Raw genomic sequence first — 60,432 nt, 5'->3', positions numbered from 1 at the left:
AAAAAAATCAATATCTTAAAGAATTTGGGATACTTAAAAATAGTATATAAACATTATAACACAATGAACTCAAAAAAAAAATCCCTCATCATTCCACACTATCTATTAAACTAATTTAAGTCACAATTTCTTTTATTCCATTGTTACCTCTATTAATAAATTTATAAAATAATCCCTAATAGGGTAAAATTAAAAATTTTTAATTTTACAAATTAAAAATTTATAAATTACATATTAAAATTTTTAATATAATTAATATAGTTAATTTTAAAAATAATTGTTCATTATAAAATTAATTATTTATTAAAATTTTAAAAAATAAATAGGTGATTTTTAAAAATATAAAAATTAATATGTAAATTTTGTCAAACTTTAGAGATTAAATTTTAATTTTTTTATTTGTAATTAACTTAAATTTTTAAATATTTTAAAGTAATTATCATTTTAATATTTATTAAAAAAAATTTAATTAAAAACTTATTTATAATTAATTAAAATTTTAAAGAATTTTGAAGTAGTTAATTTATATTCTAATTAATTAATATTTAAAAATTAAAAAAAAACCCAACTCATTGGCAAAAAGTTCAAGGGTTAACAGCACTATAAATTTACTAAAAAAAATTGCCTTTCTCAAAAAAAGAAAATTGCAATTAATATGAACTTAAATTTTAAGTTTTGATCTAATCGAGTTTTTTTTTAAAATGAAATTTCTAATGTAAACATTGTAATTTGCCTTTTACTTATTAGTATTGATTTTGGGATTTGATTACTTAAAAAATAAATCCATACTCTTATAACTTTTAATTGGTATTAGTTTCAATTCAAGCCGTTTCAAATTATTCTTATGGGCGTTTAGCATTGTGGTCTACAGTAGATATGACTTAGATAAAAATAAAGTGCAAATTGCTGCTTAAACACCTTAATTACAACCATATATATATATATATATATATATATATATATATATTCACAGACATACATATGCACATTCCTCCAAAATGTAGCCTTTGCATATAATACAAAGCCAAATTCTAACACACTACGATACCAATTAAAAGCAAACTTGTTAAGACTTATAGAACACCTATTGGTTTCAAGAGACTTGACTCTATATTAACAAATGCTAGGCCTTGGACCCTTTCGTCTCATAAGACATATAGTTAGTTATAGCTTTAGAACCCTCAGCAATGGCATGCCTCCCAAGTTCTCCAGGCAAAACAAGCTTCACTGCATCCTGAATCTCCCTGGATGAGAGTGTCATTCTGTGGCTGTGCTGTGAAAGATTTGCTGCCTCATCAGCTATCCTCTCAAACATGTCCTTCATCAAGCTGTTAATAACGCTCATCGCCATTGATGATATTCTCAGCTCCGGATGTACCTGCTTCAGTACCCTAAATACATATCTTTTATAACCTTCACCACCTGATTCTATTCCCCTTCTCCCCCTCTTCTTCTTCTTCTTCTTCTCCTGCCCTTTCCCTTCCTGGGTTGTCTTCTTTGTTCTTGTAGTCTTTGATGGTTCTTGTTTTTCTGTGAAAGTATCTTTTTTCGATGGCTCTTCTTGGGAAAGTGCCCTCGTCTGATCCTACTTTCTCTCTTCTTCGTTTAACGGCTCTTCTCGAGAGCCATCTGCAGGAGCTTCTTTCTTAGGCTTCTTGACTGAAATTTCAATTGTTTGGTTTCCTTCCTCAACATTTTCTTCAACAGGAATGGTCCTGACCAGAGGCTCTTTATCAGGAACATCAACCTCTTCTGTATCTCCATTTTGATCTTCTTGTGTTGATTCTTGAGTGTCTCCCTCAATAACAGCAAGTTTCACAGTTTCTTTAACAACTCGCTTACTAGACCTCAATACAGTCCCTATCACCTTCTTCTTCTTTCCCTTCCCAGAACGCTTTGGAGCCATGGTTTTGTCCTCTCTTAAAAATTACATATAAAATTTCCCTCCAGAAACCAATTTGAACCAAGATAACTATTAATGGAAACCTGAAACCTGGCAGAAGATAATGGAATTTGCTAGAGGTTGACGTGTGGAGGACCAGGTGTCTAGCAATTTCCAGATAGAATGGCTCCGTGGGGTAGATTTGAGCATGGTAACTGCTGCTGCTTTAGAAGAAGGGATTTCACGATTTGTACAGTGCTTCAGAATTCTAGAAAAATGGATGTTTTGCTAACACCATCCTGAGGTTAAATTACCAATGATTAATATATAAAAATTAAAATAAAAATGAGTTAATTGAATTGGTTTTATGACTAATTCACATAAAAAATTCTAGAAATCCTTCATTCAGATATGAATTTATAATTGAATCACAAACACAATTATCTGGACATCATCACATGATTGCAAGGTTAATTTTTTTTTAATTAATTTGTACATCTAAAAAGCGAATTAAATGTGACAAACATGTGAGTGATTATATTAATTATATGATAATCATTAAAAATAATCATTAAATTAAGTACTTGAATTAATGAGTTTGGTTTTAAAGATTGTTTACCCATAAATAATTATATACTTATCAATATTAAAAAAATTAAAAAAAAAAAAATATATATATATATATATATATATATATACACACACTGTGTGTGCAGTGTAGTATTAATATTTTTTTTAAATGTAATTTTTTTCATTATTATAATAGGACAAGACAATTGTATTGAGTGGGCTCCTTCATAATATGTGTGGCCCAAACAAAAGGAATTTTCATTTCCATGTATAGGGCCAAGAATGTTGTGGCCCATTAAAAGGGTCCCCCGTATATAAATAAAAAGGCAAATTATTAAAAAATATTTTGTGATTTAAATCAATTATTTTAGGTAGAATTTTATTATTTGATTTTAATAAATCAGTATTTTATAATTAAATTAGTAAAAAAATTCAAACATTTTGTCATCGTTAATGAATATTGATATCATATCTATATTAAAATGGCCCAAATCACAATTTTAATATATTTTTTCTTAAATATATATACATATTTTTTAATTTAAATAAATTTTTTAAAAAAATTGAGGTGGAAATATAAATAATGTAGTAAAATATTAGTATTTCTATTGCTCTTTATTGAAAAAATTATTAAAATTATAAAGCAACATTTAGTATTAAGTTAATAATTATAAGTTAATTTCTTTAAAAAAAATTATAAGGTAGAAAAATGATAATTAATAATTATATATGGTCCAAAAACAGTATATTTAGTGAACATTTAAAAGTGCCAGATGAAAACGAAGAAGAAATTGCTACAAAATAACACTAGAAAACTGGGACTTAGAACCTTACTGGACCAACCAGGAACAAAACTTGGCTAACAGGCTATTCATATTTGCCCTGGAAGATAGGTGACTCGTCTCTAAATTACTCATTTAACTGCCAGTTGATATGCTTCTTGAAACTTTTACATAATCTGCAGGGAAGGCTTGTTGCAACATGCAAGCAGCCCCACTAAAACCCCTAAAACACCAAGCAAAATTCCCATCTACAGAGAGGGGAACTACAACTCCATTTATGAAGACTAAAAGAGAACTAAGAAACTAAAGGACAACTAGAAAAAAAAAAAAAAAAAACCTAAGGATAAAGAAGGGAGAGGTTCGACGGCCCCCTAGGACTAACACTAGAGCAGGGACCATTTTAGAGTGAGGGGACAGTATTTTGAGTGAGAGAGAGAGTCTAGGCTTTGGGAATTGAATTGCATCGCAGCCTTACATATCCAAAATTTGAAATCATAATACAATATAAGTTTGTGTAATAGTTAGGAAGGAGGACAAAACAAGGGAATTTGACATTATGTGCATTTCGAATCAAGAAATGCAGTTAAAGAACCTGTACACTCTCTGCAAGAATTCAAGAACGCCTTTTCCCATTAAATGCACATACAAGTCATCCAAAGTAAGCATTCGAACTCAAACAATATATGCTCTTTCCCTTCTTTTTCCTCCAGCTTACAGAGTTTGGGAATCACTATGCATGTGAATAGCTAGTTTTAACTCTTCATAAACCAAAAATCTAATTGAATCTTGTTTCTAATTGGACATACAGACAAAGCATATGTAAAAACACATGCAGAAATAGACATTGGCTTTGGTTGATTTAATTAATTATTATCTCTATATAAAGAAGGAGACATGTTTTGGACATTTAGAGGAAAGTCACTTCCTAACTATTCCAAGAGGTATATACAAATTGGAAATTGTCTGTGTGTGCGTACTAAACTAGACCCATTATTAGAACACCATCATGTCATTATTACACCATTTTAATAGCATTAGTTATCTAGTCATTTGAAGTTTTAAATTAAATATTTTTGTTATAATTTTACAAATGATTAATTAAAATGTATATATAATTAAAATAATGAATATGTTTAGGTTAAATTATTTTTGTCTTTAAATTATGTCAAAATTAATATATATGTCTCTAATTTTTTTTAAAAATAAATATTTTTGTATTTATATTTTGATTTTATCAAACTAAAGGTTCCTCTGTCTAATTTTTCATCATTTTTTTAATCGTTTTAGAAATGACTAAAATGTAAAAAATTAACACATATATCACTCAATTTTGAAAAATCAATAGTTTAGTTTATGTAATTTGATTATGTGAAATTGAAGGTTCATTTGTCTAATATTCCATTAATTTTTTGTTAATTGTTTGGAAAATTACCAAAATACCCTTAAAAGTATATTACTTTTTCATTTTCATATTATGTCAAAATTAACAAACGCATTCAGAACTTTTTAAAAATCAATAGTTTGATCTCTATTGTAATACCCCAAAATTTTAAATTTTATTATTTTATGAGCATTTTTGATATTTTAATTTTATTTAAATTTTAGAAATTTTTTTGAGATTTTTCGGATTTTAAAAATCGGGTTCGATTTTCCGAAAATATAAACTTTGATGATTTTTAAAAATTAATTTAAAGACCACGTGGTAAAACTAAAAATATATTTGATTTTAAATTTTAATTTTGGACCTCATTTTAAAAATTCAAAATTTTATATTCCCCTCCTCCTTCTCTCTTCCTCTCTTGTGTCTAAAATCATCTACGAGCTTTCCATAGACACCAAGAACACCGAAATCCATCTTTGTCCAATTTTAAATTTTAGCCAATTTTGATTTTTGAGCTAGATTTCATAAACCATAAACCGACATAAATTTCAAATTTGATTTTTCCGAGCATTTAATGAGCTTAGAAAATTAACCCGTGTTGTTGAACCCCGTGTAGGTATCGGATCGAGGTTTTGGCTACCCCATTGTCGTTGGAATCAACCTTACTTTTTCGTAATTTTCTAGTGCTTAAATAGGATTAAAAATCCATAAAATATAAAATTATGATTCTTTTGCAATAGCCTAATAATATTGCTAAGCAAAGTTTTAGAATTTTTAGAGCTTGTTTTTTGCAAAAATGATCAATTATGAGGACTAAATTAAAATTTTACATATTGTGATGAATGATTGCTTTGAGTGATGTGATTGAATGGTGGATATATGAGTTGCGAATATAGAAGTGTGTTTTAAGCCCTTTTGTACTTGGTTTTTTCTTGATTTGTAGGAGTCATTGGTATTAAATAATTGTAATGTAATTTCCTTCTTCCTCCGGATTGGTGAGTAAAATATTAATTTTAATTGTAATTTCACTATTATTATATGTTCAAACATGCCCATGCATCACTTATATGCATATATCTATGTAGATAAACTTTAGGCACAATTTATGTTGCATTCATAACTGTGAAAGTGCCATGTATGTGGTAATTTGGAGTGATGTGGTGTGGACTATGGATTAGTCACGAGTTCTACCCCGATTTGGTTTATTAAAGTCCGGCTTGAGTTCTGTTGGATTTAAGAGATCGGCTCCCATATATTATGATTTATACTACAGGGTGTGTGAGTGCTCAAAATTACCTTTTTGATATTATGATGTGAAAATGTTGTTGATGTTGCATTTCACTTTACAGGGTGCATTAGTTTTAGATAGTTATAGAGATTATGATTAAAATTGATCTTTCAATATTTTAGGATATTTTTGAGGTTAATTTATCAATATTTGTGTAATTCTATGAATTTCTAGAATTTCCGCATGTATTAGAAACCTTCATTTAAATTGGGCTTGTAATATAAGTTCTTATTGTGGACCTGTAAAATTATTATATGCATGTTTGATGGACTGGATGAGGGAGCTGAGCTCCCATTTATCTTTATAATGATATGAGTATGTGGAGGGTGAATGGATTGTATATTGTGTTTGAGTCAAAACTCCAAATGGGCCTTAGAATTGGGTTAATGAATAGTATAGGTTGGGTCGTGACATCTATATTTTGACTCTATTAGACTTACTATTTTAAATATATGAACCGAGAGACTTTCAGTTTCACAGAATCAAAATATGAAGACTAAATCATTAAGTTTTGAAAACTAAGGGACATATGTATTAATTTTAACATAATTTAGATAAAAAATGTAATTTACCCATATATAATTTTATATAAATTTCACAAAAAAAATATTTAATTTAAAAACCGTGTAGCTACATCTTTTCTTGTGATGGAGTAATGATGCCTTATGTAACAATTTTCTTTATCTTCCATTTGCAAGTGGAATAATAGGTAGAGAGATCCAGCTACTTGAAAGTTAGATGATTGAGAATGAAGTGATAACAGAATGAAGTGATTAGATTATCACAATCATTTTCTTTACAAATTTTCAAAACATATATATAAAAAATTGCAGATTACAGGTTGAAATCTCAATTTTGTCAAACTCTTCAAATTAATTATTCCCTGAGATTCAATCTCAATGAATGTTTTCGCCAACTATGGCGCATGAATCACATCACTAAGCTATTAACTGGCATGATAGTGATATCAACTCATCGCCCTCTTTAGAATTTTAAATTTATAGGTCTCTTCGATTTAAAATCTCCTTCAATACTTATTTTCAAAACTCGAATACCTAAATATTTAAAATTAAAATTCCTTTTTTTACTTCAATTTTTTTTTTAAGAATTAAAGTTGTCACAATTTGGAATTTTATATTTTAAAAAATAAATGAAAATATTCTTAAGTTTTTATTTCGTCAAATATTTTTGTTATTCATTATTTTTCTCAATTTTTATCATTAATAAATAGGGAAAAAATACTTTAATTCGTTCAAAATAAATTATTAATTCGTTTCTTAGTTTTATTATTATAAATAATTTCATCTCTGCATTTTTATTATTATTAACACTTTAGTCACTCATCAATTATTTTTTAATTTTTTAACTAATAATTAAATTGATAAAAATTAAAAAAGACAAAAATATACGATAAAACTAAAATTTAAGAACATTACAGGGATTCAAATATTAATTATGGCACAACACATGAATAAAAAATAATTTACCTTAATTAAAACTCTTAACACAAGGTAAGAAGCAGTGGTTATGATTAACTAGTTTGAACATAAGAATTAATTAACTAAATGTTCTCTTTTTCAGTAGTTACAAGTGGTTTGGGGCTAGTTAAATTTGTCTAATTTAGTATGATCAAGTGGTTCAAGTTAAGTGCATTAAGGATAAAGAAGGAAAAATGTTGGTGAAAGATGAGAACATTAAAGAAATATGGAGACATTATTTTAATGATCTATTTAATAATAGTCAAAATGGTAATAGTTTGAATATAGACTATAGAACAATAGAAAAGAATACGAATTATACTAGAAGGATTAGATCTTTAGAAGTAAAGGAAGCACTTAAGAGAATGAAAGTTAATAAAGCCTGTGTACCCGATGGAATACCAATTGAAGTGTGGAAGTGTTTGGGAGATATGAGAGTGACAATGTTAACTAAATTATTTAATAAGATTCTAAACTTAAAGAAAATGTCTGATGAATGAGGATGAGTATTTTAGTACCTATTTTTAAAAATAAGGGAGATATATAGAGTTACTCAAACTATATGGGAATTAAACTCATGAGCCATACTATAAAGTTATGGGAGAGAGTTGTGGAGTATCGACTATGTCATTATACCTCTATCTCTTTCAATCAATTTGGCTTCATGCCCGGTCGTTCAACTATGGAAGCGATCTTTTTCATTAGAAGTTTGATAGAAAAATATAGAGATGTAAAAAAAGATCTACACATGATTTTTATTGATTTGGAAAAGGCTTATGATAGTGTTCCAAGAGATGTCTTATGGAAAGCGTTAGAACAAAAGATGATATCTATTAGGTACATACAAGTGTTAAAAGATATATATGAAGGAGTAACTACTATTGTGTGCACAGTGGGAAGGGACACAAGAGATTTTTCGATCTCAGTTGGATTACACCAAGGATCAGCTATAAGCCCTTACCTTTTTACATTAGTTTTAGATGAATTGACGAAACATATACAAGAGAGTATTCCTTGGTGTATGATGTTTGTGGATGATTTTGTTCTGATAGATGAGACGCAAGAAAGAGTTAATAGAAAGCTAAAACTTTGGAGAATTACTCTAGAGTCAAAGAGTAGAGACGAAGAGAATACATGCATGCATTGCAAAGTGAAAAAAGCGTGTGTGATAGAAGGAGTAGTTTTGATGAGAGGTGAATGTCCCCAAAGTAATCACTTTAAATATCTCAGCTCAGTCCTTGGTGTATGATGTTTGTGGATGATTTTGTTCTGATAGATGAGACGCAAGAAAGAGTTAATAGAAAGCTAAAACTTTGGAGAATTACTCTAGAGTCAAAGGGCTTTAAGTTAAGTAGAACGAAGACAGAATACATGCATTGAAAGTTCAGTGAAGGCCAAACTGGTAATAGGGAAGGAGTTAGTTTGAATGGAGTGGTACTGTCCCAAAGTAATCACTTTAAATATCTCAGCTCAGTCCTTCAAGTAGATGGGGATGTGAGGAGGTTGTTAGTCATAGGATTAAAGCCGGATGGTTGAAGTGAAAACGTGTCACAGGAGTTTTATGTGATCGCAAGATTCCTAATAAGTTGAAAGGAAAATTTTACTGTATAGCCATACGACCTGCCATGTCATATAGTAGTGAGCGTTGGGCACTGAAAGAGTCGTATGCGTCTAAGATAAGAGTTACAGAGATGAGAATGTTAAGATGGATGAGTGGCCATACTAGACTAGATAAAGTCCATAATGAGAGTATTAGAGAAAATGTAGGAGTAGTGCCAATTGAGAATAAGTTGATAGAAGGGAGATTGAGTTTGTTTGGTAATGTGAAGCGTAGATATACGGAGGCTCCAGTTAGACAATTAGAGCACATTAAGTTAGAGGATAGAAAGAAAAAAAGGAGCAGACCTAAATTAACTTGGAGGAGAGTAGTACAACATGACCTATAAACATTACACATTTCTGAGAATTTAATCCAAAATCATTTAGAGTTGAGAGAGTGAATCCATATAGTCGTCCCTAAATTTTTTTGATAAAAGCTTAGTTGAATTGAGTATGATCAAGTGATTGAAAGCATAATATTCGATTTGATAGAGCCAGATTCAAGTCCTTAATTTCTTAATCCCTCTTAATTAACGAGGTTAAATTTTCAATGATACTGAAGTTATTCTCGGTTAGGCAGCTCGTAGAGATATCTCTCAATCAATGGAAAAACGAAAAAGTTGTTAACCGAGGAGCAGTACTGCATGCAGGGGCTGCCACTGAGAGTTGGCCAGCAGCCAAACACAACACACAAATTACGGAGCGACTTCACTACATGATTGCTGGAAAACAAAAAATTCTACTAACTCCATATAGGAAGAATACCAATTAATTAAACTATACCCAAATGGTTTAGTTTCAATTTTCAAGTTAGAAATGATTGTAGATCCACACTTACGTCAAATTGTGGATGGTGGGATTTAAACTGAAAATTCTCCCAAATTCTTGTTGGAAAAATACCGATTAAATTATACGAAAATGGTTTAATTTAAATTTTTTAATTAAGTTAAAAATGAAATTTAATAAAAAATTATATTATAGTACATTATATTACCTTTATAAACATAGCTAAGATCATCTGCCAGCCTAGGTTTTGAGTCACAAATTCCCAGGCAGATGCGAACTAGGCATATATTCTTGGAATAAATAAAAAGAAAACGGTGATATAGCTGAGGTGGTGTACCATATATAAGAAATAAATTTAATTAAGAGAAAATGAGATATTAATTCTAGGATACCACTCAAGTCCCCATAATTAATAATAACAGTCACTGTGCTTCTGCTTCTGCATCAAACCCAAACCTCAGGAGATGTAAATGTCAAGCAAATTAGCTATTCTTCTTTGCTGCTGTATCATACTTGAAAGAACCTATCTCTCTCTCTGGTTTGCACTAATCCATAAATGCAAAAAGAGGAACAAAACAACTCGCCAAATGCAATAATTCAAAATTTGTTGACATAAATAGATAGGGGCAAGAAAGAGATTGTACTAACAGAAGAAACAAAACTTTCTTTCTGTTGAAGATGAACAAAGATAAAAATGGATAGATAATTTATGATCATAGTCATAGGCCTAGCTAACATCATGATCGATCCATTTCTACACCTCAATAAAGATCATAAGTATAATTAAACAGATAAAAATTAAGTGTTAGCTATAGCTAGATTTATCAAGATTCATACATAAGAATAAAAAATTAAATATATTGCATATATGTACACATATGAAGAGATCATAAATTTAAAGAAAATCTGATCATCAATGACTTCTACATCTTCTCTTCATGCGACGATATTCAACTCTAGCTAACTCAAAGCTAGATCGAAAGAAAGACTCTACCTCATCTCTATTAGCAGCTTCAAAGAAGTCCATCTCAGGCAATTTCCTCTTGTTCAAGAACAATTTTTGCACTTTCTTTTTTGGTGTTGGTGGGCAGCTTCGGATAGTTGGTATCTTGTGATTACTAGAAGTTGGTGTTTTGCACTCTTCTTGATCACTTGGTACTAGTTCATCAGCAGCAACTACCTCACCATCGTCTTGCTTGGGACCTTGTGATGTGGCAGATTCTTCAAGTTCTGGTAGAATTTGCTGGGTTATGTGATCTTTAGACATGGAAATGGAAGGTGTAGGTATGGAAACTTGTAGTGGAAGAACTCTGAGAGAGAGAGAGAGAGAGAGAGACAGACAGACTTTTGACAATTTGTATTCTTGTAGTATTTTTCTTTCTTTCTTTCTTATCTTTTGAAAGCTGTTATGTCTATTTATTACAGTTTGCTCCATGTACTGCTCTTATTATATTTTTTCTTTCTGTCTTTCTTTCTTTGTACTATTTCTTTCACATTAGCTTCTTTCCTTCTCTTGTTTTGAAATGCACCAGCATCACAGCACAGTAACTCTAAATGAGTCTCCTTTCATTTGTGGATTAGTGCATACATATAAATGAATATCTCCTTTACGCTCTAATAAATGAGTTTTTTAACTTAATTATCGAAATTTAAAATATAATTATTTCATATATATAATAATTTTATTATTATTGTCATTAATCATAATGGTCTATCATAATTTATGGTCAAAATTTAATTGTTGTACATATAGTATGAAAAATTATCAGAAAATGAAAGATTTAATCCATTATTACCTCATCAAAATGGATGGCTGAGAATCAGCATTCATGGTGATAGACAAGTATATGAGCCGTCACTCTAACTTTCACCCTCTAGTTTTCTTCTCCTATAGGCTACGTCGTCTTGAGAATGAAAGGACGAGCTAGGTCAAGGGCATTGTGTAAAACGAAAAAGGAGCCATCCCAGTTCAGTGATTTTAGAACTCCATGGTTATCATGTAAATGTATTAATGATGCAATTATCCTTGAGTTTTTATTTTTAATATAAAATGTTCACCAAAAAATTAATTTTATTTATCTATGAATTTTAACTTAATTTTTTATATTTTAAAAGTAATTAAAAATAATTATCTTTCATTATGAAATTCATTCTATAAAAAATTATATATAAGCAATTAAATAATTTATTATGTTAAAAAAGAAATAAATTCTTATCCACAAAACATATATCATTATATTAGAACATATATTGTTTGAAGAACTACAAATGAAAAAGACAATGATATTAATAGAATCCTATAAATTGAAGGAACAAAGAAACCAAGTGTTTATATATAATTTGTATAAGAAATTGAAGCCATGTGATTATGTCTATTGGGAGCTAAGCATATAGAAACAATCTAAATAACCAAAAAAAAAATGGTGAATCTGCCTATAGGAGCATCCCATGACACCGTAACTAATATATCTCCTTGTCTTCTCTCTCTATTCGCTTCACCTGTCACGTCATACCCTCTTCCTCACCTTGTCTGTATTTATGCTAAGTGCATAGGATACCCTTTTGGACGTGTGCCATTATTTGACAGTTGAAGGTGATCTAGCTAGAATTCCCTTAAGTCCACATCAGGTGCACATGCCATTACTCTGCTTGCCCTACAATCACCAATAGCAAATACCCATTTCAGATCCATATATCGGGCTGACGAATTATAGGGCAATTGTTTCATGTGATTGGTGAGTTCAATACCTGAGTAAAGCACAAGGAAGGGATGGTGCCTGTACCTTAGCACTCCGACCAGAGAGCAGTTGAGCGCCAGAGGTATCTAGCAGTTTCCTTCTTCTTTGTTTCTTTAACAATTTTACAGATCTACAGAGCAAGTACTACACTTTATATTAGATACCCTTCACAGCCAATTGCCCCCAGAGTTTGGGGTATATATTCTCCTACTTTTGCCTTTTCAATGCAGCCTGTTTTGTGGTGATTTTATTTTATATATAAAATAAAGAAAATACGATCTGGGAATAAACTCTTATGAGAATCTAATACACTAATTATGATATTTATATATTTATATTTTAAATTTATAAATGACTCAATTACAGTTAAAGCTGGTTGTTAATTGAAGTTTACTGTTAATGTTGACTTTGCATTCAAATTTGATTGCTCTTAATATATAATATATATGTAATTAAGTTACCAACAGTTTTAAATAGTGCATAAAAAAAGTCAATTCAAACTTAATTATATATTAATTGTAGGGTAGTTAAGATTTTGAGCTAATGAACTTATTTAAGGACGTGTTTACCAATACCAATCAATGGAGTACTGAAGATTTTTATTTATTTATTTATTTTTGGTGATTAAAATACAAGAAACAAGATTTTAAAAATAAAAAAATACTAAGCGCTCGTATCAATAATTAATATAACAATAAATGATTGAATTAGAGGTATAAAGATGATTTTCAAGCGAATTTTACTAGTAAAGCTATAATTTAAATCATAAAATTATTATTATTGGGAGAGTTTTATTTAAATATCACTCCTAATCTAAATATGAGAAACCACGTAATTAGAACTAATTTCAGATGGAGCACATGAGGCCATGATGATTTTGGACTATAATTAAATTGAAAATTTTCTTTTAAATTTTAATTTTAATATAATTTTAATTTGATTTAATTTTAGTTAAATTTAAATTAGAAATCAAACCGATTGATTCCATTTTATTTCAAATCTAAGTTTAATTAATTCAGATTTAGCTGATTTTAATTTTGATAATAATTGTAACTTTACACATTGAAATTCAACGTGTTAAACAATATAAACATTCAAATATTAAATGTAACTATAAATCATGAATGATATACAATAAACATGATAAACAACATAAAAATATTTACATGCTAAATGTCATTATAAACAATCGTGCAACATATGAAATCATGTGTTTGTAGAAAAATTATTAATTAAAAATTTTTTATTCTTTTATTTTTCAAACATATATAATGGACACAGATTTGGATGAGATGGATATGTGGCAACCCACTTCTAAATAATTTTCACTATAAATTTTTTAGGGTTCATTTTTATATAGATGTGAAATTGAGCCCAAATTTTAGATTATGTATGAAATTATGGTTCACAAATTACGGAATTAATTTTTTAAAAAGTATTATTTTAGATGTTGATAAAAATGTATTTTAATAATTTTTTAAAAAAAAATTATAATTAAAAACATATTAAGTTATTAAAATAAAATTTAAAAATTTTTAATAAATATTTTCAAAATTTTTTTATTAATAATAATTAAAATAATAATATCAAATAGATATTTTGACTCTATTTATTTTACGAAAAATATTTTATATATTTTTTAGCATTTAAAGCATATAAAAAAAATAAATCAACAAAAAATATTTTCTTAATTAAAGAAAAAATTAAGTTATTTTTAAAAAAAATGACTTTTTTTTTAAAAGAAGTTAAATTTCATTTTTTAAATTTTGATAATAAAACACTTATATATACATATAAAAATACATATTATTAATTTAACATTGTAAGTGAATAATAAAAAATATTTTTTATAAAAAAGATTTTTCATATTCAATTACTTAAATTTTGTAGCAAGGAAAAATCATGGGTGGCTGTGGTCCATATTCAAGGACAATTGGCTACCACAACATATTTCTTTATCTAAGAGAGATTTTGTACCAACTCTTCTGTTCAATGGTCCCTCAATAAAAAACATTATTATTATTATTATTATTATTATTATTATTATTATTATTATTAACTCCTTCAAATTGGGTGCCATTATAATGTGACTTCAATTTTTAAACCCAATTCTTAATTTTTTTTTTTATAAAACAAGAAATATATAATGCAATGTTGAGTATTATGAAAATTAATGCATTAGTCCAAATGGGTATACAACAAAAATTATTAGAAAAAATTTTACGGTAATAATAATTTTATTGCCTGTAAATTTAACGTATGGTAGCAACATAAATAACCTCTGCTAATGATATATAAAAATTGTATGATAATAATTATTGTTATTATTAAAATTTTTTACAGTAATAATTGTTATTACTATTTTTTTACAGCAACGATAATTTTATTGTAAAATACTTATGATCACAATTTTATAATAATAACAAATAATAATTTATATATTGCTGCCATAAATTTTTATGACATCAAATTTAATATATTTGGCATTAAAAATTATCCCTACTAAATGTAACATTTCTTGTAGTGGTATAATAGAATCATGTCAAATTAATATAATATATGTTTTTTTCTTTGTTTTACTCAATAATGAAACTTGAGGCTTGAACTCAATTGAATTTCATTTTTCATATGTAAATTCAAATATAAATATAATTATTGAATAATTACTTCAATATCACATTCAACATAATATGTATATATTTTTAGAATTAATTAAACTTATAAATATTACAGCATTTGAATTCACTCTACTTAATTCAAATAAAATATATCATGAGTTAAATTTAAATAATTTATGAGTAATTTTAATGGTTTAATTCATGCCTAAAGGTAAAACATAAATTCGTAAAATGTTGCAATTTGTTTCTGATCAAATGATACGTTAAGAATATTACTCACCTTGTAAAACTAGTTTTGAGAGCAATCGACTTGAATAGAAAACTATTAAACTGCCTACTTGCACTTAGATGGGCAAACATGTGAGCCCAGTTAATTGGTTTTCAAGCCCAGCTCAAACTGCTGGGCTGCAAGGGTGACCAATGATAATTGTAAAATCTTAGAGCCCAACTGAACTAATTAAAATCAATTTGCAAAATAGATTAATCAATTAAACTGTTTAAAAATGAAATGTAAAATAGGTTAATCAAACTGTTTAAAGTTGAATTTTTAAAAATTTTGATTATTTAATTTGATTATAATTTTTAAATTTTAAAAAATAATTAATTAACTTTTATATACATATATCCAGAATCCGATGAAGTAAAATAAATTGAAATGATATGATTAAACATTCATTACACTTTTTTAAGAAAAATATGACAAATAATTATTTTTAATTAAGAAAAAAAAATATTTTCATAGCATCTCATACATGTTTTTGCATGTTTCATGAGCACAAGCAATTAAAGAAAAGCTGAGGTCCATTTTCCAAACTTTAATGCTACCATCATTAATAATTGAACCTAAAGTGTGTGTGTGTATATATATATATATAAAATAAAAACCTGCTTCTGCACTTATTTATTTTCTTTAAAACCCATGAATTAAAATACTCCTTAATTAGTAATTAATTACTCCTTAATCAATCCCATGTGGTGGGTTGTGAGGAATGAGCTGTATCATTTACAAAGTTATAAAGGGAAGAAGATTAATTAATAAAATATAATTAATTAGGATCCAAAAGGTGCTCTATGAGGGATGCCTTTTCTTCTTCTTGAATTGGAATTGTGAGAAGTGCTTCTGTACATGTCTTGTTGGCTTTCTACACGCAATTCTTCTTCTTCCTTTGATGTCAATCTTCTTCCTGAAATTCCTTCCCTTCTTTCCTCCATTTCCTCCTCCTTAGTGGTTAAGTTAAAGTTGGTATCCCCATTTTTCTTTATTCCTACTACCTGAATTATATATAAATAAATCAATTAGCTTAAACCATTATCCAAGGAAAAAACAATATTAAATTAATGTAATTAATCTACATGACATCAGTATGGATCACCGGTAAGTTTTCATAAGGCAGCTAATAAAGGGTAAATTTTAAGATAGTATACTAAAAAATAATACCTCGTCTGTTCATAAAAAAAAAAATCTCGTCTACTCATAAAAATTTAATTTTTCTATAAATTATATGTATATGCATTGGAGCGCTCACCAATTTCCCCCTAACACATTGATCATTAAATATTCAAACTCTGATAATCCTTTTGTTTTTAAGAATTTTCAATGAGAAGAATAGAAAAAAAAATTATTCCATTAATGTTCAAATATACATAACCTTATTACCATTCAAATGATCAATTCATTTTTTTTTCTATAATTGCCTTTGATTCGGTTTCAAATTCAAGAAATTACAGTCATGGAGAGTATCAGGGAACTAAAACTCAAATGAATAGAAGAAATTTATATAATTTAGGAAAATTAAAGAGAAGAAAGTAAAACTGACCTTGCATCCGAGAGAACAGAAACGAAAGGGGTCCAAGAGACTTCTTCCACATGTTTCGCATAAATGAGAGACCCCTTTGCTTGAACTAGTCTTAGGCTGTGGTCTTTCATTTAGAAAAAGAACTCTAGCACTGTTTATAACGTAAGTTTGAACTTCACTAATGTCCAAAACATTCTGAATCTCAGCAACCCTAACAACATCATGATACGATGATCTCCTGATCTGTACAAGCACCACCATTCAGGCATTCTTGATCCGTATTAATTGAGCGTTACTGAAAATCAATGAGATACAAAGAGACAGAGAGACAGAGAGAACAAGAACTTTAACTGGATAATCAAGAACTAGAGAGAACAAATACGACATACATACTTGAATAACTATATGATCTTTGTGGCTGGAGGATCGGCAATAGAAGCAAAAGGCTTCGTTCTTGCAATCAAGGCAAAACATATTGCATTCATTACGTGGGGAATCTTGGTGCCTAGGGCAAATGTTGAAAAATGAAGATGACAATAACGATTCTAGCCATGGTGGCACCAGCATTTGTTCCTGTTTGGCAACTGGGAAATTTAGTTATCATACAATGATGATAATAACTAAAAACTACACACATATATAGTCTTTCATTACCATTAACAAGAAATGAGCAAGAAACGGAGGCTCTACTCCACGGAGAAATAGGCGATGAGGGGTTGATTTACATAGGATTCATCAGCAAATTGAAGGAGAAAGATCAAAGAAGACAAGAAAAACCAAGGGCGTAAAAGTTGAGATCAAGGTCTGGTAGATTAAGGTGGGTTTTGAAACGTTGGATTTGAGAAAGAAAAAGAGCAGTGGGAGTGTTTGGAGCTTACGCAAAAGCTTAGGTTCTTGTTTTGCGTTTATTTCTAAGACACACAAAGGTCGGCAATATTTAAGGTTACGTATGGGCTGTTTAATTAATGACCCATTTTTCATTTTTTATTTATTATATATTTCCAGAAATAATTCTGACATGGAATATTCAGTTTCAGGCTAGTAATTTCCCTATGAGATATAGTTTCCAATTCCAGATAAGTTCACAAGTGAAAATTCTCATTCTTGCAGATCTTCGATTCCAATGTATTCTGCTTTATGTCATCAGTCATCTTCTTCTCTAACTTGAAGATGGGCTTAATTTCTTTGAGTTACATCTGAGCCTAGATGTTAAAGAGCCCCAGATAGGACTGTATAGGGTTTGTTCAGAAGTTGATAAGCCCCTTGCATAACTAGACAATTGTTTCCAAAAGGTTTGGGCCAGCTTGGATCCAACGGAGTCTATCAAAACAGACAGAGAGAAAAATATCTAAAGTAAAGAATACAAATAATATTCAAGAACTTTCAATTGAAACAGTATGCTTCTTCAATTGGTTTAATTTTGAGAACATTCTCTCTCTCTCTCTCTCTCTCTCTCTCTCTCTCTCTCTCTCTCTCATGTCTTCTCCAACCACAAGGCTTAATTGTGCTGGATACCTTCGGATTTTTGTAATCAACAATATAAACAAGAGAAGGGCTTTCAAATTAGTTTTGATTTCTTTTTTTTTTTGTTCAAAAAAATTTAAAATACATTATTAATAAGAATTCTTAACAACTACCCAGTAATATGTATAAATCTTGTAATCTAAAATTTTTAATAAAATTTTCACACTAATGTATAGCATTATCATGATGTTGAATATATTATCTATTATTTCAAATATTATCTTCGTGTTATTTATTACTCTAGTATAATATACAGAATGATATTAAAAAAGTGTTATTAAAAGTTTAAATTTATTACAGTGTGAAATTTATTTTTTTGGATAAAACTAAATGCTGAAAGTGTAAGAAGGAACTTCCAATAAATTAAGCACTCTACTCCATGAACCTCCACTAAGTGATTTAATTTAACATTTCAAGTATTTTTCATTAAATTAATAATCTAATTAATGAAGATTTATTTCATAATATAAGAAATTAAAAATTTTAATCTTAAAATTCTCTTCCTCTTTAAATAATTCAAATTATGATCACAAGACTCTATGAGAAGGACAAAATGTTGTTTGATCTAATAAACTAATAATAATATACCATACCTTCAAAATTGTAATTAATACTTTTCTAAATTTGTTGGTAAATATTAGGCTTATCTAAGATATATAAAAGCTTGGTGTATATATATATAATACTCTTTGAATTTTATAAAAATTTAGTGACACTCTAATCTTTTTGTCAAATGGCTTTAATTGAAAACTTAAACTCGAGAAATCATAGCTCTAATTTAATAATTTTAATATATAAATAATATTAATTTATATATATATATATATTAATTTTAATATATGAAAATTAAATAAAATTTTAATTTTTTATTAGTGATTTCATATTTTATTTTTATATATTTTATTTTTTGTAAATTAAATATTATTTTATATTTTTTATTAATTTTTTATCTCTCAAAATTTTTAATAAATATTTTATAATAAAAATAATAAAAATATAGTAATATAATAGGAATATTGCTTAAAGATATAAAATCATTTAAAGTTATTCAATTATATAATTATTTTTATCATTTTACATATTAAAATTTTGTTATATAATTAAAATAACAGAAAAAAAGAATTAAATGAAAAATGCCATGAATAATACTATAGATAATGCCACGTGATAATACTATGAAAAATAATATCATATAACAAAATTGAAAATACTTTTTTACTTTATATATAATTTTGTGCGTATTAATCGTGACATTTAAGATGGGTGTAAAACATAAATTAAAATTTTCCTAAATTTTGAAGAATGTGATTTATTATATTAGTATAATCTCAATTGATTTCATTTTTTAATAAATTATTATCATTTTAAAAAATTAAATATAATTTTTAGAAAAATCTCAATCACATCTAGTTTAAAAAAAAATTAAAGGGTGAAAATCATTTAAGCATGAGCTAGATCTAAATCTATGAAACATAGATGGAAGAGAAGAGTTGATTTTTGCCCCACTTCCAGGTTGTCCATATAGGCTGACATTGAAAGCCAGCTGGGACCAATTCAAGCAACTTGAGAAATTATTTTAATTTTAATCATTTTCAAAATTTTAATATATTTATTATAATTTATTAAATTTAAAATTTAATATATGTCATACTGGATTAGAGATAATTTGGATTAATTTGGGGCTGTGAGTTTGCAATATGAAACTATCTACATTAATTTCACAATATCATTAAAAATTTGGATACTGACATTTGATTTGGGTTTAATTTTAGTACAAATTATTAATAAATTATAAATTTTAAATAATATCATTAATTCACTGTACATTTTAAGAACTTTTAATGATGATTTGAAATAATATTATTTTATAAATTATTTAAATTCACACTTAAATAACATGTTATTCATGCTTATAAAGTTTAATATATATTCATAATTCTAATCAATTGAACAAAATATAATTTTATCAAATTTAAATTTTATATTTCAAATTCTCCCATCCAAACACACCCCTGAAACTTCCCATTAAATATATAACATATTAGTGGGAATACCTGTACTGTCCTAAGAGATAGAAAAAATTCATATAGATTTAATTAGGTCATTAAATTGTTATTAATTAAAAAAATTATTTTTTTAATTAAAATAATTTTAATATTACTATTTAAAATATTAAAACTCTAAAATCTTGGCAATAAATTTTGATAAAAAAAGTTAGCATTACTTTAAGAACAATAGTCTTAACGGTCATAAGTTATTATTTATTTATGATAATAATAATTATTATTCTTGTTATTATTGTTATTAAATCATTTTAATATAATAAAATAAAATAATATTAAAATAAATTAAAATTTATTAAATATATAAAAGGGAAAGAGAAAACTTTTAAGTATTAATTTTCTTTCAAAGTAAATATGAGTTTTGATTTTACTGTTATTGAAGTTTTCAAATTAAAAATTAAGTAACATGATAATGTATGATAATTATATTTAGTAATTATATATTACAGCTGTTTAGAAAATATAAAAAAAATTTAATGTTGACTTTTCTCTTTAAAAAAAAAAAATAATGCATAGATATTACCTTTAATAATTAAACATGTTTAAAAGAAAATTTAATAATTAATTTATCACAAAAATTCAAATATTCTCTATGCTTGGTTCTAATTTTGAGCATATATTTTTAAAAAAATTAGACTTTTAATTGTGGCAATAATTGAAGAGTCTTGATAATGTTCATTATTTTTGAAATTAAACGTCTTGAATTGACAAATCATCAACTATTAAATATTAAATTTAATTACAATAAATATGTTTAAAAATATTTCATTAAACGATTTTGATTTTCATTTAAAAATTAAAAAAATTAAATTAAAAAAATATATGTCTTAATTTTATTGTCATTGAACTTTTCAAATTAAAAATTAGAAAATCTCATAATAAATGATAATTATGTTTAGTAATTAATACATTTTTATTATTTGAATATGAAAAATCAAATTAATTAAAGATTGTATTTAAAAAATTAAATTATATTATAATTATATATTACAACTATTTAGAAAATATATAAAAAATTATAACTCATTCTTTAAAAAAAAAATTTAAGCAAACAATTGTCTAAATCTCATAAAATATTATATAAAAAGCTTTCAATATAGAAAAATTATTATACATACATTAATTTTTTACTATCATAATGGGAGCCATATAAAATTCACCACAAATAAAAGTGAAATCATTTTACATATACAGATACATCGGTTTCATTATATAATTTTCCGGTTTTCCCTCTCAACACTAACAAGACAAAACTAAATACCATCCTTCACGCAATCTCTACTTCCTCACATCAGTTAAAAAATCCACATCTTTTCTTTTCAATCATACTCTTTCTCAATTCTCATGTGTGATCCAAATACGTTAAATAAACAAATTTTTTTTTTCCCTTTCACGGTTGATTGTAATGTACAATCTTTAAACAACTTGCCTTCACAGAAACATATTCTCAGAAATAACTTGCCATATTTTGCTTATTTCTGTTGCAGATAGAAACAAAGAAAGCTTCACTTCAACCATCCTTTCTGTTTATATATAGTTGTTATTCTTTTCTGCCACTACATGATTCTATTGAATCTTTGAAGTGGGTATCTAGCCGTTCTCCTTTTTTGGATGGGAAAGTTTTGTGTTCTTGTTGTGTGTGTTGTGTTCTTGGTTTTTCTGCTTCAAGAAGGGATTGCCACAACTGCAAGAACCCAGGATGGATCAGAATCTTGGGGATATGTAGAAGTGAGACCTAGTAAGCAACGACTGTATATATATAGTTTACATTTCCTTGTGCTTGTTTTTTTTATACGCTTTGAAACAGAATTGTTAATGGAAATGTGTTCATCTTGGCTTGTGTTGAATTAAACAGAGGCACACATGTTTTGGTGGCTTTATAAAAGTCCTTACAGAGTTGAAAATCCATCCAAGCCATGGCCAGTCATTCTTTGGTTGCAGGGTGGACCTGTATGTTTCAATATTTGGTACTTTATTCATTTTCCAAGCTTATGATTAGTTCTTTATTTACTTTCTCGGTTATTTTTTTTTTATTTAAAACAGGGAGCATCAGGTGTTGGTTTAGGGAATTTTGAAGAAATTGGGCCACTGGATGTCAATCTAAAGCCAAGAAATTCAACATGGCTAAGAATGGCTGATCTCTTGTTTGTGGTAATTCAGCTTCTTAACTCTCCTTAATCATAAATTTTATTTTATTTATTAATATGTTTTTCTTGGACATGATGCAGGATAATCCAGTAGGTACAGGATACAGTTTTGTGGAAGAATCAAATTTATTTGTGAAAACTGATGAAGAGGCAGCAACTGATTTAACCACATTGTTGGAGGAAATATTTAACAGAAACGTGAGTCTGCAGAAAAGTCCTTTGTATATAGTGGCAGAGTCTTATGGAGGCAAATTTGCAGTAACCCTTGGATTGTCAGCTCATAAAGCTATAGAAGCAGGCAAATTAAAGGCTAAACTTGGAGGTAATTTCTTGTTATTCAATTCTCTTTAATTACTATATAATCATGATTATATTATGATATTCTAAATTACTCTTCAATGTTCAGGAGTGGTATTGGGTGATTCTTGGATCTCCCCAGAAGATTTTGTGGTAAGTTCAGTATTAATCAAGCACATTTGTAATCGAAGTTCTGCAATTTTCTTAATATTCTAAGATTTAATTCTAATTTTTCCAGCTTTCATGGGGTCCTCTTCTCAAAGATGTCTCAAGACTAGATAACAATGGTGTTGAGAAGGCAAACAGGTCTATAATGTTCATTAATTTCTAGATCAAAACTAGCTAGATAAATAATAATCAATCTTAAGAATAGAACTTCCTTCATTATCTAACAAATCCCATTGTAAAACAGTCTAGCAGAGAAGATTAAGCAGCAAATCCGCGACGGTCAGTATGTTTCTGCAACAGATTCTTGGGCTGAACTTGAGGGAGCAATTAGCAGAAGCAGCAATTCAGTGGTACCTATAATCCTATAAACATAAAAAAAATTTCAATTTCAATTCTTACCATATAAGAACTTAATTTTGTGTCATTTCTGGCATATTCAGGATTTCTATAATTTTCTTTTAGATTCTGGAATGGACCCAGTATCTCTAACAGCAGCAGAATTATCACAAGGAAGAGCAATGAAGAGGTATATCAGATACCTTAGCTCCTTGAGGTCATCTCCTGATGGTGATGGTGATATCGATAGCTTGATGAATGGTGTAATTAAACAGAAGCTAAAGATTATTCCAAATAACATCAGGTATGATTTTCTTCTCCTTTAAGTAATTATCTTGCTTAATGATAAATAGTCTACCATTAGAAGGATAAACTTGGTGTTTACAGCTGGGGAGGACAGGCAGGTGAAGTGTTCACTAATCTGGCAGGTGATTTCATGAGGCCAAGGATTAATGAGGTACTAATAATTTTTACAAAAGCGAATTGAATCGAAAAAAATAAAAAAAAAAACTGAATATTTATGAAATAAATTAAAATTTAACAAAATCTCAAATCAAAATAAAATCAAATTAAATTACCTAATAAATTAAAATTTTGAAATAGGACGGTTTGATTCAAAAATTCAGTTGAAATCAAATTTTGCTTATGGAGTAGTAATTCTATTTCTAATCATGAAAATATTAAGTTTTTAGTTCAATTTTTTACCTTTTTTGAATCGAATTGAAATAAATAAATTATATACATATATTTTTATAAATTTTGAATTGAATTAAACCAAATTACTTGATAAACCAAACCAAATTTCCAAAGCATGACAATTCAGTTCAAACTAAAAATTTCTTGCCCCTAAATGACAATTAATTGGAATTCACATTTTATAAAGAGAAATTTGAATAAATTTACACTTCATTGATTGAGTCATTTCTTTATGTGCTGGTAGGTGGATGAGCTTGTAGCTAAAGGGGTGAATGTGACTGTATACAATGGGCAAGTAAGAATTCCTTTTACCCTCTAATTATCTTCTGTAATAGTTTTTAAGATAACATTTAGTGTTTGACCCTAATCAAGACACTATCTCTTTTATTTATATTATTTGGTAGTATAATATTTATATTAGTACTTAGAGATTGAGTGAGCATTTTAATTAGAATCAACAAAATGATGCAAATAGATTTACGTTTAGCAGCTATTTTTATCAAACACTTTTACTTTAAATCACTGTATAAACAGCTAGAAATTATTAATTGTTACTAAAATAGTTAACAGATATTAAAACAGATAATATTGTCAAATAAAGTGAATATTGACAATAACTATATGGTAGCTAAAGATAAGCATTCAAGTGCCTGTTTGGCGTTGAATTTGGAGGATCTAAACTGCTTTTATGAATAAAAATACTATTTTAAATGCTGTTAAAAAAAATAGTTTGAAAAAAAAATTATTTTATTATTTTAGTATTCTTATAACTACAACTTATCAAATTAATTTTAAATCATTTTTTAATACTGTCTAAATAAAATATTTAAAAAAATAATTTTTTTAACAGCAATACCAAATAAGCCCTAAGAATGAATTTGTCTCCACTAGAGTCTAGACCACCCATGTACAATAACATTTTCTCTCTTTGTTTTTGTCTTTATTTTAAATTTTCAATATTTAAAATTTTAATTTACTAAATTGTAAGATAAACACTTTGTTATTATATTATTAATTTTTAATAAAATCATTTGATTGGCAAAATATAAAACATAATTCTATAATTTTAACTTTTTTTAATTAATTTCTAACAATATATTTTTTTTTATTGTAGCTTGATTTGATATGTGCAACCAAGGGCACTCAAGCATGGGTTCAAAAACTCAAGTAATAGAAGATTTAAATTTGAACTCATAACACCCCTATTTAATTACTAATGAATATTATTTTTTTTTTGGTCATCTTTAATTAGAGTAATTTATTTATGTTTTAATTATCAGGTGGGAAGGGCTTCCCACCTTCTTGAAGATGGGCAGAACCCCTCTTTACTGTGGTGATGATATTCTCACAAGAGGATTTACCAAATCTTACAAAAACTTCCATTTTTATTGGATTCTTGGAGCTGGCCATTTTGTAAGTGAACAAAACTTATATTTCTTCACATCAAACATTGCAATTCTGTCATATCATGTGATCTGTAATCATTAGGGATGGTAATCAATCAGATCTTTATAAGTGTTCGATTTAGATTGCAATGATTCTCCTTATGATTAAGAGAAGTGTGATTACAGCTCTATTGAATTGATCATAATCTAGAATATTAAATAATAGTAATAAATTGTCTTAATGGTAATGTAATCATCACTGGCATAGCTAGCTAAGCTATGATGCCATGATTGGCCAGCTGGGTGTTTGTTGGTAGATCGATATTTTTATTTTTTAAGTGATAAAGTCTTGATTATCATTGATCTGCAGAAAGGAAGTTCTTGAAATCTTCCATTTTAGTGATTTTAAAACTAAATTATTTAGTGATATTGTTGTTGTTTTTTAAGCATTAATTTACAACTAATTGCTTAATTAGTATGCTTTTTCTTTGTAATTTATTTATTTTTAGGATTTCAATCAGTCAAAAGGTAAATAAATTAATCAAATTTGATAAAAATAATTTTTAAAATTCAAGTGGTGAATATTAATATATTATAAAAAGCTAAAATTTTCGATTTTTAACACTTACAATGTACTTATCAAACCAAGCATACCCAAATAAAAAGCTCATCATTGGTTGTATATATCAAGCAATTGAGTGCTTTTTTTTATATGGGTGCAGGTACCAGTAGACCAACCCTGCATAGCATTAAACATGGTGGGGGTAATCACAGAGTCGCCAGCAGCAGCAGCTTCTGCAGAGGAAAGACAAGGAGAATTGTTCACAAATAATGACACCGAACATGAAGTCAAGAAGAAATGGAGTGAGAAAAATACACTATACAAAAGCTGATTCAACAAGCAAAACCAGTACACAGTAGGACAAACTCACACACAGCAGAGGCAATGATATATATATATATATATAGACTGGCTGGATCAAATAGATTGTTTTCTTTTTAGATAAGAAATAATTTATTTTTCCCATTATTATTTTATTTTTAATTGACCATTCTTATTAAATTCCTTGATTTAAATAGTTTATTATTTTTCTTAACTGTAAATATGAGCACTACAAATATCATGTTTGATATAATTTGTATATAAACAATCTTAGTGGTGCTACTCGCCCCATAAAACTAGCTCGAGAGACGATCCATCGCCCAAGTATTAAATGGACGTCAAGACACCTAGATAAAGAAGGGGAGATCTCCCTCTCTCGTATAGAATTCCGAGATACTCACATGATCGAGATATTCGGAGATATCTCCTATCACAACTCATAATCCTAATTCTAATGGGAGTCTAATTAATGCCATATATACATGGGATGAAGATTGTCAAGTATGTATAATTTAATCTTATTTTCTCATTCTCGATTCTCATTATCAGTGCTTGTTAACTAACCCACTTAGTTTTTTGGATATATTTTAATTATAAAAGTTCATTTAGTATTTTTTATATATTTTAATTATAAAAGTTTTATAATAAATAATTTTTTATGATTTTTAAAATTTCTTACTTATAATTTTAAACAGACTCTTACACTTTGTTTCATAAAAAATAACTTTTATATATAAAATATTTTTTATAAAAATATTTTTTGTTATTTGGTTGTAATGTTAAATTAATAATATTTATTTATTTCATATATGTATAAGTGTATTCACATTTTAATAAAATTTTAATAAGATTTTCAAAGTTTAAAAAATATAAAATGATTTCCTATTTTGAAAAATGAAAGTCGTTTTCCTTAAAAATGAATTAATTTTCCTTCGATAGAAAAAATATTTTTCATTAACTAATTTTACTGAGTGCTTCCAAACACTGAAAAATACGAATGAAACAAACAGAGTTCTGAAAATTTTTCATATCTGAATTTGAATTCCTCAATTCGCAGCTAATAAATTAGGCACATTTAATGGTGGCCAAAAAAAACAGGCACATTAAAGTGAAAACAAAATAGTAGACCACATGAGAAAGACCCCTTGCACTTTTGAAAAGGTTTCCCCAGTAGGGTCCTTTCCTTTATTTCATTTTCTTGGGATCTTCTTCAGATGCTCCAAAGGCAAATATTTTAATTGATACCCAAAAATATATATAAAAAAAACTACAATATAATTAAATTAAAAAAAAAAATACCACAACAAAGTTAATCCAATTGATAAGAAGGAGATTTGAGAGTTCTCCTTTCTAGCTAATTAGAGTTTAACTTTGTTGTGAGCAATTTATAATTATTTATTCTGAATGCATCAAATCGATATGAGGAAATTCGTCTCAAAAATCGCTTGGAAGAAGATTCAAGCTCAGTGTGGGAGTTGGTTGGCTCGAGAATACTTAAATATATTAAAAAAATATAAAAAGAGATAAAATAAAGTAGTATTAAAAAAATTTGTTTGGTTGTTGAGAATATGTTTATGAATATAAAATCTTAAAAGATACAAAGTTTTAAATAATATATTTCATTCATTTTTATTTTTTATAATAAGAAATAAAATATATATGGTATATTATCAGTAAAGGACAAATCATACTTTTATATAAATATTAATCAATTCATTGACTTTTCCTAATTATTCACATTATCTTTTTATGATCATGTAATTGTTTAACATGGATCAAAATATATATAATTTTTTTTAAGAGAGTAGGTGATTGCATAGTGAAATATTTGAAAGAGAGAGAAAAATGTACCATTTTTTAATATTCCAAAACAAATCAGACACCCTTTTCCTTTTGCAGAAGCAGCAAGCAAAGACCCACCATGTGAAGCTAAATATTTTAGCAAATTTGATGTTTTGGTTACATTTGTGTCACCCACAGTGTGTCACCTACCTTTCATAGCATCTGGGATGTATATGGTTTTCCTTTCCACCATTTCATGCCTGAACTTTATTATAAAAAAGGATAATCGCGTGATATTTTAAATTTTTAAAATATGTTATAACACATCTCAATTTTTATAAATATTTCTCTTACAGGAATTGAGTCGTCTCATGAGATGAATTGAGATATTCTTTTATAAAATTAAAATATAAATTTATATATTCAACTATTTTTTTTATATATAATTCATCTTATTTAAAATTCAAATTCAAAACACTTTCCATTTATCTAATTGTGAGTTATAGAATTTTTTTTTCTCAATTGAGTACAACTCAAATTTAAGATGTGACAGCCTAGCAACATAAATCACACAATCATGGAGATAAGATAAAAACTAAATTGCCGGTGATGATACTGAGCTAACAGTCATAGAATTTGCAAGCTCTTTATTCATTTTTTTGTTGTTAATTGCCGTTTTTGCGACGGTCAAGTGAAATTAGGCTTCATCATGTGTCGTACGGTTTAGAAACTCCTCTCCTTTATAGCCGCCTTTGTTTTTGCTGCATGTTTACATCCAACCTTAGCAAAACCAGTGAGCATACTTTTTTTTTTTTCCATCTTTTTAAATTCCTTTTCAGTCTTTCTTTATTCTTTTTGGGTGAATATTAGATCATTAGCTTGTATTTACCTGCATTTGTTTTTTTTTTTTTTTATAAATTCTGTCTGAGATTCAGAGCTGGAATTAAAGAAAAAAGCTTCTTTAATCATCAATTTTGTTTGCTTTTGTGTGTATGTTTTCTTCAATAGTTGCATGATTCTGACCAAGCTGTGAAGTGAGTGTCGGTCTCTGTTCTTTTTTAAATGGAAAACTTTCTTCTCTTTTCCCTCTCTCTTCTCCTCTTGAATCCTCTGCTTCATGGAGGAATAGCCATTGCTGGAAAAACAAAAGATGGATTAGAAGAATGGGGATATGCTCGAGTCAGACCCAGTAAGCAAAATGTTCTATATGATTATTATTTCCTTTTTTTGAAAATTTTCAATTGTTTTGAAGCTTAAATATGTTTGAATTGTGATAAAACAGAAGCACACATGTTTTGGTGGCTTTATAGAAGTCCAAACAGAGTTGAGAATCCCTCCAAGCCATGGCCTATCATTCTCTGGCTACAGGGAGGACCTGTGAGTAATCTGTTTATCATAAAGCAATGAATTGCTTCTTTGATGGAAACCCAGATATCTATTTTCTCTGTAGATCATTCTCTGTATTGAATTTTGGCCTTTTTTTTTTGTCATTTTATTGAATTATTTTGATTGGTAATATAGGGTGCATCAGGTGTTTCTATAGGGAATTTCCAGGAGGTTGGTCCATTGGACATTGATTTTAAACCTCGAAATTCTACATGGCTTCAAGTAGCTGATCTCTTGTTTGTAGTAAGTAAAGCTATAATCAAAATTATGCTCTAAATTTCTTGATTTTCTTTAGCATTAATGGGATTTCAATTTTGATAAAAAAAAATGTAGGACAATCCAGTTGGAACAGGATTCAGTTTCGTGGAGGACAAAGAACTGTTGGTGAAAAGTGATGTGGAGGCAGCAGCTGATTTAACTATAATGTTGCAGAAGATTTTTAATAGAAATAAGAGCCTGCAAAAGAGTCCTCTGTACATTGTTGCAGAGTCTTATGGAGGAAAATATGCAGTCACTCTTGCACTGTCTGCTCTAAAAGCCATTGAAGCAGGGAAATTGAATCTTAATCTTGGAGGTAATTGCTTGTGAACAATCTTCAACAGGCAGAATTTATTTACTTTAAATTCTTGGTAATGAATTCTTTACTTTCTGGTGATGAATTCTTGGTAACTTAATTAGGAGTGGCATTGGGTGACAGTTGGATTTCTCCTGAAGATTTTGTGGTAAGTGATCTTATTTGCATTATAGCTTTTGCTTCCAGGAATAGTTGTAAATTATAATCATGATCTTAATATTGTAGCTTTCATGGGGTCCTCTTCTGAAAGATATATCGCGGCTAGACAAGAAAGATTTTGAGATTGTAGACAGGTCTTGATTTCTTCTTTCTTGATGATCAAAATTCTAGAACTAGTTTTATATACTGTGACAGCAGGGTTTGATTGTTGTTGTTATCTAACAAACCCATTTTAATTAATCAACAGTGTGGCCCAGAAGATTAAGCAACAAATCAGAGAAGGTCTCTATGTTAATGCAACGGGTTCTTGGAGTGAACTTGAAAATTTGATAGTCCAAAGAAGCGGCAATGTGGTACTGCTTTTCTTGGTTAATTACGTTTTAATCAAGTTTACTTCAGAAAAAAATTAAAAAAAAAATGTTTATTTAAATTCAAGCATTTTTCCTTTATGGGTTGCAGGATTTTTATAATTTTATGATGGCTGATGCAGTATCTGATTCATCATCCATGGCAGCTTCAAGAACAAGGCAATTATCTAAGGAAATTGCATTGAAGAAATACTCTAAATATCTAAATTCTATGAGGTCTATTCCAGGTGATAGTGATAATGATGATGAAGAAAGTGATTTTATAAGTATAATTAGAAAGAAACTCAAGATTATCCCTCATGATATCACGTAATTTATCTTCTCCCTCAATTAATTAATTAATTAATTAATTGTTGATGTTTATTAAAAAAAAATAAATTGAAGTATATGATTGTTTTGTTTACAGATTCGGTCAACAGGATGGTTTAGTTTTTGATGCATTGGCAGGTGATTTTATGAAAGCAAGAATTAAAGAGGTATTATTTAATAAAATTAGCATTTAAAATGAGAGTTTTAATACAATAATAACTATTTTTTTAGAAAATTTTTTAGTATTTAATATATATATATATATGAACAGTATTTGTGTAAATTTGATCTATCATAAGCACATTTTGTTTATTTTATATATTAATTTTATCATGTATTTTATATCTTAAATCACGATAAATTAAGTTTAAATAAAATCTTTAATTATTTTATGATATATAAATTTTACCATTTTTATATTAAAGGCTGATATTACTATTAAAATTGCTTTTAAAAAAACACTTTTCAAATATATTAATTAAAAGTATTAAAAATTAATTTAAAATTAAATTTGTATATTCTAGTAATAAGTTCTTTTAAATAATAAAATAATTTTTTCAAATTATTTTTTTTAACAGCTAGAATATAAAAAGCACTTTTTTTGTTAATTCAGAAATCTAATGTCAAACAAGCCTTAATCTTACTATATAAATCCATTAAATTTTGATATTTGGCAGGTTGATGAGCTTTTAGCTAAAGGGATAAATGTGACTATATATAATGGGCAGGTATGAGATATGGATTAACATTTGATATCTCTTAAGTATTATTACAATTATTATCATATAATCACATTATTTCTTTATTTAAAACAAAATAAATTGGGTTGTTGTAGCTTGATCTGATTTGTGCAACAAAGGGGACGGAAGCATGGGTTGAGAAGCTTAAGTAAGAGTTTAATCTTTCTTTTTTTTTTTTAATATTGAAAGGTAAATGGATTTATTAATGGAAATTTTATAATTTGGCCTTTAGGTTTTACCCTATAGTATACTTTGATCCTTAAATTTTAAAATTTTAATTATTTAGGCTCAACTATATTATATTTTAGTTCTTTAATTTTTAAAAATTAATTATTTAGTCCCTAAATTTTTTACTATATCCCATTTTAGTCCTTGTAATTTTAATATATAAAATAATTTAATTTTTTCATCGATGGATAAAATTGTTGTAAATATTAAAATTGTAGGGACTAAATTATTCTATTTTTAAAATTAAAGAGACTAAATAATTCATTTATCAAAATTCAGAGTTTAATGCGTAATATAGTACAAAACTGAGGGACTAAATGATTAACTTCTCAAAATCTAGAGACTAAAATGTAATATAGAGTAAAACCTAAGGACCAAATTGTAAATTTCCATTTATTAATTAATTCTGTGTCATTTTTTAGGTGGGAAGGGCTGCAGAACTTTCAAAGCAAGGACAGAATTCCTTTATTTTGTGGTAAAGACAGGCTTGTTAGAGGATTCACCAAGTCATACAAGAATTTACACTTCTATTGGATTCTTGGAGCTGGCCATTTTGTAAGTCAGAAATTATATTCACATCATAAACAGAATCCCTTTTTTTTTCCTCTCTTTTTATCTTATCATGATATCGATGCTTTAGTTTTGTGTGTCATCACTGTCAGTCTGTCTCAACTCAAAATATTCTCTAATATCATGATTACACCATTATTACTGCCACATTCTGATGATTCCATCATACTTATATAATGGGGCCATGCATTAATACATCAAGTGCATTGAGTGTTTCTCCATTATTATTCCACATGGATCTGGAATGGAGTATTTCTTTCTCTTTCACCTATCTTTTAGAGGTGAATTAGACATTCTTCTTAAAATGATATTGGAGCCTCTCCATGTTGAGTCTTTCAAAAATGTTATATTCTCTGAGTTTCTAATCCTTTCGTTGAGTTTGCTTTTGGAATGAATTAAGCTTGACCCATTATAGTGAAAAGGATATTAGCACCAGCAAACTGGATGAAGACAATGAAATTTGAAAAGGAAAACGCCAGGATAGAAAAGAAAAGGAAGAAAAAGAGAATGACATCATCTAAATTTACATGCATGCAACTGTTTTGTACTTGTATTATTGTATGCATGACGTTGGAGATAGAATTTTTTATTTATAGAGTGAACATTGATGGTGAAAATACGACTGATATCTGTAGAAACCAGATCAGAAGAGAATATAGATGGATAGATAGACCCATCAGATCACTGACAAAGAGAGAATATTTTTAAAAAATCTAAAAAATTAAACAGGGATTCCCATCTTCTGATAATTATTTTCTTTTATTTTTGGTTTGGTTGAATTATTACAGGTTCCAGTGGATGAGCCCTGCATTACAATAAAGATGATAAGTGCCATAACACAATCGCCTGCAGTGCTATCTAGTTAGAAAGTTGACAAGAATTAGCAGCAAAACGAGGAGGGGGAAGCTAGATTAGATATTAAGGATATTAATTGCATACACATGATGATATGCTATTTCCAATAAAATTAATTAATTCCCTTCTTTTTGTTACTATATTTATTCTTTTTCTTTGAATTTATTCATTTTACTTACTTTAATTTAGCATCCTCCATTAAAGGAGCTCTTTGTTTTTAGCTATATTTTTGTGGGAAGGAAGGCTCGTCATCAGAGAAGAAAATTAATGGCTATACTTCAAAAGTTATTCCACACTTTTAATCATTCAGCATTATAAGATTTCAAGTTCGATTTCCAACTAACATTTAATTATATATAAAAAAAATTTTAGAATAAAATAAATTATAAATTTTTTTTTTTTAAAAATTATTATTACACACATGAATTTTTTTTTTATTGTATTGCTATTAAAATAATAAAATTTTGATAAAGTAATTTACTTTAGTATATTCTTCTTGAATTTTTATTTTTTTTATAATAATTATTTTTTTATATAAATTAAAATAAAGCGACGTACAATGAAAAACGACACCATTTGCCCAACGCAAAGACGAAAATTTCAGGCTTTTCGCATTACCGATGTAAACTTAACGTCGTTATTATCATCGCTAAAACGTCATTATAACGACGTTCCGTCCGCTTTGGCGACACTAATCAACGTCTCTCTTGAGACATTACATTTTAACTTATCTTATTCACAAAATAATTATTTTCATGTGGATTATACATCACAAATTTGATTATTTCAACTTTGGTTAAACTTAAACTCAAGTATTACTCAGCTAGCACACAAAAGAGGTAAATTACATAAATGATGCCTCAACTTAGAGGTATGTAATAATAAGATATATAAATTTCAATTTGTAACATAAAATTTCTAATCTTTAATTTAAGGAACATAAATTCTTAATGAATTTTAGTAGCCAAATTATAGATTATTTATACTAATGTGATATTTATCAAATTAAAAAAAATTATATTTTCTCAATTAATAGCTTCGAGTAAATAAATTATATATGACTGTAGTAAATAAATTATATATGGCTGTAGTTTCAGTGCAATCTGAATTAGAACAAGTGAGAGAAGAATGGGTGAAAAATTAATTTAAAATATTATTTTTAATTAATTATTTTTTGTTCGACATGACAAGTTAGCCGAAAGAAAACATAATTTTTTTAATCTGACAAGTGACACATCAAAAAAACATAATTTAAAAATCTGTTATTCAAGGTCATAAGGAGATTTCATATTATTTAAATTAAATATTAGAAAATTTTATATTATAAATTAAAGTTATTTAAGTACAATACTATTACATACTTCTTAGTTGAAATACCGTCTATATAATTTACCCAAACAAAAATATGAAGAATGAAACAAAGTGATGCAAAGTAAATCAAAATGCCTGGCATTTTGATGATGGAAGCTCCAATTCAGACCAATTCATGAAACAAGCCCTACCTGTTTGTTCATCCACAAATGAGCCCTCCCGGTTGAAGGAAATATGGGTATTTCATCAGGCCTTTTTTTTAATGGTATCTTTGGTTCAATTAATTATCATAATAATGAAAAATTAACGAGAAAAGCAAATACAAGAAATGAGTTTCGTAGAATTTAACACTCACATTATTCAGATTACAGAAGACTGCACTTTGATCATACATTTTGTAGCCTTGGAATTGAAAATTTCCTATAAACTCACTATTTCACATAGGATGTGATCCAAAATTACATTTGATATTCCCACATAGGGTAAACCATATATATTACAAAATATACATACAGCCTACATAATTAAGGAAAAGGAACATGAATATTCTATCCAAATATACATCACTCAAATAATGAACCAAAGAAGAAAAGAAAAGAAAAGCACTGCAGGATTTTATGCACTTGAAACCTCATATGGCCACCCAAAGCTACATATCACCTCACTCAATCTTTTCTATTATTTCCAACCTGGTTTTCCTCTTCCAACCTTTCATTGTAGCAACAAGGTTAATCAACCCAACAATTTGATTCTTAGAATATTCCTGCAAGAACAAGGTACTCTCACATTCAGAACATCATCTAACCACTCATTTTAAACTATAAATAACACTTCCACGGTGCAAAGCTGTCTTACTGGGTGAGCACGGGCCCAGTGCACATACTCAGTTTCTGGAAGGTAGTAAGCCTGTATGAGCACAGAAAGTGAGAACTACTATTAGTAATCACAATAGTAGATTCTATCCAACAGAACATATCTTTTTAACTGATTTAAGTGTACAATTCAAGCTGCAAGCCACGGGTCTAATCCTATTTGCGTCTATCTAAATACATATTAGTGAAGCTGAAGCTCGCATAAAATTAGAGAGCTTACACATGGATGCTGAACTGTAGATAATTATTTATGAATTACTTGGGGAAAACCTTAAATTGACTTATTGCTGGTCGAACTAATCATATACAATATAATTCACGCCAAACACAAGTTGGATTTTCATCATTGTCCTTGTTTTTATTGTCTTTGTCTTCTCTTGATTGTTTTTTCTTAATTTACATTCCTAACATTTATTACTACCATTCAGATTCCAATATTACAAAAAATTGATTGTAAAACAAAACACTAAAACAAACATATGCACATACTAGATATACTATGCCAGTGCCATCACATAAGCTTTCTCCTTCATTTTGTGTCCATTTTAAAAATACACCATCTTAATTTTACCCATTCTTACCTTAATGAAAGTTTCAACTAATTGTAACTTTGGCTTCACATTTATGGAGACAAAATGTTGCAAGCCATTGATCAAAACCTGAAAGGAACAGACGGCATTTTAACAAGCTGCATGCAAAATGAGCAAAGGGAAATCCTCTTACAGTTATAGGGAAGAAGAGGGAAAAAAAGAACACCTGAAGATCCAATGACATGAGAGCTCGGCCTTCATCAGTACACTTCTTCACCCGTGAGAGACCTTCAATGAGAGTTTCAGCCACAATTTCGAGACCATGTTCTAGAAGGAGGTCCTGAACCTAGGAAGAGAAACATGGCTGAAATAAGTTAAACAATCACATATTGACCAACTTAAAAAGGCTTTCTTCCTAGTCCCCAGTATCACATGAATTCTTAACATACAAGACTCAAGTCAATAAATCCATGGCAGACACGAATGGAAGTTAACAAGTTATTAAGACATAATTTTCTCCTATACAAGTTCTCTTGTGCCATGAAAAACAAGCCATTTGTGAAATATATAGCTTGTTGAATATGTGAATCAAAGATTTCACAGTATTTTATTTCTGCAGCTTATTTTGAAAAACACAATATAAAATATGAGATATTACTCCCTTTTAGTACTTAGCACTAATTACTTCACTTAAAAACTAATTACTTCACTTAAAAACAGAATGAATCAACATAATTATAAACATGCTAATGGGAATGAACGTGGAGATTGAAATCTATGCAACTCAACTAGCACATCAACCATTCAAGAGTTGCCCATTCATTTATCCACCTATTTACAAGTGCATACTTATATCTGCAATTTGACACATCCATTTAATCAAGAAAGCAACATAATCTAATGGACATTAATCTAGTGAAAATGAAGAGTCACCCAATAATATAGTATGAACTTCTAGAATGAATACAAAATTTGACAGGAACTGCCTGATGAATTGTAGCACCAGCTATTACCTCCTTGTGGATTCCTCCATGAGCAAGCCTCGTTTTATAGTGCTTAAATTCTCCCAACAACAAATCAACGTACCTAAAAATATACGTCAGAGAACTTGTCAATTGGCAGTAGCAAATTTACATGAATAGTTAATTAATTTGCTAACTTGCTTGCAGCTTGCTAGGAAGATGGGAAGAATATAAGAGAACTAGTTCAAAAGATATAAAATATCAAAAGCTAACAGACATGAAAAGTTATTTCATTAATATAGTGACTAACATAAAGCCAAAAGAGTAAATAGATACAGTTCAAACTTTTTGTTGCAAAGAACAAGGCAGAAAAAGGGCAGCGACTAATGCCATCAGAAAAAGTCTCATCCACAATCATGTAATGAAAACTTGGCCCCAAGTAAATTAAACTCGGCCAAAATAGAGAAAACACTCAAATTGTTGGGCCCAGATTGAGGCACTGAGTTTAGTTCAACATGGACGTCTTCGATGAAACCACAGAATCATGGCAAAGGATACATGCACTAACAGCATGATGACAGATGACCTATAAAACAATATTATCCAATAACTGAATTCTATCGCGCATTCTACAAAAAGTCAAAAATACACATCTTTGATATGTGAAATCATCTATCGGCAAACATTGGAATCTTTGCAAGATCAAAGCTAAAATAGAAATCATAAATTTAACAATAATAATAATAAAAGGAAAATAGAAGCACTGAAACAAACCCATTATGCTCTAGTCCAAGCTCTTTTACTTCCCATTTAGCATTAGCAATTCGGTCAACATAACTGCAACAAAATACTGCCCCATTAAACACAATAAAAATAACCTAGACAAAAGCAGCAGTCTAGCACATACACAATATAGTAGCACTTCATATAAAACATAGTACTGCAATAGATACCAATAACAGTAATGCAGAATGATATTGTTGGGGGCTTGACTTGCATTGTCCATTTTAAGGTTTGAATTTCTAGTAGTTAAAATAAGCATGTTTGGTGCAGTGCAGGTATGACGTTCACCACCCCCACCACACATATCTCCCCCCCCCCCCCCCCCCCTTCTTCCTTTTTCCTCCTCCTCCTTTATTCTTTATATAAAAGTGGGTGAAAAAATCTATCACCTCCCAACTAGCAAGTTATCAGGAAAAAAAAGAGAGTTTTGAGAAGTGTATGAAACTCAAGAAATGGAGCCTAAATCCCAACAAGACATTTTATACCCTTACCCATTAATATGTAAAAGTAGTCTTGCAGTTGTCCTATGTATATGCTCTGTAAGATCTGGTACAGAATCCACCTGTTAAAACATAACTCACATATTAACCACAAGAAGAACTCCGTACCAAAATTAAGAAGTTTCAAAAAACTATTACTAAATTGAGAATACATTTCAGTTAACAATATCAAAAAACAACCACATGCAGAACGTACAAAAAAGGTAATATCAAATCGACAAAAAAAAAAAAGGAAAAATACAGCAGGATCCTCATGCCCATATATTGTTGTTGGACAACTTGCCCGCTAAATTTAATTTTTAAATAAAAAAAGTAAAAGAAAAAAAGGCAATAACTTAATAATACAAGTAATAAAATGGATGGCATAGATGTATCATTATGATTCAGGCTTGTTAAAACTCTCTCTAAAATGTCATAAATTCTCCATGACATTAGAATCATGGAGTGCTCTGCTAGTAATTTCGTTTTGTGTGTAGCGTGTACGGCTGTACGCCTGTATGCACGGGTTTTCTTTTCTGTTTCATAGAAGTATAACAACAATCCAAGTGGTCATCTATTAATTTGCTATCCGGACACATGAAATTTTTATTGAGTTCTCAATTTCTATATTAGAGTGTCCATGCCAATTTATGCAACATCCCAAACTGCTAAGGCTGATAATAATAAATACCCCAAGAGATAGTAATAAGCATTACCAAGGTTGCATAGAAATCCTCCACGATAGCAGGATTATTTTGAAGAAGCATTGACTGAAGATGGGTTTTGGATCTGTGTAATATACGAGCAACGAGAGAGATATTATCGGCCGCTGCACATCTTTCCTGCAACACAATGATCGTATCATTCATAGGAACTCTTAATTTCTTATACAGAATAAAGTTTCTTTTCTAATTCAAACAGCCAAATCTAAATAAAAGCAACTCATGGTTCATGTATATCAACAAGACATATGCATTTGGTACATCCTGTGTTACTTGGACTTTGGTACGAGTATCAGATATGGACTTGCATATTTTCTAAAATCTTCAATTTTTTTTTTATTAATTTGAAAGCATCAAAGTGTTAACTCCATGTCCGAGCATCCTTATTTGATATTCATACCATAACTATGCCATAATAATTAAATGAAAATGAGAAGGAACACACGTTTTTGTGTGTGGGTCTGTGAATCACAGTTAACTAATTCATTACCACCCCCATGTACCACAATTTAGGATGAGGTCCCAGATCATAGTACTTTAGTGATCCAGATTGCAATGTTGTGAAATCTGGATCTCCAGAACTTGGGATCACATTTCTGTTTCTGCATCGATTTTCAGATATCTTTCTAACATCAATAATACAAAGAAGAAAGAAGTTTATGAGGTTTTGATATGAGAAATGGCTAGGGAAAGTGAACAGTAAAGCAGCAGTGGCAGTCGTGGTAACAGAAACTGAGATTGTAACCAATGATGGTGCCTTGTGGTGGTAGAACACTGGATGGGTGAATGGTGATGGTTAGGTGGAGATGGCTGTCAAAAGAGAGAAGAGAGGTACCAGTAAGGGAAGTGAGAAAAGAGAGCACACATGGACTGTACTCTCTCGACTTATTTAGTTAATTTCTCAGTGGGCATAAAGGACATTTAAACTGTATGCTTGACTTTCTCAGTGGGTAGCCATATGCCATAGATGCATGGGCACTAGCACATCAAAGGCAACAGAAAAAGACATTTTTCTAAGTACAATTTCATAGAAAAGGAAATAAAAGGATTTTCCCCAACATACAGCGTATAGCTTCCATGCTTATCTGCTACCAAATACAACTTGAAAAGGCCATGTCATGAAATTGAGAAAAGGATTGTATTTAAATTCAGCCATTGCATGAGCCTATTTTGGTGGAATCATAGCTAACTAATGGCCTTTTTCATTTAATAATTTTAGTTATATAACGAAAAGTAGAGAAAGGAAGATGATAGAGAGGGGGTTGGGTTGGAGGGGGTGTGGGGGGGCTACATGCTTGAAGATAAAAACTTAAATTAGAACAAATAAAGAAAAGAACTCTTGCACAGGAGATAAAGGATTGGAAAATATATTATCACCCTAGTAGCCTACTTGGATAAAAATAATTGTTCATCAGAATTCTAGAGTACCTTGAGACCAAAAGATGTGGCTGGTGAATGATTCTGAGGATTAGTTGGTGTTAAATCTGCATGCATATATGTACTTAAAGATGTGGGTGAAGAAGTAGATATTGTTGACTGGGATTTTATCCATTGGTCACAATCCTGTGATACTCTGGATAAGGCTATCTTCAGTCGATCTAAAAAACATTGTAAAAGCATGCATTATGAGTACACTTTAGCTGAAACTAAAAGCAGTTTTATCCAATACAATGATCAAGGAAATAATTAAAAAAAAAAAAACACACTTACAATTGACAGAATCAGATAAACCTTTTCCATTTGAGTTGGAATTTTGCTGACCAAATGTTTCAAATATAAAGTAGAAAAAAACCTCAAACAACTGGCATATCCCCTGCAATAGAATACTGAATCAGGGAAAATAATTTAGAGAAAAATAAACATATCACTGAAACATTTGCAATAAAAAAATGAAGATGAGCAATAAATTTAGCCAAAAAAATAGAAGCTTACCTTAAAAAACTCAACATTCACTATTTCTAGTTTCTGCATGAGCCTTGCATATTTATCCATTGACCTAATATGCATAAAAAAATATGGCCAAATTAAATCCATTTACACACATAAACAAGGTTACAGTCTAAAAACAGATTAGTATCACTTTGAAGCTGTAGAGCATTTCACCTTAGAAGACATATAGATGATCCCGTTTGTGCAGTTATCTCATCATTTTTCCAATGTGCAAATTTACTTCTCGAATGATTTAGCTTTGAAATTCGACTTGGGAGTTGACTATCCTCATCAATGAAGTCTGCAAGTAGATCTTCATTCTCATCTTCTGAAACAGGAGTTCCATTCGAATGATTGGCATCACTACTTTTGGGGGACATAAAATCAGCATGATAACTATCATTAGTATGTCCATCGTATTCATTTGAAGTTGCTCCATTAATTAGGGATGAACTATGGCCTTCTTTGGAAGTGTGCAATAGTTTTAGCGAAAATGGGTTTCCATTTCTAAGCCAACTTGTAAAACCATCCTTCTTAGCAGTAGGATCAACCAAATTCAATGGTTTATGAGAATGATGCAGTCTGACATTAATGGAGTTACCACCGATCAAGGGTGCCCCATCCCCAACAAGCCCATCAAAACTGATTGCTTGTACTGTATCTGATTGTAATTTCAGCCAATTCTCCTTTTCCAAAACCATTTTAAGTGCCTGAAAAAGAAAAAAAATAAATTTTCTTTCATGTTTCTAGCATAATTCCAGTATGTATTAGATAACAAATGAGATAACTACTAAAATAGCAGTTTTGAATATAGATAGATACTGTACTGCAACAGGCATGTCAACCAGCATCTCCAGTTTACAGTATGACATACAAGAACGATATTGACAAATGCCAAACATCCAAAACAGAGAAGACAACCACAAAAGAAGATGAACACAGCGAAATGAAGGTTAGGGAAAATCTCTGACAAAGGATACTCGAAACAATTAATCCATGAAAGACTAAATATATGAACGTGTCAAAAAGATTTGCAAAACATTTAAACTGGAAAATATAATAACCTGGTAACAACTTACATAAATATTTTGCCGATGGAATGCTACAAAATAATTCTCACAAACAACCTTCAACTTCTGCCTAAACTCAACTGCTTCAACACCACAGAAGGCTTCACCAGCCAAGATGAATAAATTCAGATCTTCATAATTTTTCAAGAATTGGTGAATGCTTATTGAACCAACTGCAGAAGAAGAAAGTAATACTGATACTCGACTTGTTGTAAGCTGCCAAAGATTCTTCCGACCTCTCTGAAGAGTTTGTGAGACAAAAGCAGTAGCATCTTTCCGCAGATGATACCAAGGGGATCCGCTGCTTGATGCTCCAGTGCTGTCACTCCTAGCTTCATCAACTCGATAATGAGAATCTGAATAAATGGAATTTGTAGTTCCCATATGGTCTGCCTTAGACACAGTGGTAATAGGTTCTTCTGTCAGCATGCTGTCCACAGATTTAGAGATAGAGCCATTAATTTCTTGAGGATCAGAAGAAATTCCAGTAGCTGAATCAATTTGCTGGGCCTCTCCAGATCGTTCAGAGTTGCCAGTTTCCCTCGGCTTCATATTTGATGTTTGGTATGCCCAATCCTGCAGCAGAGCAAAAAACAAGTTCATGAATAAAAACACTGAAACAAATGCATGAAAAATAAACAGATCAAGATAAACTACCCTCAAACAATAACGATATTGAACCACATACATATACTATATTACTATGACTACAACTAAACAAGATACACAAGTAATTGCATCCTGACGAAAGCAAATTCAAGGTGGAAATCATCTGCTTGTGCAAATGGTTTAAAGTTTTCCAACTCAAATTCTATTTTTATCTGCTAATTAATTTTGATAGGGACTTGAATATCTTCCTTTAAAAGGCTCTAGGTTATAAGAACTTGATGTTTTGATTCTTCAGTATTTGATACATGAAGTTTCGATTGTCCAAATCATCCATGATTTATCTAGAAATGTCTTTGGCAGATGACAACCAACACACTTAAAGGGTCGAATCAAATTGCAAATGAATGAAAAATGATTAGTTAGATATTATTCATAAAATGCTATAAATAGCACCTTCATGCAGGAAAGATAAGAGCAAAGAAAACATGCAACAAATAAACCAGGCGATAGAAAGAACATAAGTTTACCTTGTTTTCCAGCTGAAAGATCATGATCTCATGATAGGAACACATCAACCTGAATAAGACAGCTAGTGTTCCCAACAAACACTGCCTGAACTTAGAATCAGGTATCTGAAGGCATAGATCACTGTAGGTAAGTCTGGAATGAATTGGAAGGTTGAAAGATGTCATGAAACACATCAAAAGTGGAGAAGCTGATAATTATTCAGCACAGGGAATGTTAAATTGAGAAGAAAATACCTACTACTCTGCATTTCTACTTCTTGGTCCTGCAAAAGTTAATTAATCAAATTATCTAATGATGTTCGTCCCTAAGACAGGGGAAACCAAATTCTATAAAATTTTAAGTTAATAAAGATAAGAAAGCATACATCTAAAGGGAAAAACCTATGAACAAGATGGAGCTTCAAACAAACCCAATGTGTGGATGACATAAGCAGAAAGAAAGGAAAACAGAAACAGATAGATATTTCGAATTGAAAACTAACTCCCAATCCTCCAGAAGTCAAGTTCCCATGTAAATCTTAATTACATCAGCATACCTCTTGCAAAATATTCTTCAAAACAGAGTGGGTTTCTGAAAGAACTTCCTGCATAAAGAAGCTTTGAATCTTTTCAGCAAGACCAGATACATCTCCAATTAAAGCATAAGCATCAACCACCTGTTGAGAACAATAAAAATCTATTATTTAATTGAGAATTTGGCACAAAAACTGAAACAGAATAATATTATTGAATTCTTCAATTTAATTTTCCAAGAGACTACTGTGGCTACTAATGTCGGTTATTGATAATGGTAGTGGAGATTCCCCAGAAAAGATAAAACAAAATAAGCCTAATCTAAAACATCACATTCATCATGACTGCTATTTTCTTAGAGTCTTGCTTCTTGAGAGTGAGGAGAGTCATTTAATCAGATAGAAGTCCCATAGCCCATGAATGATAAGCTTTTGTTCATTAATAGAGGAAAACATAAAGAGAAATGAAGTGAGAAAAACAATGATGGAAAAGAGGGAAAAGGATCTTCTGACTGGTGGAAGTCAATGGTGAGACACCAGAAAAAAAGGAAGGAGAATTTTCGAGAACTCTCTGCAAGTAATGAGGGAAAAATGATTGAATAAGATGAAGAATATACATTGTGGATGAATGAAGTTGGATACGAGACAGGATCCAATATGATTGCAAAATATCAGCTAAGGAGATGGGGAAATGTTACAGAATCACAATTCAACCAACTATGATTCATTAGCATTGGGATATGAGGAAACGACACATTCACAAAATTAGCATAGCAGATATGAGGATGTTAATATGGATGTGCAAAATACAATCATTGACAGGATAAGGAATGAATACAAGGTGGCAGTGACAACTACTCAGGAGAAGTTAAGAGAATAGCAGTTGAAATGGCTTGGACATGTGCATCACAGACCAACATAAATACAATAATAGACAGGATAAGGAAATACATTCACAGAAAGGTGGAAGTTAAACCTACTGCATAAAAGTTCAGAGAATGACAATTCAAATGGTTTGGACATGTGCATCGTAGACCAGCACACGCACCAATATGGAAGTTTCAGCGCATGGGAGTGATAAGAGATAATAAAATGAGGGGCAAACCTTGTGTTACATGGGGGAATGTAGTAAGAAAGGATTAACAACTCTAGATATTTCTAAACAATTTGATACAGAGCAAGCTATCAATTTTTCCTTTGGTCCTATGTTTGAACTACCCATGAGATTAAAAACACCAATCCATTCTCAGAAATCCCTGTCTGAGACATCAGCAGGATCTGATCACAAGCCTCCACTACTATGCCAAGAGACTAGCAATTATCAATTGTACACTAAACTCCCCTACATTGATAAATTACTAAGAGGCCCAAATAAAAAAAGACACAAATTCACAGATGCACCAGTATACTAAGGTACCATGAAAAAAAAAAGACAGGGCATCTCATGAAACATATGAACCTAATACAGCAACAACAGCTAAAGATGCTTCAAAGTAATAATTTTGAGAACATTGTGTCCATACAATTTTGAAAAAATAACTGATGATTAATGTCACAGCAAAGGAATGATATACTGACAGTTATATAACTCTCTTCCTTGAACTCCTGGCACACTCCTAATAAAAGTGAATCCAGCTTTTGAAGGGTTCTTCCCAACCAAACCTGTATTAATATTAAAACAATTAAAAGAAAAGGAGGAAAGCCGCTTCAACCATAACTTTCTGCAATGCATATGAGGAACGGATAAGCAGTAAAAGCACAAAAGACATATCATCCAATAATGAAGTACAAGGGGAGATACATCGATGCAGAAATGAAGTTAACATATATACTAACATAGGCTTTATTAAAATAAAAACAAGAAAAAACATGATTCATTTGGTTTTGAATAATAAATGCATCTCAATCAAATATTCACCTCAACTCCACGAGTCATCTCCTGCATGGCTGAAAGCTCTGAAAAACTATCTAATAGCTGTAAATATTCAGATAGTACTTGGAATGCCTGAGGAGCAATGAAAATGTAGTGTATTTATTCAGGAAGGCCACAAAGTAATAAAAAAGTAACCCATCAGGGGAGAAGGAAAGTGGAGAATCAAAGGTCAAACATGGTAATCCACCAGCCCACCTTGCAATAATTTCCTTCTTCAACTAATGATTCAAGAGCTGCTTGCATGTCCAATGCATGATGAAGGTCAGATAATATAGGAAGCAAATCCTGCAATTGCAAATGATGACACAAATCTATTCAATTGAGCATGTTTATCAATATGGTTCCAGTGAAAAATACTCGATAATAAATGGTTCTTCCTGCTAAGTGAGTATAATATCCAATAAAGGCCACCTTTAGTTTTCCCCAAAAACCCAAAGAAACACAAAAATTTAGATTGTATTCTGGTAAATACAAGGATGTAGATATGTGTTCCCACAGTGTTCAGAAATAGGATATACCAGGAGAGCTTGTTTCTTTTTGGAATTAGAATTTACAATGAGATCCCTTGAGACCTCATTCCTTGATGAGGTTAAGTGCCTTCTTCCATTCTGCAAACATAGTGACAACTGTAATGAAAGCCGGATCCAGCAAAGAAGGTAGCAGTCATGATTAACATGATGTTAACAACGGCATTACCCACAAAATAATAACTGAAAAGGAAAAATGAAAGGAAAAAAGATGCATTTCTTACAAATATTCTCTTTAAAATAAGCTCTTTAATCTTTTAAAGAAGACAACATGCACATGCTTACCATGCAGATGACATTTGCAACCTTCAAGTCTTTCTCTAATTCCCTGACCAAATTCATCCCCTTCACTGCCCAAAAGCAAGCATAAACATCTCATTCAAATGTGAGGCTATATAATATTCTGAACTTCTTAATAAATTATGGCCATACTAGAAAAGACAATTGAATTAGGTTAAGACTTGAAAGCAACACGAGAAAGACTACAGAAGTTGACTTCTATTTACTAGCAAGACACTACACGGAAACAGAGGAAGCAATAAGTAAGCCGTAAGGCCAGGCAAAGCAAGTAACTCTAACTGAAATACGCACTTATAGTGTGAAAATGCTACTAACTTTAAGCACAAAATCACATAGGGCTCAGTTCTCTAGTTAGCTGATATGATGAATGTGAAATGGAAAATATTGTGAACACAAATGTAACCATATTAAGGCAATATCAAAATGGCATGACAAGCATGCACAGTAGCATCATACAAACAAACTCATTTATTGCACTTTGAAAAGGTCCAATGCATGATGGGACAAGCAGCTAGCAACAAAAACAAACATTTAAAAAGTTGTTGCTGTCACATTAGATAAAATTAGGACCAGTGATATAGTCAAGGAAGTCCAAGAAGATTCAATTTACGATTCTATCATAGTTATTAAAGGCTCAAGACGCACTAAGACGCCAAGGGGTCTTGGAGCCTAGGCTCAAGGCACAGGCGCACGCTTGAACAAAGTGAGGCACAAAAATATGAAAAAATCGTTAAAAATAAATTACATAATAAATTCATTAAAAATAAGCACCATAAATTTAATTATTATATTAATAATCATATAAAAATATATTAACCACCATTATTGTTAACTAAATTATATATATTATTGAAAATTCTCATTAAAAATAATAAATTTTATTTTTAATCAAATATAATATTAAAATAATAATTTTAATTTTTATTGCATTATAATTTTAATTTTAACCATAGGTTTGATTTAGTAATATCTACCTAAACATAATTTAAAATAATTTAAATTGATTTTTATAGCTATAATTTATATTTATTTTTATTTTATGAAAAATAGAATTAAAAAAATACATGCAAAAAAGTATTAATAAAATATATGATCTCTACTACATTTCAACAACAGGCATAGCCAAGTATTTCTTCTTCCTTTGTTTCAAGGCTATTGTTTGTTGTCTTCAATGTCTTCTTCTTCATCATGTTTTGTGGTTGTTGTCTACATGTGGGAAGGAAAAAAAAAAAAAGCGAGCATTTATGGCTGGGATCTCTAAGGTGCGCCTCCCGTAGGTCCTTGCCTTTGGGTGTCTCAGGCGATGGGTCCCTCGCTTAGTGCGCCTTGCGACTCAGGCACGCCAAAACAGTGAATTCAATTAATTAGGAAATTCAGAGTTCTATTATTATTTAGGAATATTTATAGTTCTATTTGGTTTAGATTTTTATTATTTATGAATTCTAGTAGGTTTATTATTATTTTCCTAATTTGAGTTTGTTTAGCATTCCTAATTAGTTACCACTAGGACTAGTTATTTTACTATAAATATCTATGTCTAGGAATTGGATAATTTTTATCCAACATCCCTCAAGTTAGGAGGTTGTATTATTTCCGCCCTTCAACTTCAATTTGTTTCAATAATATAACAAAAATTTAATTTTACTTCAGAAACTATCCCTCTAACCTGTTATAACAGGTTTACAAGGTATAAAAAAAAATAAATAAAAAAAAACCTCAAATACCCTTAAATTACCACCTTCCTTAACATCCACTTTCCCTCTCTTCTCTCTCTCGCTCTCTCTCTGTTCCTCCCACCAAAGACCCAAAGTTTGGCATCCATCATTGGGGTGTTACCCATCTGCCCTACAAGACACACCGTGGTCTATGGAGTTGTCTCTCTTTCCACATTACTTTTGCTATAAATTTGCCTTTTTCCGCAAATACCCACAACATAAAGCCATAAACAATAAAACCATGAACTTTGCTCCAGCAACGAAAGAACTCGCCAATATAAACCCTGCGAAGAAACTAATTCCATATGATAGATAGTAGAACAGATAGTGGAATAGAACACAAGATAGACATAGAAAATAATAGAAGATATTATAGAAAGAGACAAATTAGGAAGGAACAGGATAAGAGGAGAATCAGGGTTGGTACTTGAAATGTTGGATCACTTACAGGAAAATTAATGGAGCTTGTGGATACCTTGAAAAGGAGAAGGGTGAATATTGCTCGCATTCAAGAGATTAAATGGGTGGGAGAGAAAAGCAAGGAAGTGGGTAATTCAATATACAAACTGTGATTTACCGGAAAGGAGAGAAACAAGAACGGAGTGGGCATAATCATAGACAAGACATTGAAAGACGCTGTAATAGCTGTGAAAAGAGTAGGAGATATAATTATACTAGTAAAACTAATACTAGAAGGAGAAACAATAAATGTAGTTAGTGCTTATGCCCCACAAATAGGACTAAATAGTGAGAGTAAATAAAGGTTTTGGGAAGATATGGATGATTTAATGCAAAGCATACCGAATGAAGAGAATGTTTTCATTGGTGGAGATTTGAATGGACATGTAGGAAGTGATAAGCAAGGTTATGAGAATGTTCATGGAGGTTTTGGTTTTGGCAGTCAAAATGAGAAAGGAAAAAGCATCCTAGATTTTGCTATGGCATACGACCTAATACTAGCAAATACCTACTTTATAAAAAGAGAGTCACATTTAGTGACTTTCAAAAGTGGGCAACATAGAAGCCAAATCAACTTCCTCTTAACCAGGAACACAAATAGAGCTCTATGTAAGGATTGCAAGGTCATTCCAGGAGAGGCTTTAACAAGTCAACATCGGTTAGTGGTCTTGGATGTCAAGTTTAGGAACAATTCAAGTAAGGTCAAAAGAAATAGTATAGCTCGAACAAAGTGGTGGGAGTTCAAAAGAGTAAAGCAAGTGAAGTTCGAAAATGAGCTTCTCGAGTCCGAAGCATGGAAGCTGGATATGGAGGCCAATGATATGTAGATGCAGATGGCATTAAAGATTAGAGAAGTAGCTAGAAAAATACTTGGAGAGTCTAAAGGACATGGACTACCCTCAAAAGAGAGATGGTGGTGGAATGAGGAAGTACAAAAGGCAGTGAAGAGAAAAAGGGAATGGTATAAGAAATTACCTAAATGTGATAATAATGAGGCATATGAACAGTACAATATAGCAAAGAAAGAGGCAAAAAAGGCAGTTAGTCAAGCAATAGCACAGGCCTTTGAAAAGTTATATGAGAAACTTGGAATTAAAGAAGGGGAGAAAGATATTTATAGATTAGCAAAGAGGAAAAAAAGAAAATGTCAAGATCTCAATCAAGTTAGGGGCATTAAGGATAAAGAAGGAAAAGTGTTGGTGAAAGATAAGGACATTAAAGAAAGATGGAGAAATTATTTTAATGATCTCTTTAATAATAGTCAAAATGATAATAGCATGAATATGGGCTATAGAACAATAGAAAAGAATGTGAATTATACTAGAAGGATTAAATCTTTAGAAGTAAAGGAAACACTTAAAAGAATGAAAGTGGGTAAAGCCTGTGTACCCGATGAAATACCAATTGAAGTGTGGAAGTGTTTGGGAGATATAGGAGTGGCATGGTTAACTAAATTATTTAATAAGATTCTAAACTCAAAGAAAATGCCTGATGAATAGAGGAGAAGTATTTTAGTACCTATTTTTAAAAATAAGTTGACATACAGAGTTGCTCAAACTATAGGGGAATTAAACTGATGAGCCATACTATGAAGTTGTGGGAGAGAGTTGTAGAGCATCGACTACGTCATGATACTTCTATCTCTCTCAATCAATTTGGTTTCATACCTGATCGTTCAACTATGGAAGCGATCTTTCTCATTAGAAGCTTAATGGAGAAATATAGAGATGTGAAGAAAGATCTACACATGGTTTTCATTGATTTGGAGAAGGCTTATGATAATGTTCCAAGAGAGGTCTTATGGAATATGTTAGAACAAAAGAGGGTATCTATTAGGTACATATAAGTATTGAAAGATATGTATGAAGGAGCAACTACTATTATGCGCACAGTGGGAGGGGACACAAGAAATTTCCCGATCTCAATTGGATTACACCAAGGATCAGCTATAAACCCTTACCTTTTTACATTAGTTTTAGATGAATTGACGAAACATATACAAGAGAGTATTCCTTGGTGTATGATGTTTGCGGATGATATTATTCTGATAGATGAGACGCGAGAATGAGTCAATAGAAAGCTAAAACTTTGGAGAAGTACTCTAGAGTCAAAGGGTTTTAAGTTAAGTAGAACGAAGACAGAATACATGCATTGCAAGTTCAGTGAATGCCAAACTGGTGATAGAGAAATAGTTAGTTTGGATGGAGTGGTACTGTCCCAAAGTAATCACTTTAAATATCTCGGCTCAGTCCTTCAAGTAGATGGGGGATGTGAGGAAGAAGTTAGTCATAGGATTAAAGCCGGATGGTTGAAGTGGAGACGTGCCACGTGAGTTTTATGTGATCGCAAGATTCCCAATAAGTTGAAAGGAAAATTTTACCGTACAACTATATGACCGGCTATGTTATATGGTAGTGAGTATTGGGCACTGAAGGAGTCGTATGCGTCTAAGATAAGAGTTGCGAAGATGAGAATGTTAAGGTGAATAAGTGGCTATACTAGACTAGATAAAGTCCGTAATGAAAGTTTTAGAAAAAAAGTAAGAGTGGTGCCAATTAAGGATAAGTTGAGAGAAGGGAGATTGAGGTGGTTTGGTCATGTGAAGCGTAGACATACGGAGGCTCCAGTTAGACAAGTAGAGCACATTAGGTTAGAGGATAGAAAGAAAAAAAGGGGTAGCCCTAAATTGACTTAGAGAAAAGTAGTACAACATGACCTAGAAGCATTATACGTTTCTGAGAATTTAACCCAAAATCGTTTAGAGTGGAGAAAGCGAATTCATATAGCCGACCCCAAATTTTTGGGATAAAGGCTTAGTTGAGTTGAGTTGAGTTCAAGAAACTAATTCCATAACAAAACAAAAGCAATTTTCTTTCAATGGCTGTAGTCACCTCTCCATTAACCAATTCTAAGCCTTACCCTTTTTTTGGCTACTAACTGTGTGAAAGCATCATATACAATCTCTAACACATCGTCTACAGTCCTAAATTCTGATCAGTGTAACCCAAAATTATTTCTGCTAAAAACCATCTCCAAACGTGAAAACTCAAGTCTTTTCACTGCTTCAAACAAGAAAAGCAGCAGTGGAGCTGTTCTGGCAATGGCTAATACTAATGGTCCATTTTTGAATCAGGACCAAAGCAAAAGAAATGTAGGAGAATTTTATTATCATATGGTGGTGATGAGAGGAAGGAACGTGCATGGGGGAGGAAAGGGAACTTACTGGATATTGGCACTGCTGGTTTTGTTTTGGCAATGTATTTGCTTAGTTTGTTTATTCCCTTTTATTTCAGTTGGGTTGCTTTTGGACTCCTTTTTTTTTTTTTAAATAGACTTTTGGTCTCTTATGTTGTTACAGGACTTTGGGCATTGCTCTTTTTTATCATAGGAATCTTTCGCACATGAGCTTCAAGCTTCCCAAATGGCTTCAGTACCTTTTTCCATATTGTGGTGTCAAGAACTTTAGGTGGGTATGGTATTATATTGTTTGGTTCATCCACAAATAGTTTTGGTGATTTTTGTGCTAATGAACTTGTTGATTTAATTTGGGGGTTGCAGGGGAATCCCACTGATTGGGTTAGCATCAACTTTGTGATTATGAGAGGGGAGGTTTTTAAGGGTAGTTTAGTCTTTTTATTTTTTTATTTTTTATTTTAACCGGTAAACCTGTTATAACAGGTTAAGAGGGACAATTTCTGAAACAAAATTAAAGTTGGATGATATTATTGAAACAAATTGAAATCAAGGGACATTAATGAGACAATCTCCTAAGTTGGAGGACAGTAACTAAAGTTACCCTCTAGGTATTTTATTGGATGAAAGCTTATTATGATATTATTTTTAACAATTAATAAGAGTTGAGAATTTGTTTATCTTCTTTATTTGAGAATTTATTTCTCTAGAAAATGTGTCCCTATCCTTTGAGAATGTGCTTCTCTATCCTTTGAGAATTTGTTTCTCACCCCTTTGTTCCCTTGGTTCTACATCAGCCAGCCGCAGTCAAGTTCCGTGTTGGAGCTAAACAGATGCTCTAGTTCCAAGGGGACCAGGACATGACCGAAAGGTCTCACCTCAATTCTGGTCCTGATTTCAGTTCTAGTTCAGTTTAGTTTTGATCAAATCCAACAGTCAAATTTTTTAAAATTTTTTTCTTTTTTCCTTTAAGGCAAAAATCGATTATGGCCCGCAATCGCATCAACCGGACCAACTGATTCCAGTCAATCTGAGTTTGACCAGTTTCTGTCCATTTCAGTTCCAGGTTGGACAAGTTCCAATTTCAAAGTGGACCATGGCCACCTCTAGATAAAATACAAAAGGAGTCACAAGTTTATAGAGGCAAAAGCATTAATTTATCAGAATTTTTTATCATAACCTTGGTTGATAATATAATATAAACACATTAGTTAATTGAAGTCTTGTGACTTCACTAAAAGAACTTAGAAAGGTTATAGGAACTACTTACCCATTACTTCATAATGCTCCATAACTTGGTGGGATAAACGTTCTGATACTCTATCCAATTGTGCTAACCTAAGAGCAGCCTACAAAGAGAAGAACCAATGTTGATCATAGTCAATCAACCACAAGAAACTTATAGAGAAACGAATGCCTTGTAAAAACAAAATGCAAATAACATAAAGTTTCCATAGTTTAGCCAGGTAACAAACTTGAACAACATAAAATCAACAATATTTTCTTTACATTTGATGTCAGATTCTGAGAATTTGACTGAGGCTTATATATGTAATACATGCAAAAAGACAAAAAATAAAAAATAAAAAAGTGCATCTCTTATAAGAACATAAACATCAGTACACCCATCCATTAGGCTTATAAAAATATTGAATTTTTTTTTCATTAGAAGAAGAAATACCTGTTTCTCAAAATGGTCCAACTCATTTTCTTCAGATGGAATATGCTCTAAAATGTGTCTAACTGGATCAAAATCCTGCACAAAGGTTGTACAACAATAGTTTAGAAAACCAAACCCAAAACTTGACAAACAAAATAGCCCTCAACGTAGATGGAACTGCTCACATTGTAAGTGGTGAACAAGACACAAATATTACAAGCCTTTATGTGCAATAGTTATATGACCACATATTTAACTACCGGAAAAGAAAAGGTGAAACAGAAAAAAGTATGTTAACATATAAGAGAGAGAGAGAGAGAGAACAATTATTATAATCTTCATGCATTAACATTCTCAGACATATGATATAATATGTTGATATTGCTAATGTTGCCTCAAAAATTCCATGGCACAGAGTATAAATGATCACTCCAACAATATGATCACTCCAACAAATAAACAATCTATCTCAAGCCACAGCATAGACATAAAATAATTTACAAGACATTGTTATACTAAATAATAGAAGACCGCACATCAGTCTGCCTGTCTCGTGAATTCATTCACAGCCTTAAAACAGAATCGATTTGTCTCACAAACAAAACAATATTTACTAATCCTTTTCAAGCACCTACACAAGCAAGGATACCAAAATCCAATTACCAACTAAACTCATCCTACTCCATAAAGTGGCATTCCATATTAGCCACTCTGGTGTGTTTATCATTATGTTCAAATTGCATGAGACTACTGTATGTTGGCATGTCCATTGAGAAGCAGTTAATGGTCATAACCTGAAACAGCCTAACAATAAATTGGGTGGAAACCAAAACATATGAATTTCATTATACACGAATAAACTCGCAGCCTTAAATTTTTGTTTTAACAACCCATATCATGCATACTGGAGGAAGCTGAAATAGGGATTACACTTAAGTTACCTGAAAGAAGGAAAAAATTTAAGAAGCCACAGAGAGGAGGGTAGCCAATGTACACAAATGTAAACAATACTTACCCCCCAAAAGCAAGCTGTGAAGGAAAAGGGAAAAAGGGAAAAGGAAAAAGGGAAGAAAAGTGTTGAAAGTCAAGATAGCACTCAGCAGTGCACCCTAACAACTAAGTTGAGGTAAGTGCTTAAAAATTTTTACAACAAAGACAAAGGAAAGCAATCGTAAAAATTCAACAAACCATAAAATGATCTCAGAAAACTATGCATCTCAAGCTCCACCTTTCAACATGTGCATTCCCTGACAGAAGAAACTCCTCATAAGACATCATACAAATTCTCACCAAAAAGCACAATTTCTGTCTCCTCGAAATCTACCACTCTAGCATTTGAATACCTGGATCGCCAGGACAGGTGAAAAATCTATCCCAGAAAGGCCCCCACTCCCCCAGCCAAGTAATTAGCAAGCATTCTGCTAGTACTCCACTATATTTGGATTTAGAATGCCGTCATACATAAACTAGTTTTCTGTTTTAAAATTAATGAAATTTTAGGGATAATCTTCTAACTTTCTTTCTTTGTTTTTGTGTTGTTGCTACCAAAATGATCTTCTTTTCGTGTTCTTTGGGCACATCACAACTTTGGGGATCCAGTATGTGAAAGCATCACGTCATAACAAAAAGTTAGGATCACAATTCCAAATTCTAAGGGCAGTCAAGTGATTCCTGTAAAATTGCATTATATATAGATGCCACAGAACCAACACAGAGGAAGATACCCTCTGTATTAATGCCAGTGAAGGCCTTTGCAGCTATGATATTCTCCTTAGTAAACTTTTCAACTGAAATCAAAAACTCAACTCAACTCAACTCAGCCAAAATTTGGGGTCGGCTCTATGGATTCGCTTTCTCCACTCTAAACGATTTTGGGTTAAATCCTCAAAAATGTGTAATGCTTCTAGGTAATGTTGTAATACTCTCCTCCAAGTCAATTTAGGTCTACCCTTTTTTTTTCTTTCTATCCTCTAACCTAATGTGCTCTACTTGTCTAACTGAAACCTCCATATGTCTACGCTTCACATGACCAAACCACCTCAATCTCTCTTCTCTCAACTTATCCTCAATTGGCACCACTTCTGCCTTTTCTCTAATACTCTCATTACAGACTTTATCTAGTTTAGTATGGCCACTCATCCACCTTAACATTCTCATCTCCGCAACTCTTACCTTAGACGCATATGACTCATTTAGTGCCCAACACTCACTACCATATAACATAGCCGGTCGTATGGCTGTACAGTAAAATTTTCCTTTCAACTTATTGGGAATCTTGCGATCACATAAAACTCCCGTGGCACGTCTCTACTTCAACCATCCGGCTTTAATCCTATGACTAACATCTTCCTCACATCCCCCATCTACTTGAAGGACTGAGCCGAGATATTTAAAGTGATTACTTTGGGAAAGTACCACTCTATCTAAACTAAAATCAACATTAAGAAATTTTTTTCTTTTTTTTTTTCTACACCAATCATAGCAAAAAAGTGAAGAAAGAGATTGACAGAATAATACAAGCTACTAAGGAAAGGTGGCTTTTGGCTAAAGGGAAATATTGGCTCTTGATTTCATCACGTTCAAAGGATAGGCAAAGGTAGTAAGTATTCCTCTTTGAAATTATATCTAAAAGAGATGAGGGTTTATTAAATTTGGCATACAACTTGAGTACATCATATCGTAAAAATCTCAAAGTTTATTCCATTTCAGAAAGAGTTTAACCAAAATTTTTAAAATTTATAGTCAAGTAAAAAAATTTTGTTAAATTATTCCACCAAAAGAAATTAAAGTCATTCTCATTGATGACATTGTATTTGGTTACATATTATTACTTTACTGTATGAGAAATAGATAGCGGAGGCTGGTCTAAAACTATTATCTAATATATATATACAACATTAATCCATCATTTGTCCTACATGCATAGATTTTCTTCTTTTGACTTTTCAGAAGCAAGTATCACAAACCAAGTACAAACCACAAGGGAGATCAGAGGCTTTGGAAAATTCCCCCTTTTTCTTCCTTCTCCGGATGCATAAAAAGATTAATATGGAAACATAGGACTGCCAATCCATTAAGAAATGACAACTTATTTATGAAATCAAAAACTTCATGAACATCCAGAAAGCAGTGTTCAATATACCAAAGATACAAAGAAAAACCTTCTTTCTCTAATGTGATTATAAACAAAACTTTAATTGAGGTTATTAGTTAAGGTTGGTCTGCTGTTGGGTTCAATTGTGCTATGTGTATTTTTAATGCTTTCTTACTTTTCTACAATGATTTTGTATATAAACTTTACCCTCACCCCCAACTTCTTTTTTTCTAGATTGTTATGTTAATGATTTTGGATGGTCAGAATCTCATCAAATTCTTAAAGTCTTTTTTTTTTTTTCTTTAAACTATCAGGCACGCCTAAAAGTGTAAAGTTAATGGTATCATGAATGTTACACCCTCTCAAAGATTCAGATAACTATCATGAAACTTATTCTCTTGTATTAGATACAGACACATGACATGATGACAAAGTATAGTCATATAGATAGTGATGATCCTTCAATAATTCAAACTATATATAAAATCTGTGACAACCTTTATGCTAATGAACCATGTCATTGTCAATGAGAATATCATTGACATATAAGATGTCTCAACTCCTAAATTTAAAGAAGAATACAAAAAGAAGAAAAAAATCAGGGCCAAATAAAACTCATTAAAGATTTAAATCAAGCAGAAACCTCTTCGTAGAAGTCCTCTTCTAGTTCCTCCACCACTTGACCATGTGATCTGCTCCCATATATTGAGCTTAATTCTTCAGAACTTGATGGAAGATTCAATCGCTGATGAGGAGGCAGTCCAGCAAGAACACGAGCAACAGCTGCAGCAGCCGCAGCTCTTGCTGGAACCTATTATAGGAAAACAAGTCAAATCGGGATATTACTAACTCTTCAGTGTGAGATTAGAGTTGCATAGAAGTTGATTAAGGATTTATTTAACAATTGGGAAATCATCCTTGTAACTACCCCATCATCAAAAATTGTTAAGCTGTGAACAGAAAACTTAGATGCATTAAGTCTAAACCTAATAAAAATACAGGGTTGAAAACCCAGAAGTATCAGTATCAGAACAAAACTCCAAATTCCCTCAGTTGCAGCATAATCCAAATACAAAATTTCCCCAACTCAGCCACATCTTTTTTCTCTGTTAAAATCTCGTTCACTAAATTCTACTAAAACTAGCCAACCTCATGGCGCCCTTAAATTGATTAATTTCCAGATAAACTTAACTCCATTGAGATTTAATATTTCTAAAATTATGACAACCCACAAACCTACTTTACCGGGTAATTTCCATGAGAATTCATGATGAAAGAAAATAAATAAGCGCAACTCAAAACTAGTGAAAACAGGGTGTGGTGGGGGATGGGGGGGGGGGGGGGGGGGGTGGTGTGGAAGCACTCCTATTAGTGGCACTTTGAGAATTTATCAGTGCTCAGAGCCTACTTAACGAAGTTCTAAAAGCTTTAATCAGACTGCATTAGATTCAATTAATGACAACAAAAATCCAGGATTAAAAAATAAATATAGCTAATAAAAATCCAATATCTTCTGATTAACTAAATTATAACAAAATCAAACTACATTTCATCCGGCAACAATTTACCTCAGGTCGATCAGAGGTGGAAGGCAAGAGACCAAGCGATCTAGCGGAACGAACAGAGCTCAAAATCTTCTCACCAACCTTGGACAAATCCATGCCACCTCCTTGGAACAACAAAAAGGGGACCAAGAAGAAAACCCTAGAGCTCTCAAATCCACCGACACCAGCGTCGCTCAAATCACCATTGAAGAGAAAGGGATTCCCAAAGACGGTACCAAAAGGAAAGAGATTGGGCTGCATTTCAACTCCGAAGTGCGAGATCAAGCACCAGGATTACCCCCATTGAATCGTCGATTGAGATCTGATGTGAAATTTTGTAAGTGCTTCTTTTTATCCTCTGCGCTGTAAGAGTTTTGGGATAGAAGTGATTTTGGTATACCGCGTTTGGATGGGTAATTATTAGGGAGCTGTCACTGACTTGACTTAGGGCTTGGAGCTAAAGTGCTGCTTCGTTTTATTTTTTCCTTGAATAGTGTTTTAGATTGACTTTAATGTGTTTGAGATGAAAAAATCATGCATTTTAGAAAAATATTATTTTTATATTATTAAAAAATATTTTGAAAAATATTTTATTTAATAATTTTAAAACTAAAAATATCAAATTCAACCTTAACTAAATTTTAATATTCTCTTAATAATAATTTCAGTATTAATATAATCAGACTACATATTTAACTAAACGAAATTAAATAAAATAAGGATTCTCAAGCCATAATCTTATATGAAATATATATTAAAATCAATTTATACGCATCTATTATTTATGAGCTAATTAAAACTTGTAAATATTTAAAATTTTAAATAGTTATGTATTTTATTAAAATATTTATGGGTGATAAATAACTGATAATGTATATAATAAAAAAATAACTTTATAAATATATTTATTATTAAAATGATTAAAAATAATGTTAAATAAGATTGATGATTAAAATTTAAAAATTAAATGAGATTATATTGTAAAATATTTGATAAAAATAAGTTATAAGGATATAACTTATAAATTATTTTTTACTAAATATATTAAATGTTTATATGCCACTTATAAGAATTTGGACTAAGCACGTAACTGTTTAAAATTTTAAATATTTATAAATTTTAATTAGTTTATAAGTACTACCTGATTTTAATAAACTAAACCAAATACATTTTAAAAAGTTAGACCCCTCAACTTATTTTTTTAGCTTATAAATTCAAAAATTATTATAAATAAATAAGTCAATATATTTTTAAAATTTATAAGTCAGTTGAATAATTTATAAATTAAGATAAACATTCTTTAAGCAGACATAGCCAATAATTAAATTAAAATATTTTTGAGTCAATTAGATTTAACTATTAATTTTTCTTTTAAAATATTTCTTTTTTAATAAAAGAAATAAATTTGTCCTGAATTATCCTGACAAACTAAAGGGCATTTAGCTTAATTTATGAAAATCAATTAGTACTTATAAGTTGCCATAAAGTGGATCTTTCAATGGGAAGTTTTTGACTCACCCGACCTGTAAACAAAATATATCATCAATTGGGGAGCTCAGCTCACCCTCCACATACTCAAATCAACATAAAGATAAATGGGAGCTCAGCTCCCTCATCCAGTCTATCGAATATGCATATAATAATTTTACAGGTCCACATGACAATTTATATTACAAACCCAAATCATTTAAATATTTCTAACACATGCGGAAATTATAGGAGTAAATAAAATTACACAAATATTGATAAAACAACCTGCGAAGGATAAAAGCAGGTTAACCACAATAAAATCCTCCTGTAACCTGAAAAAATATTGAACAGGAGTGAGCGTTCGACTCAGAGAGTAAAATATCAATTTTAACCATAATCTCTATAACTATCTAAAACTAATGCACCCTGTAGAGTGAAATACAACATCAACAACATTTTCACATAATAAAATCAAAAAGGTAATTTGGAGCACTTACGCACCCTGTAACATCAATCATAATATATGGGAGCTGATCCCCTATACAGCCCTCTTAAATCCAACCCGTGCCAAGAAGAACCAAGCCTGACTTTCGCTTAATAAACCAAATCGGGTCCGTGATAAGAACTCAAGCCGTGACTACCCGTCCTGTCGATAGTCCACACCACATCACACGCACGCCAACGCACGCACACTGCTCCAAATTACCACAACAACATCCATGGCACTTTAACAGTTATGAATGCAACATAAATCGTGCCTAGAGTTTAACTACATAAATATATGCATATAAGTGATGCATGGGCATACTTGAATATATAATAATATCGAAATTACAATTAAAAT

At 30.5% G+C, this 60,432-nt stretch overlaps 5 protein-coding genes and 1 pseudogene across 9 annotated transcripts; 2 read left to right on the top strand and 4 right to left on the bottom strand.

Moving 5' to 3' along the window:
- Positions 1-982: 982 nt before the first annotated feature.
- Positions 983-2,175, bottom strand: LOC110648520 (uncharacterized). Its single transcript, XM_058148203.1, has 3 exons — positions 1,640-2,175; positions 1,590-1,596; positions 983-1,557 (listed from the first exon to the last, which is right to left on the bottom strand). Exons 1-3 carry the CDS (start codon positions 1,904-1,906, stop codon positions 1,124-1,126), a joined length of 708 nt encoding a protein of 235 aa, XP_058004186.1. The 5' UTR covers positions 1,907-2,175; the 3' UTR covers positions 983-1,123.
- Positions 2,176-10,387: 8,212 nt separating this feature from the next.
- On the bottom strand, positions 10,388-11,285 carry LOC110648516 (cyclin-dependent protein kinase inhibitor SMR2). The gene has a single exon (XM_021802772.2). It carries the CDS (start codon positions 11,199-11,201, stop codon positions 10,680-10,682), a length of 522 nt encoding a protein of 173 aa, XP_021658464.2. The 5' UTR covers positions 11,202-11,285; the 3' UTR covers positions 10,388-10,679.
- A 4,702-nt stretch (positions 11,286-15,987) lies between these two features.
- Positions 15,988-17,807, bottom strand: LOC110648519 (protein RGF1 INDUCIBLE TRANSCRIPTION FACTOR 1). The gene is made up of 4 exons (XM_021802778.2): positions 17,573-17,807; positions 17,312-17,491; positions 16,940-17,161; positions 15,988-16,394 (listed from the first exon to the last, which is right to left on the bottom strand). The coding sequence occupies exons 1-4, from the start codon at positions 17,573-17,575 to the stop codon at positions 16,173-16,175; spliced, it is 627 nt and encodes a 208-aa protein (XP_021658470.2). The 5' UTR covers positions 17,576-17,807; the 3' UTR covers positions 15,988-16,172.
- A 4,111-nt stretch (positions 17,808-21,918) lies between these two features.
- LOC110648512 (serine carboxypeptidase-like 51) lies at positions 21,919-33,576 on the top strand. 4 transcript variants are annotated; one of them, XM_021802767.2, is made up of 13 exons: positions 21,919-22,243; positions 22,361-22,455; positions 22,549-22,656; positions 22,734-22,974; positions 23,059-23,102; positions 23,188-23,255; positions 23,362-23,467; positions 23,558-23,757; positions 23,841-23,910; positions 24,394-24,444; positions 25,264-25,316; positions 25,430-25,562; positions 26,257-26,490. In XM_021802767.2, the coding sequence occupies exons 1-13, from the start codon at positions 22,117-22,119 to the stop codon at positions 26,425-26,427; spliced, it is 1,467 nt and encodes a 488-aa protein (XP_021658459.2). In that variant the 5' UTR covers positions 21,919-22,116; the 3' UTR covers positions 26,428-26,490. The 4 variants fall into 4 exon arrangements, with proteins under 4 accessions (XP_021658459.2, XP_058004184.1, XP_058004185.1 ...); XM_058148201.1 differs by lacking the exons at positions 22,361-22,455; positions 22,549-22,656; positions 22,734-22,974; ... (7 more) ...; positions 25,430-25,562; positions 26,257-26,490 and adding exons at positions 29,482-29,576; positions 29,721-29,828; positions 29,919-30,159; ... (7 more) ...; positions 32,386-32,518; positions 33,322-33,576 and having other exon boundaries at positions 21,958-22,243; XM_021802766.2 differs by lacking the exons at positions 21,919-22,243; positions 22,361-22,455; positions 22,549-22,656; ... (8 more) ...; positions 25,430-25,562; positions 26,257-26,490 and adding exons at positions 28,886-29,388; positions 29,482-29,576; positions 29,721-29,828; ... (8 more) ...; positions 32,386-32,518; positions 33,322-33,576.
- Positions 33,577-35,019: 1,443 nt separating this feature from the next.
- On the bottom strand, positions 35,020-58,560 carry LOC110648517 (uncharacterized). Of its 2 annotated transcripts, none has more exons than XM_058148200.1 (25): positions 58,143-58,560; positions 57,218-57,385; positions 53,502-53,576; positions 53,091-53,169; positions 46,440-46,504; positions 46,146-46,235; positions 45,823-45,912; positions 45,613-45,699; positions 45,273-45,356; positions 43,719-43,838; positions 43,417-43,445; positions 43,183-43,315; positions 42,056-42,622; positions 41,151-41,686; positions 40,980-41,043; positions 40,758-40,860; positions 40,476-40,645; positions 39,042-39,167; positions 38,338-38,408; positions 37,838-37,900; positions 37,115-37,187; positions 36,328-36,441; positions 36,153-36,230; positions 35,555-35,605; positions 35,020-35,462 (listed from the first exon to the last, which is right to left on the bottom strand). In XM_058148200.1, the coding sequence occupies exons 1-25, from the start codon at positions 58,377-58,379 to the stop codon at positions 35,361-35,363; spliced, it is 3,375 nt and encodes a 1,124-aa protein (XP_058004183.1). In that variant the 5' UTR covers positions 58,380-58,560; the 3' UTR covers positions 35,020-35,360. The 2 variants fall into 2 exon arrangements, with proteins under 2 accessions (XP_058004183.1, XP_058004182.1); XM_058148199.1 differs by having other exon boundaries at positions 36,328-36,447; positions 58,143-58,558.
- Positions 51,506-53,081, top strand: LOC131180727 (probable lipid desaturase ADS3.2, chloroplastic; annotated as a pseudogene).
- Positions 58,561-60,432: the final 1,872 nt, after the last annotated feature.

The sequence above is a fragment of the Hevea brasiliensis genome, chromosome 6, assembly GCF_030052815.1.
Source record: "Hevea brasiliensis isolate MT/VB/25A 57/8 chromosome 6, ASM3005281v1, whole genome shotgun sequence".
Taxonomy (NCBI): domain Eukaryota; kingdom Viridiplantae; phylum Streptophyta; class Magnoliopsida; order Malpighiales; family Euphorbiaceae; genus Hevea; species Hevea brasiliensis.
This window is presented reverse-complemented; position numbering and strand designations above follow the sequence as displayed.

What these genes read in the sequence shown, in the direction of transcription:
- LOC110648516 (XM_021802772.2), bottom strand. Translation starts at nt 11,201, where the DNA reads ATGGAGCAAACTGTAATAAATAGACATAACAGCTTTCAAAAGATAAGA.
- LOC110648520 (XM_058148203.1), bottom strand. Translation starts at nt 1,906, where the DNA reads ATGGCTCCAAAGCGTTCTGGGAAGGGAAAGAAGAAGAAGGTGATAGGG.
- LOC110648512 (XM_021802767.2), top strand. Translation starts at nt 22,117, where the DNA reads ATGGGAAAGTTTTGTGTTCTTGTTGTGTGTGTTGTGTTCTTGGTTTTT. An exon ending in TGGCTGATCTCTTGTTTGTG is followed by an intron (nt 22,657 to 22,733) that starts GTAATTCAGCTT and finishes GACATGATGCAG; the next exon opens with GATAATCCAGTAGGTACAGG. An exon ending in TCTCCCCAGAAGATTTTGTG is followed by an intron (nt 23,103 to 23,187) that starts GTAAGTTCAGTA and finishes TAATTTTTCCAG; the next exon opens with CTTTCATGGGGTCCTCTTCT.
- LOC110648517 (XM_058148199.1), bottom strand. Translation starts at nt 58,379, where the DNA reads ATGCAGCCCAATCTCTTTCCTTTTGGTACCGTCTTTGGGAATCCCTTT. An exon ending in AAAAGAAACAAGCTCTCCTG is followed by an intron (nt 45,913 to 46,145) that starts GTATATCCTATT and finishes TTGCAATTGCAG; the next exon opens with GATTTGCTTCCTATATTATC. An exon ending in TCATCTATATGTCTTCTAAG is followed by an intron (nt 41,044 to 41,150) that starts GTGAAATGCTCT and finishes TATGCATATTAG; the next exon opens with GTCAATGGATAAATATGCAA.
- LOC110648519 (XM_021802778.2), bottom strand. An exon ending in AAGATCATATAGTTATTCAA is followed by an intron (nt 17,162 to 17,311) that starts GTATGTATGTCG and finishes GTGCTTGTACAG; the next exon opens with ATCAGGAGATCATCGTATCA. An exon ending in TCTGTTCTCTCGGATGCAAG is followed by an intron (nt 16,395 to 16,939) that starts GTCAGTTTTACT and finishes TATATAATTCAG; the next exon opens with GTAGTAGGAATAAAGAAAAA.